The sequence below is a fragment of the Silene latifolia genome, chromosome 7 (assembly GCF_048544455.1).
Source record: "Silene latifolia isolate original U9 population chromosome 7, ASM4854445v1, whole genome shotgun sequence".
Lineage (NCBI taxonomy): Eukaryota > Viridiplantae > Streptophyta > Magnoliopsida > Caryophyllales > Caryophyllaceae > Silene > Silene latifolia.
In genome coordinates, this window is record NC_133532.1 from 61,980,042 (window position 1) to 62,052,130 (window position 72,089).

Here is a 72,089-nt window from a genome sequence, read left to right on the forward strand (position 1 = left end):
CTCTCATCACAAAACCCTAAAAACTACCTTAAAATTATAAGAAATTATGGTTTTCTTTCTAGCAAGAAAGAGGCATTTCTCGGAGCATCTTGGGTGCAACGATTAGGAGAATATCGATCTCGATATTTGTTCTTAGGCCAAATTGCTAGGACCGGAGGTTAATTCTAATCTCTATTCTTTTGTTTATGCAATTTCATTTATGACTCGTTATTTCATATTTCATAATTTCGTTATAATCCGAATTTTCTTGATGAGATGTACCGATATTTCCTATAAGTGGTATCAGAGCATAGGCCACGAAATTATTTTATATGATTTTCATAAATGGATTAAAACAAAAAAAAAATTGAAAGATTTTTTTTTCCGGCCGCACCAATTTTTTTTTTGCCGAGATATTTTTTGTTTTTTTTTTATGCCTTGTTTCCATTTTGATTTATTAATATTGTTGTTTTAACATGTTAAGATGATAATATGATAAATTTGTAGATGTTTTGATTTAATAAGAATTAAATTGAAATGTAAATGAAAATTGTTTTGATTGATGATGTGCATTTGTTTTTGCTATATAGTTTTGGCATACATGGTGTTAAATTGTTGTTTAAGAATCACGATTCATTAATTTAATGATGTTCAAATCAATTGTGATGAATCAAATATTCAGATAATCGATTTAATCATAATTTAGATATTCATTTTAAGAGGTTAAATTGAATCATCTAGTTTGGATCTATGTTTAAATTAAACATTGATGATTATGCCAATCTTGTTATAGTAGCAACATTAAACAAATTTGTTCACATTAAAAGGGTTGTTTTCGAATAAAAATTAAAAAAAAAAAAAAACTGTTTCTTCGTTTTTTTAGGAATGGCGAGAGTATTTATAAAATAAAAAAAAAAAAAAACTGTTTTTCTTTTTTTAAGAAATGCCGAGAGCAATAAAAAAAAACAATTTTTTTTGTGTGTGTTTTGGCCAATAATTATTATACATTAAATCTATAATGTATGATTGTTTGTTGTGAAAAAGTTCACAAATTTTAGATACCCAATTATTTTAAAGTGGTTTAAAATAATGTTAGATTAGTTCATATTACAAGTTAATGTGTATTAAGATTGGAATGATTGTGAGTAATTGAGGAATTGTCACATAATTTTGATCATTTTAAAATAGGTGGTTTGGATAAATTACTCTACATAATTAAGGAATTATGTCTTGAATGATTAATTTATTGTTGATGCATTTTTTTAGTTGAATGAATTGTTGAATGGTTTATTTACGTTTTTTTTGCAATCGGTTGTAATTTGTATTACCTAGTGTGGCCTTAGTTGATTATGTTTTCGTAATGATGGAAACATAATCTTGATGTAATTTTGAGATCTCGAATCTCCTTTGGTTTTCTTTAGTATTATGTTTTTCAAATTAGAATGTAATTAGGTTTATTTTGTAATTTATTAATTGTAATTTTGAGAAGACTAAAGATGGAGATTGGATTGCTCACTCCCGCTACATGGACCAAGATGGAACATCAAGACAAGCTTATCGGGTCCAAGGAAGGATTCCAAAGTTGTATTTATGTTCATTTTGGTAGATAGGCCACACTAGGACTTTGTTTTTGTTTTACTTTTTTCCATTCTTGTTGCTTTTCTTCGCATGATAATTAGTGCATCATATTCCGTCTAAACCAAACCACCTACTTATATGCATGAAAATTGACTCATATAGTTTGGATGTTAGCTATCATGGACATAAAGATGTCACACTATTTTAAGCCATCATCTTAGTTTATTCATTCTCGCATGCTAGATATTAGTTCACTTAAAATGTATTAAAATAAAGTTGATGGGATCTTCCTCTAAAACTAAAATTGAGACTAGTCTTTATAGGCCAAACAACTATGAATCCTTTCTTCGTCGGTACGTATGTAGGACCTTACTCTCCATATAACCCCTTCTACGTTGGGTAAGTAGTTTGTGTTGACTTATTTTACCTCAACATTATAATCCGAAGAGTTTCTCGAGATTATGATGGACTATAGATAGAATTTACAGAAATTTATCAACCAAGAATTCTAAAGTAGAATTAGCCAAGAGGTTGGCTTATCAATTTACAGATAATTGAGTCTTGGGAACATTTATATAATTCTTGAGGGAGGTCAATTGTATAAATGCTTGAGTCTTCGCATTATAACAGTTTTTGCATTAGACTTAAATCATAACGATGAGTATGCTTATTATGTTTTTCTTCTTTATGCAGTGTAGAATTCGTTTTATATTGATAATACTGCTTACAACAAATGGCTGGAAATAATGATATCCCTATGCCAAGTGCCACACTTGCACGCGAGTCCTGGCTCAAAACATTCATGGACCATATGAATCAGTCCACACGACTGAAGAATGACAGGTCCAACTTTGCGGACTGGGAGGCATCATTAAGGAATGCTGCCATTGCTGACGGTAAGCTCAAGTATTTAACTGAGCCAATACCGCCAAACCCAGGCCCCAATGCAAGAGCTAACGAGTCACTTGCTTATAGTGACTTCGTCATGGAAGCGGGTGCGATAAAGAACGTACTCATTTTTGCAATGGAAACCAATTTGCAAAGACACTTCATTGCCCAAGGTGCAAACAAGATTTTCACCACGCTCACTAATGAGTTCTCAAAAGCACCGAGAATCGTTGCTTATGAGCATACCTGTCGCTTCTTTGAGGCGAAACTCCAGAAGGGCCAACCGGTTAGCCCACACATTCTTAACATAATTGAGAATGTCGAGAAACTGGAGGCACTTGATTGCAAAATCAGTGAGAGCATAGTCATTGACCGTATGCTTCATTCACTTCATGATGGTTTGCCCTTTTCAGGGCAAATTACTACATGAATGACATGAAGAAAAGTCCTCATGAGCTACATTCACTTCTCGTACAGACCGAGAAGGATATGAAATTGAGTGGGAGCATGAAGCAAGATGTTCTCATGATTTCCAACAAGAATAAGGGTAAGGGCAAAGCTCACGGCGACCTAACTATAGGAAAGCCAAAGTTTGAGAAGTCAGGAAACGGTAAGAGTGGGCCTGGCGAGACTAGTGGCTCACAAGGCAAGGCAAAGAGCAAGGACGGTAACGTTAAGTGCCACCATTATCACAAGACTGGGCATTGGATGAGGAACTGTCCCGTGTACCGTGAGGACATAAAAGCAGGCCGCGTCACTCCTGTTGGTATGTCGTCTTATATTCATATGATTGAGATTAACCATGCAAGTTTCAGAACTTGGGTACTTGATACTGGTTGTGGTTCTCATCTGTGTAATCATTTGCAGGGCCTAAAAAACATCACACCCCTCGCAAAGGGTGATGTGGACCTGCGAGTCGGGAATGGAGCAAGAGTTACTGCAGTCTCAAAGGGAACATACGTAATCCAGCTCCTGAGTGGTTTTAAGTTATATTTATATAACTGTTACTATGTACCCAGTTTATCTAAGAATATTATTTCTGTTTCCGTACTTGATGAAGACGGTTTTTCATTTTCAATAAAGGACAATAGCTGTATTTTCTCTTTTAATGAAATGGTTTATGGCAAAGCAGTTTCCATGAATGGAATTTATATCTTAGATCAAACCAAAGATATATTACATGTGAATAATAAGAAATTAAAGGTTGGTGACAAAGATCAAACTTATCTATGGCATTGTCGAATGGGACACATAAATGAAAAACGTGTAAAGAAACTCATTGAGAGTGGGACTATCTCCATATTTTATTTCTCATCATTTGGCACGTGTGAATCATGTCTTATCGGCAAAATGACTCGAATTTCCTTCAAAGTTGTTGGAATGGGCGCTAATGACCTATTAGGACGCATACATACTGATGTATGTAGACCTATGTCAATCACCGCAAGAGACGGCTATAGATATTTTATCACTTTCACAGATGATTTGAGTAGATACGGATATGTCTACTTAATGAAGCATAAAAGTGAGTTTTTGAAAAATTCAAGGAATACCAGAATAAGGTTGAGAACCAACTGGGAAGAAAGGTTAAAGCACTCCGTTCAGATCATGGTGGTGAATATCTTTCAAATGAGTTTGATCAACACCTTAAAGACTGTGGAATAGTTTTACAGTTAACTCCACCTGGAACACCTCAATTAAATGGTGTGTCCGAACGGAGAAATCGAACACTACTTGATATGGTTCGATCCATGATGAGTCACACGGTAGTACCTGATTCATTATGGGGTTTTGCTCTTTGTCACCGTTGCTCTTATACTTAACCGAAGTCCATCTAAAAGTCATCAACAAGACTCCGTATGAAATATGGAAGGGAACGGTCCCTAACTTGTCCTTTATTCGGGTTTGGGGCTGCGAGGCTTATGTCAAGTGGAGACACGAGGATAAGCTCGGCCCGCGATCGGTCAAGACATACTTTATTGGTTATACAAAAGGAATGTTTGGTCATTACTTCTATTCGCCTACCGAACATCGAGTTTTTGTTGCGGCTAGTGCAAAGTTCTTAGAGAAAGAATTTCTCGAGAACAAGTCAAGTAATAGAACCTTCGAGCTGTCGGAGATTCAAGAACCAACAACCGGGGAACAGATGGAGGAAGATGTTCCTTCAACTAATGATACGGTTAATATTCCACAGAAACCTAGGAGGTCGGGTAGAGTCTCTAATCCTCCAGACAAATACATTGGTATGGTCGAGAAAAATGACGTTTTGCTTCTAGAGAGTAATGAACCCGCTACCTATAAAGGTGCCATGACCTGTTCCGACTCTAAGCTATGGCTTGAAGCCATGCCATCCGAGATGGACTCCATGTATGAGAATGACGTATGGGATCTTGTTGATTTACCTAACAAGGTACGACCTCTTCAGTGCAAATGACTTTACAAAATAAAACATTCTGTAGAAGGGCAACCAGATACCTATAAGGCACGACTAGTGGCAAAAGGTTTCACTCAAGTGCACGGATTGCATTATGATGAAATCTTTGCACCCGTAGTTATGTTGCGTTCCATTCGGATAATCTTAGCGATTGCCGCTTTTCATGACTATGAAATTTGGCAGATGGATGTGAAAACCGCCTTCTTAAATGGTTATTTGGAGGAGGAATTGTACATGGTACAACCCGAAGGTTTCATAGATCCTGAAAATCTTAAGAAAGTGTGCAAGCTTAAACGTTCCATTTATGGACTTAAGCAAGCTTCTCGGAGTTGGAATCATCATTTCGACCAGGTGATAAAAGAGTATGGTTTCACTCGATCGGTCGAGGAACCATGCTTATATGTCAAGTCGAGTGGGAGCAAGATTGTTTTCTTGATATTGTATGTCGATGACATACTCTTGATTGGGAATGACATTCCTCTCTTATCTTCGGTAAAAGGATGGTTGAAGAACCATTTCCAGATGAAAGATCTGGGTGAGGCACAACGCATATTGGGAATCCGTATCTATCGAGATAGATCACGACGGATGTTATCACCGAGTCAATGAGTCTTATTTAGATAAGATTCTTGAAAGGTTCAAAGATGACCAACTCCAAGAAGGGAACCTTCCAATGACTTCGGATGCATTTGAGCAAGTCTCGATCACCCAAGACACCGAAGGGTTGAACGCATGAGTCGGGTTCCTTATGCATCAGCCATAGGATCAATCATGTATGCCATGATATGCACACGTCCAGACGTGGCATATGCATTGAGTATGACGAGTCGGTACCAAGGCAATCCAGGTGAAACACACTGGATGGCTGTTAAAAACATCCTTAAGTACCTACGGAGAACTAAGGATTGGGCATTGACTTATGGAAGAGATACTAAGCTATGTACAATCGGTTACGCAGATGCTAGCTTCCAAACGGATCGAGATGATTCGAAATCTCAGTCTGGATTCGTCTTTTCTCTTAATGGTGTTGCGGTCAGCTGGAAAAGTTCCAAACAGGAAGTTATAGCAGATTCTACTACTGAATCAAGTACTATGCCGCTTGATAAAGAAAGGAAGTTATATGGATGCGTCAATTATTACAAGGACTAACCATAGTTCCTAGTTCGAATGACCCAATCACCATCTATTGTGACAATAGAGGTGCCATCTTCCAAGCCAAGGAGCCTAAGTCTAGCAACAAGTCTAGACATGTACATCGGAAGACTCACCTGATCCGTGATTACGTGGAGCAAGAGGAGATAGTGATTGACAAGATTGCTTTGAATGACAACACCGCGGACCCTCTCACTAAACCATTGAAATATGATAAGCATGAAGGGCACGTTATTTCCATGGGAATTAATCGTGTTCCTGAGTTGTAGTAGTTGCTTATGAATTCGATACATTTTCTTTTTTATATGCTATTTATAACTTCATCGTATTTTTCATATTTTGTTTTTCATGTGGATTGTACGACAACATTGAACGCCACAAAGTGAACTGAATTACATTATATTTACTTTGGTCCGTAATCGCCTACATGAGCTGATAACTCTGGCTATTATATTGTGAAGTTGATTGATGGTGGGTTCAACGAGCCATAAGTCAAACGGTTGGCTGATCGATCACAGATGCGAGTTATAACGATACCTCGTAGGACATTGTGACAACGTAATGGAGTCCTAAATGTTTAAAAACATTTGGTGCCAGGTCGTGGATTGGACGTCCATTATGTTCCTAGAGTCGATTCTTTTGACTATCGACTGTGTCTTGAGATTAAGGCAGTTTTTGGGTAAGCAGATTTTTACTGGGTCATTTCATACTGTGCTTGTATCTGCAGGATTCGAGTTGAAGAAAATATCCAACCTTTATCAGGTTTAGTCATTTCTCAGGGCCACTCGAGGAGTTGTAACTGAAATGCATGGCCATGCTCGAACGATGATTCGTTTATCAGTTAAGTTACTCTCTAGTTGGGAAAACCACTCTTGATATTGATCACTTGTAAAATACGACCTTTGCGAATACGGATTTTGCAAATTGTTTTACATTGAGTGGGAGAAATTAAGGATATGAGAATCAGTTATCGTACATACACTTGTGAGGACAAGTGGGAGATTGTTGGAGCTAGTGTCCTCCACAGTTAGTGTGATAACATGTATAAATCTCTTACAGGTTCACAGGGTATACTTAGTATTTTATCAGTTGATTAACGTTTACTAATAACGGTTGGCTTGCTAGAAGTTTGACGTTATTATCATACTGATGGCGGTGATCAACTGGTCCCTAAAAGTCACACCTAAAGGATGTGTTTGAGAGATGTGATTATATGAAAATATAATCACATTGATGCCTTATATGACTAAAAGGTTAGTTCATGTATTTGACTAAAAAGTTAGTCAATGTGATGATGAGACGATTATTTAATACAATTAAATAATATCAGCTGAGACGAATTAATTGTTAATTCGTAATTTGAATATAAACTGTTATATTTAATTAATGTATATAATGTTAGCTTAAACGAATTAAGATGTTAATTCGTAATTAAACGTAAACGGTTATATTTAATTAGAAAATTATAAATATGCGATATTTATAGTTAATGTATATATTATACGAAATTGTCATAATAAATGATGACAGACCGATACTAATAAATCGACTACAAACTGTTGTGTGTGGACTTATGAATACGTAACGACATAAATGACAATTGATAATTATACACATTTTATACAATATGATAACAACCTAAAATAAGAAGATTCTTCTCCTTAATTGTTTTGGTTGTTACACGAAAAAGAGGAGAAAAAAATAAGAAAAAAAATCTTCCCTTTTTCTCTCTTTTGCATGGTTAAAAGGAGAAAGAGGAGGATCTTTTTCTCACTTGATTTTTGACCAAACACTCTCATCACAAAACTCTAAAAACTACCCTAAAATTATAAGAAATTATGGTTTTCTTTCTAGCAAGAAAGAGGCATTTCTCGGAGCATCTTGGGTGCAACGATTAGGAGAATATCGATCTCGATATTTGTTCTTAGGCCAAATTGCTAGGACCGGAGGTTAATTCTAATCTCTATTCTTTTGTTTATGCAATTTCATTTATGACTCGTTATTTCATATTTCATAATTTCGTTATAATCCGAATTTTCTTGATGAGATATACCGATATTTCCTATATCTCCCACTTGTCCTCTACAAGTGTGCGTCACCAATTCTCTTGTCCTATTACTATTCCCACTCAATGCAAGGTGTCTTTCAGGTCGTACTTGCAAGTGATCATATCGAGAGTGGTTTCCTCGATCTGGAGAATAACTGATTGACCGGAGTTATCTACCATAGATACCTTCCGAGCGTGGCCACGCATTTCCAGTTCATTACTCCTCGAGTGGCCCTGAGATATTGTTTTAACCCTGACAAGGGGGTGGACAATTCCTATCGCACTATTCCCTTCGACTAGCCACATCCATCATAACCCAAAATATGTGCATTTTACCCCATTTATGAAGGTCGCAGTAACATAAATCAAAGTTAATCTGAAAGTGTGCCACCTTAGGTGAACAGTCTTTAGTCAAAAGAATCGACTCATTAGAATACTATAGTAGCTCTCGCCACGACCAGGCTATATAAATTTGCCAGAACTCTATAAGCGGTCGTAAGGCCCGACAAAGTGTTCCTAACAGTCTGCCTATGTGATCGACTAGTCATCTCACATGACTCTATGGCACTTGAACTTGCCATCAATCGCATCACACTTTAGTCACTTCGAGACGTCACCTCATACAAGTGACTATGGGCAAATACCATGTTAATCCGGGTTCACTTTAACGGGGTTCAATATTATCTCTACAAACCGTTTGGATGTAACAAAGTATAAAAGGAGTTTTTAGATTTTAAAAACTCGAACGACAAATGTGATTATCACATATGAATAGTCAATACCTGATTACTACTTCATATTTTTATAATTCATTTTCATCTTATATGTAGTTGTTCATCTCAATGCAATTGAAATGACATATGACATGACTCATCATGTTAAGCCTATGAGAAGGCTTTGGTTAGTAGGTTTTATCAACTTCTTGTACCTTACTCAACCTTACTACATACTCGCTTTCCTTTGTAATGTATACATTTGCATTACAAAACTTTCTGAGTACGTGTCTAGATCCAATCTAGACATAGGCCCTCTAGCCTTAGAATAGCTCCCACTGTTTTCACAGTGTGCGGGACTCAGCCTTCTTTCACATCTCATGATTGCAAGTGTACTCAATTTCCGTTGTAAATATCTCTCATTGTTCTTTATTGCCTAGAACGATTCAAGCAAATCTTTTTCTTAAATAACATAGCCACAATGGTTCCTTAACCATCTTCACGTGTTTTGAATATGGTTTTGTCTGAAACCTTTCGCAATCTCAATTGTCATTCGTGTAACACCCTTACACAAGTTAGTTAATTGCATCAAAAACACTTAACTTTCCATCCTTAATGCTTCCTCAAGCACTTAAGAATAATCTATATGGCTACTTGGTAACTATTACTTAAATTCGATTTTGAAACAATTCATCAGACTCAAAGTATATGAAGTGTTATACATCATTACTCATTTAATTGATCCGGCAGCGGAAGCAAATGGAATCAATCAAATATGTTCAACTCGATTGAATTAGTCATGAATCTTATCACATAAGACTTCTTATTTGACGCTAATATCACGTGCATTTATCTCCATAAAACCGGATATTAAAGATGTATTATATTACTCCAAAAGTCTTAAATCATTCTCAATGATCAATATGTTATCCACATATAAGACTAATTAAAATTTCCGTAACTCCCACTAAACTCCATGTATAAACACAACTTCTCAACCTATTGAGAAAAGTTTTATAATATGATCAAAACATTGATTCCAACTCATTGATGTCCTACTTAAGACTCTCTCTTAAGTTTCACATTATCTTAGGATTGTAAGAATCTACAAAACTCAAGATATGTATTGAATACATTCCTTCTAATTGAAGAAGTGGGTTTTAGGTTCACTCGCTATATATGACATAATGAAACACAATTCCTAAGAAGATCCAAATAGACTTAAGCATTTCAACTAGTGCAAAACCCTTTGCCACCAATCAAGCTTTGATATCTAACAATTCACTTGGAATTTATTTCGGATTTTCATGGCTCTAAGCCTTGTATTGAGTTGTGACTTAAACATTCTCATGTAAGTCATATATTTATTACTTTCCAGAAGTAACTTGAATCAAACAATTTCTTTGTAAGTTGTAAGCTCTTTACTTTCTAAAAGTAACACTAATTCATCATCTTCAACAAGTGATGACTTTAACCTCCTAGGTTTTGAAGAAACAACGTCTTACACAAAACGTCTCATGTAGCCAAGAAAGACCAGTTTCTTGCGACATAACATTCTTTTGTGGCTCTTGAATATTTTCTCCCACTCTGTCTTCTAGAAATAAACTTGTATTCTAGAAAGACAGCTTCACGAGCCACAAACCTGTTGTACTCGTGATTATAGTAAGGAAAAATGAGCATTTATTTCTTTTGAAAACTTACAAGCATGGTACTCTACCATTTCATATCTCATATGAATCGTTTAGATTTAGTGGAAAAACAACTTAGACAAAATGATAAAATCCCCAAAATTAGATCAAGTAACTCAAGGTAACTTGAATAAAATCCAAACCATATCGAACAGGGTTTGATTTCTATATCTAGCCACACCTTGTCCCATAATGTGTGCTAGGAGAGATTAACTTGTGATACTATATCACACATCCTTATTAAGTGAACACATTAGTGTCAACTTCTTCAAAGATTTCTCTATGTACCTTATTAAGTGAACACATTAGTGTCAACTTAAATCGTTGGTAAAAGAAAATGATCAACCTATTCTGAATCAATGATTTATAACCTCGATCTCCTTTTCAACCAAAAGACACGAGACATCTTGCTTCGAATACAAGATACGCATATACCATAAGATTAACAATCTAATGGTTCCAAGAGTACTCGCTAACTCTTTGCGTTCATCATTCCAGAATTTAAGGTTTGATCTTGGGTTACCAATTTGAGTCTTGCATCATCTACATGATGTATCATTCTAGTTTGGTTTAGAATATATTCACCTTGATAATGGGCTAGCCATACATTAAATCATGGTGTATAGGGTCACAAAAGTGAAACCTCTTTTGTATCTTAACATGTTTATATTCTTATTTAGAGTTTATTCAGTTAATAGTCATAATTAAGGTATGTATAAATATAAACTCAAAACTAGATTGAGTACACAATGACTCTATCTCTCAACATCATTGTTGCTAGTCGTCATATTCTAATAATCCTATGTATCAAATACAATGATGAAAACCACCATCGGTTTCTAATATTGACGAAGTAGTACTAGCAAAATTTATGTTAATCGAATAAACATTTAAAGAAGAAGGTCCCATTAGATGTCCCACAACTAACTTGCTGATTCTTCAATAATTTGGGGTAGTTTCCTTTCTAGCGTCCAAAAATTAAGACAATGGAAACTTTATTGGTCGTGATTGATAGGTTTAGTATCGTTATTCTCAATAACTTTACTTTTAACATTACCTTGTATCAATTCTATTCTAATTTTACTTCTTTGAACCTCGTCCTTTTCTTAACGGTTAAGACAATGCTCTCACTCATTTCAATGAGTCTTTGCTTAGAGAAGCAAAATTGAATTTCATGAAGACTACTCTTCAATTCATTTGTTTAGTCTTAAAACTTTCATTGAAGTGGTTGCGGTATTTTGGTCAATTTTGATTTCCAACAAATCTAGTTACCAAAATGATGTAACGTTTCAAAGTACTTAACTCAATTAAGCATATGAGAAACAATTAATTGTAAGTAGATATGTTAGTCAAGAATAAAAAAACCCTTTTGATCACGAATGACTTTTATCTATACTCTTCACAAGATATCCTTACAATTGATAATACGAGGTTTTTAGAAGAAAATTCAAATTTTGTCTTTAGTTACAATGTTTTAATGGAGATTTGAACTAAAATCGAAATGATATCGTATATAATTTGAGGTAAAGAATTAGAACAATATGATTAACGAAATAATGAAAACAAAACATTTATCGTTATAATAATACTTGTAAATAATTTAATAAGTAAAGCATTTACATAGTGACCTCTACCCAACTATGATAAATGATTCCGAGATCCAAATTCATATTAATTTGGGCACGGTGTAGCCGATTCATCCCTTATCAATATAACTCGGTGGATTAACTCTTTAATTGATTCTACTTTTAGAACTCTTGGTCGATAAAATTACATTAATATTTATCTTTAGCCCAAAACACATCCGGCTATGGCCGAGAATACTTTTGTTGGGTTCAACCCAAATTTCGAATAAATGTGTCCATGATCCAAATCCACATTAACTTGGGTACGGTGTAGCCGATTCATCCCTCATCAATATGAATTCGGTGGATAGACATTTATCACCCACTTCCCCTACGTAACAAGGTTTGTACCCCGATGTGGCCGAGCGCACTCCCTCACGAAATAGGTTTTCATGGTTTCTACTTTTTGGTAAGGCTAAGTCTCAATTGTTTATTTTAGCGAGAGGTCATGTCAATTTATTATCTATCACGTTTTAAGTGAACTAAAGCGGTGAACTACGATAATTGTAATTGACACGGTCGAAAAACTCGATATAAAATGCATGTTTAGTTATGGCGATCCTAAAATAGTAAATCTAATAAACTATTACAAATTCGGAAACCAACTCCTTTGGTCCCTTGATCTTCGGTCTTGGCACGCATCTCGAGGCAACACATTCTTGATGGACCATCTTCTCGAATGGCACCGTCATCTTGGAACTCCGGAATAATTAAATTACAAAATGAATTACATAATTTCCTATTATACATTTGTAATTAAAAATAAATCTATTAAATTACAAAACGGTGATACGAGATCACAATAATTACAACCGAATCGATATTCCCATACATTTCGGGTAATACCAATTAAAACTAAGGACATACTAAGTAAAATTACATAATTCAAAAATTACATAAAATTAAAATATGACAATCATAAATAAAATGCAGCATTATAATATGTATGAACATGCTAGATTTTATGCTAAATCGCCTTTTAAGAGCCATATCGTATATTTATCGGTTTTCATGGATTTGCGTGATTATAACTTGTTAAAATCACAATAATTACATAAATTCATATTTATGTACAAGTTAATTACCCTAACCATATTAGGACTCAAAAATTAGTCTCCACTAATATTTTGACAATAATTAAACTTGATTTCTTAATATTGTTCATAAATGGACCCAAAAATACAAAATTATGCTATAAACTTCAAATTAAATTATAAAAAATTTCAAATAATTTCGAAATTTGAAATTTAAACTCATGAACATTCTGGAAAAATACCATGACACTCATAATGTTCAAAACTTAGGTTAAAAATTTCGAAAATTTATCGAGAAAAACAATGTTGCGGTTTATCGGTTTTAACAATTATGACCATAAAAATATGAGAAAAATTATTTTCATCAACTTTTCACTTTTATATCTGAAATATATGATAAAATGCAACATGTGACATTTTTCCTTTAGTCATGAAGTATGTTTTAGCATTATTACTAATTATAGTTACTATTTATGTGATTTTTCATCAAAAATTCATAAATCATGCAAAAAGACTTCATTATAGCCAAATATTTTACACACATATTGTAAAATTTCATGTGACAACATACTAAATTTCCATGACCATATTCGAAATATAACTCATATTAACCTATTTACCCATTTAAATACGATTTTAAATTATAAAATTCATATTTCGAGCAAAACAACTTATTTTAACATGAAAATTTACAGGACATCAGTAGATAATATATGTAAAAACATTTCCAAAAACCACTGAAAAATTCGAAGTTTAGCTATTTTTCGTCCAAAAATGACATTTTTATCATAAAAATGACATTTTAAAGTCAATAATATATAAAATGAACAATAAAATCCATAAATAAACCAAAATGTCCTAAAAATCACTTAGGACCAGAAAATTTTAACATGCAAAGTTATTTTTAGGATTATCTTCATAAATCCAAATTAATTAGTTTTGTATGTTAATCTTATAACTCGGAAAAACCATAAACCGATTTGCATGCAAACAACCTAAGGCTCATGATACCGCTTGTTAGAATCATTAATCTCATTAATTTACATATTCATATATGAATTAATTTATTTAGTCATAAAATAAATACAAGATCTTATGCATGCAAACTTAATAAAAAGAGATGAAAGATCGATTTCTCACCATCTCAATTTCGGCCATTTGGGCACCAACAAGATCTCCTTCTTGTTAGTTCTTGAGCTTTCCAACAATGGATGAACAAGGTTCAAATTAGAACCTCTTCCAAAAGCATATACCCAAGGTGTTACTCTTAATAATTAATAATATTATGTACTAGTAATATTATTAATCTAGCTTAAAAATTGACCCAAAATATTTATTTTGTTCTCCTCTATTTCGGTTTAGAGGAGAGAATTTTGTGGTTTTTCTTTCTCTAAAATGTTTCACAAAATGTAGAGAGTTGAATGAATGAATACTACACTACAAGAATATCAATACATGTAGTGTAAAAATAAGAGAAAACTCTTTTGTTTTTCTCTATGAAAAACCGGGTGGAAGGGAGGTTTTTAGGCCAATGCATGATACTCATTTTTTTCCCAAGAAAATAGGTTTGCATGGCTAGTATTAGGTGGGTAATCATTTTGTTTTCTTATTTAAAATAATCAACACAATATCAACCATAATCCCCTCCATAATTTTGGTACATATAACATGAAATGGAAGGTCCATTTTATTTTGTCATTTGTCATTTGTCAATTGTGACATATGTGACATGTTACTTGACATGTGAAATTGTAATGTATTTTTAACATATTAAAAATCAACATACTCATAAAATATGTCATATACAAAATCGTCTAGTAATTCGTAATTACTTGTACCAAAACGGTTTATCAATTATAAATCACAACGCCTTGTATTTATAATAAAATATTCATTCAATTTCAATAGTTTCGTAAACAATAATTTATTCTAAGTAATAAAACAATTCGATTACTTAGTCCGTATCTAATTTAATCGAATTACAATAAGACACGTTAACTTTACTTACAAAATCATCCGTCAATTTTAAGCAATTTAATTAACTCGCATCGGCATACGATTAATTAAATAATCAATTAAGAGCGTCACCCTTTAGGTATGACCTAAGGGGATCAACTGATCACCACCGTCGCACGACAGTAATGTCAAATTCTAGTCAGCCAATCATTACCGATATGTGTGGACCAGTTGACTGTAAAATATTACATCCCACATGTATTCTTAAAATGAGATTTAAACAAGTGATCATTATGATCGACAGTTGTGATCGCATTATTGTCGGAGGACACTTATTCCAACACTATAATATGTGGGCTATGGCTGAAGAGTTTGAGAATACTGTTCTTCAAGGGTGGACCCTGGAGTCACAGGGGACTCCTATGTCCAGATTGACTAAAAAGTTGAGGGGCTTAAAGTATGCTTTCAAGCAGCTGGACAATGCTCATTTCTCTGATGTTGAGAACCTGACTCACATAACTGAGATGGCCCTGCTTCATTATCAGAATATTCTGGCTAAGGACCCCCTGAATGAAGAGATTTGTTGTGCTGAAAGAACATGTGCCCAGGAACTGGCTGAATTAATCAAAGCCAGGGAGAGCTTTCTAAGACAAAAAGCAAAGACTGACTGGGTACAGAAGGGTGATGATAACACTAAATTCTTCCATGCCAGCATTAAAACAAGAATGGCAAAGAATATGGTGTATCAGGTGAAGGACAGACATGATAAATTGTGTTCTGATCCTGAGGAAATTAAAGGAGCTTTTGAGGACTATTATCAGTACTTGCTGGGTACTGCACACCCTGTGACTGCTATAAATGATAAGGTGGTGAAGTCTGGTAAGTGTTTGACTACTGCCCACTGTGATGCACTTACTGCCCCCTCTCACTGATGCTGAAATTAAGACTGCTATGTTTGATATACATGGGAATAAGGCGCCTGGGCCTGATGGATATAGCAGCCAGTTCTTCAAAGATACGTGGCACATTGTGGGTAAAGATGTGATTAGTGCTATTAGAAGTTCCTTCCAGTCTGGGGCACTTTTAAAGCAGTGTAATGCCACCATTATTACTTTGGTTCCCAAAATTGATATGCCTGAGACTGTGTTACACTTCAGGCCTATTGCTTGTTGTAACACCATTTATAAATGCTTGTCTAAGATTTTGTGCAACAGACTGAGAGATATTCTACCTGACATTGTTAGCCCATCACAGAGTGCTTTTATCAAAGGTCGAGACATTGTGGGTAATATCCTTATTTGTCAAGACTTGATCAAGTTGTATAAGAGGAAGTCTTGCTCACCAAGGGTGCTTATGAAATTAGACTTGCAAAAAGCCTACGATTCTGTGGAATGGTCCTTTGTTGAAGGAATGCTTAAGGCACTGGGTTTTCCTGAGCATTGGGTAAAACTTATAATGCAATGTGTTTCAACTCCTACTTACTCAATAGCCTTGAAAGGAGAGACCTTTGGCTTCTTTCATGGCAAAAGAGGATTGAGACAGGGGGATCCTCTCTCCCCCTGCTCTTTACTCTTTGTCTGGAGTATCTCAGCAGGATCATAGGTGTCATTCAAAAGCATAGGCACTTCCACTATCATCCTCTTTGCCAGAGAATTAAGCTTACTCATTTGTGTTTTGCAGACGGTCTTATTATGTTTTGTAAAGGGGACAGGTCTTCTATGGAGTTAATGATTCAATCCTTTGAGTACTTTTCCAAAGCTTCAGGCCTGGTAATGAATAGGGGAAAATCAAACATTTATTTTAATGGCACTGATGAACAGCTGATTAAAGAAGTTGAAGAGCTAACTGGCATGAAGAGAGGCAGTGTACCCTTCAAGTACTTAGGGGTGAATGTTTCTCCTAAATGGTTGTCAGCCTTGGAATGCTTCAGTTTAGTTGACAGAATTGTGGAACGTATTCAAAGCTTGGGGATCAAGGAAGCTATCTTATGCTGGTAGAGTGGTTTTGATACGGCCAGTCCTCAGTTCTTTGCATACATATTGGGCTCGTATTTTTATTCTACCCAAAACTGTTATTGCTATAATTGAGGCAGTCTGTAGATCCTTCTTATGGCATGAGAATGAGCAAAAGGAAAGCCCTGCCTTGGTTTTATGGGATGCTATTTGTCAACCAAAAAGACAAGGTGGTTTAGGGATTAAACGTTTTTATGAATGGAACCTTGATGCTATTGCTAAGTATGCCTGGTGGATAGCAGTGAAAGCTGACCATCTATGGGTCAGATGGGTTCACTCAGTGTATATTAAATCTGGTAACTGATGTAGCTATAAACCTGCAGCTTCTAACAGCTGGGCTTGGCGTATGATATGCAAAGTTAAAGACACTTTTAGGGGATTGCTGTTTGAGAGTGATTGGTGCAAGTCTGGCACGAGGTACACTATTGGCATTGGATATAACTGGCTCCTGCCTGACAGGGAGCAAGTGAGCTGGTATCCTTGGGTCAAATAGAGGTGGAGTGTTCCTAAGCATCATTTCTGCTGCTGGCTGGTTGTGCAGCAACGTCTTTTGACTCAAGATAGGATGATGAGAATGCATATTGTTGCTCAGAATTGATGTTTCCTCTGTGGAGATAAAGAAGAAACACATGATCATTTGTTCTTTGAATGTGTGTTCAGTATGAAATGCAAAAGTTTGGTCTCGTCCTGGTGTAAGACTAACTTTCCTGATCAGCATAGCATTGAGTGGTGGCTGAAATGGAGGAGTAGAGCTCTTGGGAGAAAGAAGGGAATGGCAGTCATCCTGGCTAGTCTGATCTATTGGATATGGACTGCTCGAAACAAGTGCAGGGTGGAGGGCTTCTTATGGAGGCCTGAGTTTATTTTGCAACAAGTACGTGCTAATTGTTGTATGAGATTAAGTATGATTAAAAGTACGAATGTTAAGTTTGTAATGTGGTATAATAGTATTAAGTAAGGTTAGGAGACGATCTATGAGTCTCTCATCTTATGTAATTGGGATACTTGATGGTTTTTAATGAAATTTGCTTACCTTTTCCCAAAAAAAAAAAAAAATTTTACGTTTACTTTTGCATATAGGTTGAGTCGGAACGGTAGATTTCGATGAGGAAATTGCACTACACATTGTCTATTTACCTAAGCCTTGCATAATTAGCATTTTTAGCATAGTCTTTTGCATATCTACGAGTTAATGTTAAAATTTAGCTGAACAAATAGACTTGACCTGAGATTTTGCAAGCTACTTATAATTTCTAAGATTTAGAGCCTTATAAACCGGTGTCATTTGTGACCGGTTTCATGTAGGATTGTGAGTAGTTACTCTTTCCATAACATGTAACATTAATTTGCACAAGTATGAAATTCAATTGCTTATTTCCTGCATACATTCGGGTTAGTGGTTGGTGTCACATGCAGGGAGGTGCTTACATTCCCTTTCTTCCATTTTTACCCATTTAACTCCACATTTAGCCAAATTTGCCTGTTGACCCTTAACTACATCCAAATTTAGCCTGCCTTGTCAAGCTAGTTTAGATTATTTTGTGATATATTGTTTATTATGCCAAGTTTGGTTTGTATTGTATTATCAGGAGTTGGTAATTTATGGAAAAGGAGGATGAGAAAAAAAAAATGAAAAAAAAGAAAAAAAGAAAAAGAAAAAAAAACCTGAAAGGAAAGAAAAGAAAAAGAAAAACAGACCGTGTAAAAAGAAAAATTCGTTTGTGACGGTCTTACTCCTATACTTTACCTATATCTTTTGAGAAGTTGTGTTGGTTGAGTGAGTTTTTGTGCCATATGAAGGGTACTGAGTTTGATTTTATATTTGGTTAGGAATTGGATGTTGTCATATGGTATTGTTTAGGTACTACCTTGACGCTTTATCTCTACATTTTCCATACTCGTTTTGCCTTTTCTTACCCATAGCCTCACTTTCCCATAAATTTTGTAAGCCCTCGGCTGTGACGGGACTTTATTTGGTTGGAATGTATGTGTACGCTAGCTAGAATTGTCAATCATATTAGCTGCATGCATGTTTATGTGGGTCGTAGTTTAGGTGAGCGGCTATTTCTCTTCTTCTCTTACACTCATATGCTTACCCTTTACTTCATAAGAGAAGAGTGACCCGTGAGATTCCATCATTATAGGTCTTGCAAGGTCGACGATTCAGCTTTATTATAAACATCTCATAACTCGTTTGCATTTGACAGTTTTTGCTATAAGTGTTAGTTTGCTTGCATTAAATTGGTTTAGGTGGACGATTTGTAGCTAGCTCTGAGCTTTACTCCGTTCTATTAGTTTTGCATATAGTTTGATTGGGGACAAGCAAATGTTTGGTTTGGGGAAGTTTGATGCGTGCATTTTATATAGACTTTTTGTATCATATATGCACACATCTCTATGCATTTTGTGTAATGTTTAGTTACAAATGTCCCCCGAATTGTCTACTTTGGTTTCTCTTGTATTATCTGCAGGTATAAACCAAAGTGGACCATAATCAAGCCTAAAACATGCCCTATGCATGCATTTAGGAGATGAGTTTAGTCGGAGCTTGGGGACTACTATTTTGAGATGCGCATAGAAGTAAGGTAGCTAGACGAGAAAAGGAAGAGTTTCAAATTACTAGAGCCTACTTTGAAGAGCCATATCTTGAGTTCTAAACTGATTTTCAAGTGATTCTAATTGGATATAAAAACTTGTCCTCTTAGCTTTCCAACGTCACCGGAAACGCTTTGTTTTCCAAAATAACGAAGAAATGGCAGCCGTTTGAAATTCAGTGCGCGAAGCAGGAATTGTGCGCTGGAAAGTACTCAATCAAGTACTATCTTGTTCGATCGAGTACCTAAATCCCTCGATCGAATGGTGCCTTTTTGATAGAGTTCGATCGAGTATCTAAAGTCTTCGATCGAGAGGTTTTAGCTTGGATTTGTTCGATCGAGTGATATGAAAGTCCTCGATCGAGTATTTAGTTGTTGGACGCGGGCTTTTTAGCTTAATTTCGTGTTTTGGGTTTAATAATTGTCTCTCCTATAAATAGGAGAGATGTAATTAGGTTTAAGGGGATCTCTTATCATCTTTTAATCAGTTTTCTGCTGCTTTTCATATTGTTGGACTGCTCTCTTTTTCCGGATCTTAACTTGTAATTCTCTCTTTACTCTCTTTAATTTGCAATGGTTATTATTTCTTCATCTCTTGTTCTTGCTTTATTAATATTTATGCGTAGATAATTCCCTAAAGCTAGTATTAGGAGAGTCATGATAGTGTAGCGATGATGCAATAGTTGGTTAGTAGATTTATTGTGAGACTTATTTCATTAACAATTTAATTATAATCGTTTAGTTTAATGAATGAAACTGAATTAGTTAATTTGATTAAGTTCAATCCTAGATCGGAAGATTGGAATGGATAGACCTGTTATCGCAATAGACTACACTAGTGAGGGAGGAAGCTAAGCTAGTTGTATTTCAGGGCGGATAGCGGACCAGAAGGACCTTTCCTTTACCCTTCTCACATTAGATCCACTGACCTACCTTTAGGTGACTTGTGCATCTATCATGATAACCCGACATCCTGGCATTTTTCTCTCTTTTTACTCCCTCTCGACCCTTACTTTTATTAGTTTAGTTAAATGCAAAACTAAGCTATCTTGTGACCGTAGACAGACTAAATTAACAAGTAGATAGTGACCGCCTCCCTGTGGAGATCGACCCTACTTCCACTAGCTTCTGTTAGTTGTTTTAGGTATTTATTTTTGGTACTAAACGACAAGTATCAGATATTTTGTCACTTTCATTGATAACGTTATTCAAAAGACTTGGGTGTATATTTTAGACAAAAAGCCCAAGTATTCGAGATCTTCAAAAAGTTTCATACCAGAGTAGAAAGGAGACGGAAAGAAAACTGAAGCGTCTTAGATCCGATAATGGTGGTGAGTATACTTCTCATGAATTCAAGAATTATTGCTCACACCATGGCATTAGACATAAAAGGACAGAGCCATGCACATCTCAAAACAATGGAGTTGCAGAAAAAATGAATAGAACCGTTGTGGAGAAATGGGAAATGGTGGTGAGTATACTTCTCATGAATTCAAGAATTATTCCTCGATGCTATGAAATAGGAAATGGATTCATTGAATAGAATGAAACTTATGAACTTATGGAGCCTCCTAAGGGCAAGAAAGTCTTGAAAAATCGATGGGTTTTTAAGAATAAGAAAGATGGCGAGAATATTGTGAAGCAGAAAGCCAGGGTGGTGGTAAAGGGATGCAACCAGAAAAAAGGCATTGACTTTGATGAGATATTCTCTCCCGTTGTCAAAATGACTTCTGTCAGAATCGTGTTGGGTTTAGTTACAAGTCTCAATCTTGAGTTGGAGCTGCTTGATGTGAAAACTGCTTTTTTACATGGTGACTTTCACGAGGAGTTATACATGGAGCAACCTGAAGGATTTGAAGATAAAGGGAAATAAAAATGTGTTTGTAAGCTAAAGAAGAGTCTTTATGGGCTTAAAAAAGCACCAAGGCAGTGGCCAACCTGAAATTTGACTCGTTTATGACCAGCAATAGTTATAAACGAACTTCAACCGATCCTTGTGCATATTACAGAAAGTTTCCCCAAGGTAACTTCATCATCCTTCTTTTGTATGTAGACGATATGCTGATAGTTGGATAAGATGCAAAGTTGATTCAAAGTTTGAAGAAAGACTTGTCTAAGTCATTTGACATGAAAGACTTGGGTCCAGGAAGGCAAATCTTAGGCATAGAGATTTATCGTGATAGGAAAGCTGAAAAATTGTGGCTATCACAAGAAAATTATATTGAACGGGTGCTTGAAAGGTTCAATATGAAGCATGCTAAACCTGTTCGTCCACCATTAGCTACTCATTTAAAGCTCATCAAGGAAGCTTGTCCTAGAACGGAGAAAGAGATAGAAGGTATGTCATCTATTCCTTACTTTTCTGCCGTTGATTATTTAATGTACGATATGGTGTGTATGAGGCCAGATATTGCACATGCTATCGGTTTAGTGAGTAGATACTTATCCAATCCGGGTAAAGTTCATTTGGAAGCTGTAAAGTGGATCTTCAGATACTTGCGGGGCACCTCCAAATTGAGCTTGTGTTATGGAGGTGGCAAACCTATACTTGAAGGCTATACTAATGCGAACATGGTGGGTGATCTTGATAATAGAAAGTCTACCTCAAGTTATGTGTTTACTTTTTCGGGGGGAGCCATTTTATGGCAATCCAAGCTACAAAAATGTGTAGCATTGTCCACTACTGACGCATAGTATATTGCAGCCATGGAAGCAAGTAAAGAGATGTTATGTGCAATACCCCATAATTTAGTAGATTAGACATTAATAATTTATGCGTTAATAATAATAATAATTAATTACAACAATTTATATTTATAATGTAAATAGAGGACAGAATAATGAAGTGACGTAATAAAAGAGTCGGGACGTGTTGAATTGGGCCGAGTGTGGTGGGCTACGCTTACTCTTGTAACACGAGTTTGGTTGAGTGAAATCGGGATTTCGTAATTTAATTGTATTAAGCTAGTTTCCTAATAGAAGTACTATACCTTCTAATCTTACTATAAATAACCACCATAGACCTCTACCCTAATTCTTATTCACAAATAAATCTGAGAATTACTCATCAAATAGAGGAGACAAGATCTAGGAGGAGAAAGAGGAGAATTCTAGCTAGGAGATCGTCACAAGGTAACTTTCTATCGTCTCTTAACATACTCACCTTAAGAAGAATATAACTCGTTAAATAACAACCGTAGACTGACCCAAGACTATGACTCGAATGACTGCTGTGAGGGAACCTTCATGGACCACCGTTGACCACCTTAGACCGATGGGAGAGGGGCGTTCGAAGGACGTTTTGGTGGGTGGTTGGTTATGATGGTTTACATACTATATGAGTTATGAACCCATATTTTAATCATGACTGACCTGGGTTTGAGTTAGGGTGGAACCTAGGGTCGAGTCGACTACCATGGGTGGTCAGGGGACGATAAAGGAGGTGGCTTTATGGGCGGTAGGCCGGAATTTCGAAAGTTTTTTACGGTTGTTTGATACACAATGAACCCGGATATTCAACCCCTTACTGTGACTTATTTGACTAAGACTTGGGTTGGTTTGGTCCGAGGGCTTGGGTCGATTTTGGTAGTGGAGTTGGGGTGGTCCAGGGTGGCAGTTCGTGTGGTGTTGCCGAAGTTAAGCGAAAATAGGGGAGAAACAGGGGCGAGTATGTGACCGTCTTAAGAAGACTACTGTGACCGGCGTAGTTGCGACTACGGGAAGAGTATGCCACTATGGAACCACTGTGTGTCAGAGGTGACAATGGTGGTGGTCGTGGGTGGAATGGGGCAGCGTGGTGGCCGTGGTAAGGCGAGATGGGTGGTGGTGTAGGGTGTTGTGTATGTTGTTGTATTTGTATAGTTAGTGAGTGGTTGGATATGGCGAAGTCGTGTGGTTGTGTGTGGTGGCTGGAGCTGGTGTTTGGGGTGTGTCTGGTTGTTGGCAGCAGGTACTTACGGTGGGGCCCGCTGGTAAGCTTGGTGGTTGTCGGGAATGGGAGTTTAAGACGGGATTATGTGGGTAGTTTATGGGTTAATTACATTGGTGTTTGGGCGATTTTCGTGGGTCTTTTGGGGGTGTGCTCGAGATGGATCAACAATTGCTATGGGTGTATGTTTTAAGACGGGTTTATAATTATTAAATTACATAATAATACAATTGATATAACTATTTTATAATTTATTTAATTATTTTATAATTAGTTTAGTTAGTATTTGTGAATTATTATTTGTATTAGGTGACAGTTTTATTGAGAAACTTTATTTGTTGATTGGATTGAATTATTGGAGTGCGTAATTGGAGTATTTTCTTGCAGGGCAGGATAACTACTCAACTCGTATTATTATTATTATTATTATTATTATTATTATTATTATTATTATTATTATTATTATTATTATTATTATTATTATTATTATTATTATTATTATTATTATTATTATTATTATTATTATTATTATTATTATTATTATTATTATTATTATTATTATTATTATTATTATTATTATTATTATTATTATTATTATTATTATTATTATTATTATTATTATTATTATTATTATTATTATTATTATTATTATTATTATTATTATTATTATTATTATTATTATTATTATTATTATTATTATTATTATTATTATTATTATTATTATTATTATTATTATTATTATTATTATTATTATTATTATTATTATTATTATTATTATTATTATTATTATTATTATTATTATTATTATTATTATTATTATTATTATTATTATTATTATTATTATTATTATTATTATTATTATTATTATTATTATTATTATTATTATTATTATTATTATTATTATTATTATTATTATTATTATTATTATTATTATTATTATTATTATTATTATTATTATTATTATTATTATTATTATTATTATTATTATTATTATTATTATTATTATTATTATTATTATTATTATTATTATTATTATTATTATTATTATTATTATTATTATTATTATTATTATTATTATTATTATTATTATTATTATTATTATTATTATTATTATTATTATTATTATTATTGATGGGGGCATATTCTCGCACCACGACCAAAGTCAACACACCGAGCAAGGTCAAAGATATCCACAAAGAAGTCAACGACTTAGATCGCCTTGCCGATGCATCCCATCGGCCCGGTAGCGTCTCGGCCGACAACTGCGGTAATGGACACATACCCGCGTACTCATATCCAAGACCCTCTGCGGCCGCCATAGGTTCATCGGCCGAGGGTAGAACGTCTTTCCACCGATAAGCCACTTGGCCACTTGGCCACTACGTGACAAAAGGTGAAAGCCTATAAATACTCCTCAACCTTCTTTGAGGAAAGGATCTCACAACTAAACCTAAATACACTATTCATCCAGTAACATCTCTCTTATCTCTCTACAATACATTCCTAGCCAATTAGCATACAACTTATACCTCTAAGTTCACCGACTTGGGCGTCGGAGTGGGTGCGCTGCACAAAGCCAAGCCCTCGCCTGTTCATTGTTGCGGGGAGGCCGAGGGAGACGATAGGAGCACGAAGGGTCTAACCCAAGACATTATTCTACAAGCCACGGGTGGTAACGATACTTGCTCTGGAATTATACCCGGAACAATTGGCGCCGTCTGTGGGAAAAGACACTAGAAGCTAGTCACATTCATTCCCAAACAAAAAAATAATAATAAAAACCCACCCAAAAAGCTAAGAAAATGTCGAAACAACAAGATGCAGTCGTAACCGACGAAACCGCATTTTACCAAGATGATACTTTCAACAATTCTGGAGTCGTACAGCCCTCCACCGGCGGTGTAATCCAACCAGAGTTCGGGATGCCATCAATACCCGACACGCCGCTGCCAGCCAACCAGGTCACCATCATGGGACATGTGGTTGACATAGCAAGGCTGAAAATGCTCCTAGACCTAATTAGTAATACGCCCGCTCACACTGTCACGTCGACAAGAGCGGCCGAAACTGTCCGGGAGACCAGGGCCCAAAATATGACTCCGAGAAATTTGAACGGAGCACTAGGAGAAGCCGACCCGGTCAGGACGCCGGGGGAGCCCAAAGTGGGCGCGGTAGACCTAAGTCCTTCCCGCACTCGGGGGAGGACAGCGTCCCCGCCACACGAACGAGGCTCACCCCGAAGAAGCCAGAGGAGTCCGACTCAGCAGAGTTGGAGAAGAAGCCCAAGTCGAAGAAGGAGCCCCTCCCGTCACGGAGGAAGGAGCCAGGTTAGGGACGCAAGAAGCCGATCGCCGCGTGTCGTTCGACACATGGTTAGGCAGCCCCTCAACGCCTACGTCTTAGAAGTCCCGGTGCCGAACAAGCTCAAGCTACCACCTCTGTCGTACAAGGGAGATGGTGATCCAAATGACCACGCCGAGGCTTTCGAGTCTTACATGTCGGTATGGGAGCAGCCCGATGAGGTCTGGTGCCGAATTTTCCCAACAACTTTGCATGGGATGGCTCAGAGCTGGTACAAAGGACTTCCTGACGGCTCGGTGTATTATTACGCCGACTTGAAGGGCGCTTTCCTAGCCCAGTACTCCTGCAACAAGAGAAGGGCCGTAGAGACATCTGACCTCCTGACTATCAGACAGGAGGGGGGCGAGTCTCTCCGGAGCTATGTGAAGAGGTTCGATGGAAAAGTCCAGCAGATTCGAGAAATTAATCCCGAGCTGGCAGCCTTCGCACTGATGAAGGGCCTCCCACGGGGAGCCTTAAAGAACGAGCTCATCAAGAGCGGAGGCCTAGGCCTGGACGCCGCCAGAAAGTTGGCCGACCAGGCCATCAAGGTGGAAGACTACCACAAAACCTGGGAAGATCCCCGCGAAGCCGAGCACTCCGAAAAGAAGAGTCACGGCGGACGGCCCGGACGAAGGACGCCGCGACAACAACGGCTCGCGGTCCGAAGGAAGACGCCGCGAGAATAACAGATCACGGTCGGACAGATCCGACCGGAAACAAGACTCGGCGGGCGCCGGGTGGAATTCAGGAACGTACCACCAGAGGCGGTATAGTGAAAAAACCCCTCTCATCGCATCAGCCGCCGAAGTCTTCGCCCTGAGCAAAAACGAGGGCCAGAAGTGGGAGAGACCCCCCAAGCCAAAAAGTGACGGTGACACGAGCCAGTACTGTGAGTACCACGGCCACACCGGCCATTTAACCAACGACTGCCGCCATCTGAAGAATGCCATAGAGGAGCTGATCCGGAAGGGAAGCCTCGGCAAGTACGTTGCAAAAGGCCAAAAGACTGACGCCGGCGGTTCAGATAGGAAGTCCGTCTTCGAGCGAATTGGCGTGATTCATGTTGTCATCGGGGGCAACGAAAACGGAGGGTCCGCTCATGGGCACAAGCGGCACCTAAACGAGCTATACCAGGCCATCAACTTTGTGCCCAACTCAAGGATCCCCTCTGCAAGCATCCCCGATATGACTATCGGAAGAAAGGACTACGAAGGGGTCATCGCCCCTCACAGCGACCCGCTTGTAGTCAATTTGGACATATCCAACCACCTGGTCAAGAGGTGCCTGATTGACACAGGTGCATACACGAATATCATGTTTAGGGAGTGCTTTCTCGGCCTTGGCCTGAAGATCAAGGACTTAAGCCCCTGCACCAACCCCCTATACAGCTTCGCTGGGGCCGGCCTGGTGCCGCTGGGATCAATTAGACTCCCGGTGACGTTCGGCGAAAAGAACGCGGCTAAAAACATCCTAGCTGAGTTCATCGTCATTGACGGCTCGTCCCGCCTACAACGTTCTCATAGGCCGAGTCACCCGAGCGAGGCCGACGCAGAATGTCCATCCGGGCCCTAACGCCGATGTATGTCTCGGACCGGGGGGAAGCGCATAAGCTCGTCTCCAAAGACGAGAAGGATGAGGTGGTCAACGTCCGGATAGCGCCCGAGGTTGCAACATGCAATCCCTCAAAGAGGCGAAGAAGTCCGAAAAGGAAAAAGCCCGTCCTTACAACAGGGGGGGGCGACCTCATGGATACGACTAGTGGCGATTGGGGGATGTGCCTGTGATGAGCCGTCAGGGCATTGGTAATCTCGTAAAATTTATGTAGTCATGCGGTGGTGTCCGAAATAGTCAGGACACCCCGACGCATGTTTTTCTTTTTACCTAGTAAAACCATCCAAGCCTTTCATCAAAGCGAGAATTTTGCCATCGCTTATCTATCAAGAAACAGTACGCCGCTCACACCGTCATACCGACAAGAGCGGCAGCCTCCATCAAGAAACTAGCGCCGTCGCAGTCACCCCCAGTAGTAGACGCCACGGCAGTCACCCCAAGAGGTTTGATGCCGTCGCAGTCTCTCCAAGTGGTAGACGCCACGTAACACGCTATCGAGAAACGTACGCCGGCTCACACTGTCATACCGACAAGAGCGGCAGTCTCCATCAAGAAACTAGCGCCGTCGCAGTCACCCCAAGTAGTAGACGCCACGGCAGTCACCCCAAGAGGTTTGATGCCGTCGCAGTCACTCCAAGTGGTAGACGCCACGTAACACGCTATCGAGAAATGTACGCCGCTCATACCGTCATACCGACAAGAGCGGCGGTCTCCATCAAGAAACTAGCGCCGTCGCAGTCACCCCAAGTAGTAGACGCCACGGCAGTCACCCCAAGAGGTTTGATGCCGTCGCATCCTCCAAGTGGTAGACGCCACGTAACACGCTACCGAGAAATGTACGCCGCTCATACCGTCATACCGACAAGAGCGGCAGTCTCCATCAAGAAACTAGCGCCGTCGCAGTCACCCCAAGTAGTAGACGCCACGGCAGTCACCCCAAGAGGTTTGATGCCGTCGCAGTCACTCCAAGTGGTAGACGCCACGTAACACGCTACCGAGAAACAGACGCCGGCTCATACTGTCATACCGACAAGAGCGGCAGTCTCCATCAAGAAACTAGCGCCGTCGCAGTCACCCCAAGTAGTAGACGCCACGGCAGTCACCCCAAGAGGTTTGATGCCGTCGCAGTCACTCCAAGTGGTAGACGCCACGTAACACGCTACCGAGAAATGTACGCCGGCTCATACCGTCATACCGACAAGAGCGGCTCCATCAAGAAACTAGCGCCGTCGCAGCACCCCAAGTAGTAGACGCCACTATCCACCCCAAGAGGTTTGATGCCGTCGCAGTCACTCCAAGTGGTAGACGCCACGTAACACGCTATCGAGAAACAGACGCCGGCTCATACTGTCATATCGACAAGAGCGGCAGTCTCCATCAAGAAACTAGCGCCGTCGCAGTCACCCCAAGTAGTAGACGCCACTAGCCACCCCAAGAGGTTTGATGCCGTCGCAGATCCTCCAAGTGGTAGACGCCACGTAACACGCTATCGAGAAACGACGCCGCTCACACCGTCATACCGACAAGAGCGGCGGTCTCCATCAAGAAACTAGCGCCAGCTCACACTGTCGCACCGATAAGAGCGACAACCACCCTCGTAAGGCGGATACCACGACAAGAACGGCCGTCGCACACTACGTTCGCAAAAGCAAAAGTGTCTTGGAAGCATTGAGACACAACGAGATACACACTTTAAGACGACCCCGGCCAGGCCAAGACGGAAACGAAAAGAGCGCTCAATTAGGAAAACGGAGAACTCGACAAAGATGAGATAAAGACCTCGGCCAGGCCGAAGGCGAAAGAAACGAACTATTATTAGAAGATAAGTTACAAGAATTACAAGTGAAAAGAATACGGACGACGGCGTCCCCACAGGATAAGCCGAAATATAATCTACCAAGGTCGTACAAAAAGAGGCAAAAAAACTAGCATTATGTTCAGAACCGAGAGATAGCGGAGAGGAAGGGTGAGTAATTGACCCCGGAAAGTCAAGGCGGACTGCTTTGTAAACTTGTTCTCATCAAAAGACACGGTAGCATGTGAGGAGTGAAACAGACTGCAGTAAACTTGTTCTCATCAAGCCGCGTCTTCTTCGGCGGCAACCCAAATAGCTTTTCTAGCGGCCTCGGCCTTGGCCTCGGCATCCTCACCGCCCTCATCCTTTCGGCTTCTTCCTTGGCTACTCTAGCCCTCTCGGCAAGAAGAGTCGCTTTCTCCGCGGCCGCCTCCCTCTCCATCTTCGCCTTCACCGCCTCCTTGGCCTTCTCCGCCGCGGCATCCACCTTAGCCTGGAGCTTGTCATCAAGCGAAGACGTCGAACCTGCCCCCACGGAAGGAACCATCAAGAGGGAAAATCTCCCGATAACTTCCCTAGCAAAGCATCTTCGGCCAAATCCGGAACTCGGCGCACGACTTGGGAAGCGGTCGGTTTGCGGCATCTCGATGTCCGCCTCCTTTTGCTTAATGATGGCATCTCTGCCCCGAACCACCTCCGCCCGAGCCTTAAATAGGTCCCGGACTCGTTCCTCTGCTGAGGTAGAGGTCGGCGCGCCCCCGAGCAAGCTCACATTTCCTCCGCAGATTCGCAGCCTTCGGTGGCCGCACCTCGGCTTTAGCCCTCTCGAAGGACCTCCTTTTCGGCGTCCTCCCGAGTTTTCTCTCTGCCGAGAGCGCCTTCTCGACTTCTCCCTAAGCCTCGCTCGTTGAGGAGATCCAGCTTCGCCGATGCAGCCACCTGCTTTGTGGCATTACGCTCATGAACAGCCCGAGCCACGGCCTTCTCTTGCTCCCCGAGACGAGCAAACGTAGCCACGTTCCACCTCGCCAGCTCCCTAATAAGCTTCGTGCCCTCCTCTATAAGCTCGGAGACGGAAGCCTTCCGGGATGAAGGGACGACGGTGGCAATTTGGCCACTAGCCCGTGGCCGGGAGACGAAAGCCGTCCGAGATGAAGGGTTGACGGTGGTGCATTGATCACCAACCCGTGTGCGGGAGGATCCCACCGCCTGCCGCCCAACGCCACAAGCCGGATGGGTACCATGCTTGGGCTTCTTGGCCGGAGGAGGCACTTCCTTGCCCTCGGTAGAAGCTGTCCTTTTCCTCCTACGAGATAAGAGGAGGTCCCTCCGCATCGTAGTCCCCCTCATCGTGAATTTCAACAACCTCCACCTTCTCAGGGGAGGGGACGGGAGCTGAAACCGGCGCTGCTTTCCGCGTCCGACGCACCACACCGGTAACAACCCTCGCCTGCGCCTCCTCCTTGCCCAAGACCTTTAGCCGCTGCTCCATAAGATCATTCGACGACACCCCGCGGTCATGGGCGGAGCCTGGGATGCAAATTAGCAACGGTTTTATCTTTGTGTAGCCCCATTCTCCGAAGAAGATCCTCAGGTAGTTCCGGTCCAAAGTGGTCTACGAAAGAAACAAAGCAAAAGTCAAGTAGAAGAAATGAATCGAAGTTCGAAAATCAAGAAACATTGAGAGCGGCGGTGGGCCTCACACCGACCCCACTCACCCCGTGCTAGGGCCGGTATGAGGCCGACATAGCAGAGCGGCTCATCCTGAAGAATGATCTGCGTTGGGGGAATCCATCTTTTCGGCATCCCACGCTTGTCCACCTCAAAGAGCCTCATTGCCGCCTCTCATCCTCCGTAAGAGGGACCCCGCTAGCGTCCATTTTAAGATGCTTACGAGTGACCCATCCGTCATGCTCCGCCCTAGTCTCACACCGCAGATTAACCCTGGTCTTTGGAAGGAACGGGCGTGGATAGTCATTCGGCACTTTGACATACACCCACCGACCTTGCCACCCTTGCAAGAAGAAGGTTTGTCGTGAGAGACATAACCCCGCTCCGTTTGTACACCGTACCACCCAACACGGCCGTAGAGTGACGGTTTGAGATGATGGAGTCGGCGGAATAAATTCACCGTCGGAGCCTCTCCCTTAAAAAGACAAAGCCAGACAAAACCAATTATGGTCCTCATGGCCAGGTGCGATTGGGCAACAAAGAACGTTCATGGCTCTAATTATGGCCACAACGTACCCGTTCACGGAAAACCGAAGCCCGAACTCCAAATGCCGCAGTACACGCCAAGATACCGGCGGAGGGCAATACACTGACCCTCCTTAGGGATAACAATTTCGTATCCCCTACCCAAGAAAAAATGATCCTCGAAAAGTTTCCCGCCGGAACAACGGGCAAGCTTACGAGACCAAGCACGATCAAGGCAGATCTTACAGACATAGCCGTGATCCATGATGTACTGTCTCCCCTCACTAGGGCGGGACCTTTCCACTTCATCACCAAAATCATCACCAAAGTCGCCACAGAATCGTAGTCCTCCCATTCCTCAAGAATTTGAGGATCAACTTCGGAGAGGGAGACCTAGGGCCCCCGACGCAGTTTACTAGGTCCAGCATCAGCAGAAGACATGTTCACAACAAATTACTAACAAGAAAAAAAAAATAAAAGTTTGCTTGTTTACCTTAAAGAAAAACACTCGCCGGATCAGATACTCCGAAGATTAAGAAGAAGAAAACCCTTGAAAGTTTGGAGAGATGAAGATTTTAGAGAAAATTTTCGAAAATAAAATGGAGGCCAAAATCACGGAATAACTTCCCTATTTATAGAGAAAAGCCCATGAAGAAGGACCAATCAGGGCACAGACCCATGAAGCGTCAACCAATCGGCGAACACACACGTGTCAAGCATGCAACCGCGGAATGTCAATCGTCGCAATAGTTGAATGTCGATCAATGCAACAAAGGACCAAGCGTCTTCAACAAGCCTATTCACATCTCTCGCGATGTTTCATTTCAAGCAAGTTCCTGGGTATCTACTCTCCGCCGGCTACCGATCAACCAAGTCATGGAGCACCGGCCGGGGGCAATCAAAGTCAACCGACTCTCACCGGTCTCGGCCGTCATGTATAGCCTTTTTTCCACATCGGATGCCCTTTACGCATCCATGTGGAGGGGGATATGGTATATGGTGCGGCCTAACAAAGAGAGCCACGCCGGTACACAAGAAGACACCGATACAGAAATTTGCGGAAGTTTGTGCGAGAATATATGCTCAACATACATCGGAGCCCATACCACGGCATAGACTACGCCGGGGGCAAATTGATGGGGCATATTCGCACCGCCGACCAAAGTCAACACACCGAGCAAGGTCAAAGATATCCACAAAGAAGTCAACGACTTAGATCGTCTAGCCGATGCATCCCATCGGCCACTAGCCAGCGTCTCGGCCGACAACCTCGCCACAAGGACACATACCCGCGTACTCATATCCAAGACCCTCTGCCGGCCTGCCATAGGTTCATCGGCCGAGGGTAGAACGGTCTTTCCACCTGATAAGCCACTTGGCCACTTGGCCACTACGTGACAAAAGGTGAAAGCCTATAAATACTCCTCAACCTTCTTTGAGGAAAGGATCTCACAACTAAACCTAAATACACTATTCATCTGGTAACATCTCTCTTATCTCTCTACAATACATTCCTAGCCAATTAGCATACAACTTATACCTCTAAGTTCACCGACTTGGGCGTCGGAGTGGGTACGCTGCACAAAGCCAAGCCCTCGCCTCGTTCATTGTTGCAGGGGAGGCCGAGGGAGACGATAGGAGCACGAAGGGTCTAACCCAAGACATTATTCTACAAGCCACGGGTGGTAACGATACTTGCTCTGGAATTATACCCGGAACAATTATTATTATTATTATTATTATTATTATTATTATTATTATTATTATTATTATTATTATTATTATTATTATTATTATTATTATTATTATTATTATTATTATTATTATTATTATTATTATTATTATTATTATTATTATTATTATTATTATTATTATTATTATTATTATTATTATTATTATTATTATTATTATTATTATTATTATTATTATTATTATTATTATTATTATTATTATTATTATTATTATGGATGCGCGCAGCTTTCAATAAAAAGAAAATAAAAGTTTACATGAAAGTGGTGGGGAGCCGAGAGACAATCTGGGCTCCCACACCCTTAGCAACAGCAAAGCTAAGTCTAGTAAAAATGTAAGCGGCCACCCGAGCCCCCGCATCCTGAGAAACCGAGAATTTATGGATCCGCTTGAGCAAGGCAACAGCATCCGAATCCAGCTCCCCAAGTGAAGAGAAAGAGAAAGGAAGGAAACCATATACTTAGCACACTTTCGCTGAGCAGCATCAGCGACAACCCGGCCAGGCACAAAATCCGTCATCTCAGTCTGAGTCAAAGGAGAAGAACCGGTCAAGTCGACGCACACATCACGCCCCCTGTCCCAAGAATAAAGCAATAAATCCGCAGGACGAAGAGAGCCACCATGCCCATCAACCAAACCGATATCAACCTCCTTTCCCGCGGAATACGGATCTATAGCAGATGTCGAAAAGAGTGTCCCGGACAAGGTTATGCCGATGTTTAACGCCCACAGTACCAGTACAAGAAACAGCGTGATCCCCAAAAACATCCTCAACAAAAACCCAAGAGCAAGCAGGACAAGGCCTAGATACCGTGAATAACGGAACACCCAGACGATACCCAAGCACACTACGGTAAGTCCTCCCGTTCATAGTCTGACCCAACCCCGAGATAGGAACCGCACGTAACCAATAAGAGGAGTGAGAACCCTGCTGAGACTGCCATAAAGCAAGCTGTCGCGGTGTCAAGGTGAAAACAGACTCTGAGGCAGCAGCAACCTTCGCGAAATAAATGTCTGCCAATTCCTTCATAAGTTTGGGGGCAGCAATTTCACTAGGGTTACCTAAAATACCAGAGCCTGTAATCGTAGTAAAAACCTGTGCGGCATCATCAAAAGCAGGGCCAGCAGCTACAATACCAGAATGGCCGAGTAGCTTAGCCTGCAAACCAACAGACTGCAAACGGGACGCAATAAAAGCATAAAATAAAACATCTCCCGCCGCATAGACACCAAGACCACCAAGATGAAAAGGAAATGTAGCAAGGCGCCACTGTCAATCCCCAAAACCCGGGCTAGACGCGGTGATAATACGTTCCAAGCTGGAACGAAGAGCGACATCAAAGGGAAGATGGACAAACCCAAAAACACTAGGGGAGCAAGTATGAAGTGAGAAATATAGCTTAGAAATACCAGTACAAGCTCGAAGTAGAAGCAATTCACATTGCGGGTCCTCAATCCTCGCAACCAAGTCCATTAGCTCAATGGTCTTAGTTACTCTCTTCGCCACAATCTCACTGCCAAAACCAGGACAAGTACTGAAAGGTCCACCCAAAACTGTAACACCACGCAATGGCCGAGAAATAGAAGGGGGGAAACCCCCAGGGAGTCGACTCTGAGGATCCTCAACAGGCCAAAAGACCTCCGTCTTGGGGACATTAAGATGCAGTCCAAAACGAGGGCCATCCACCATAATTAAATCCAAGACCTTCCCCACCTCCAAAGTATCACCCACAATGGTGCCATCATCTAAGTACCATGCCTGCATAGTGAGGTCAAAAGTGTCCCGGATTTTGCATACTAAGGGATGCAAAACTAAAGCGAAAAGCAAAGGGCCCAACGGGTCACCCTGTTGAACACCCTGATAAGACCACAAGCAGTGCTCCCCATAAAAAAGACGGGCCGGCTGGAATAACAAAACTCCACCCAACGGGAAAGAACCGGTTAACGACGGCGAACCTCCTGAAGCATGGTCACACGATCAACAAGGTTGAACGCATTCTCGAAATCAACCAGCAACATAGAAAGCCCCACCTCAGCACCCCGAGCCTCAATGAGCCGGTTCAAGGCATGCAAGATAGCCTCTCCTCCACCGGACACACCCACTCCAAACTGAAGCCCATCAAAATATGAAGATAAAGAAGGACCAACCATAAAAGCACCAACCTTAGAGACAAGCCGTCTCCAGACCGTGCCAACAGCAATAAGACGAACCCCACCACTCGGTTTAACGAGTGGCGTGAGAGGGGCGCTGGCAATGTACTCACCCAGAGGAAGAGGACACCGGCCCTCAAGAAAAAGATTAACCACCCTAGTAAGAGAAGTGATCAAATCATCGAGATAGCCACAAAGAGCGCCACTCGGACAAAATTCATAAGGTGCTGGGCACGAAAACCATCCCGCCCACAAGAAGTACTGCGTGGGAAGCTACGAATCATATCCAAAACCACCGTCGAAGAGGCAACCAGAGGATGATGATCTCCAGACAAAGGAGGCAATAAAGGAGGCGGGGCGACATGATGCTTCTCACGCAAGGCCACAAGAGTGGCATCGGAGTAGGGGGCGACCCCAGAGGAAGAAAGCACAGTATAGTGGCCGTCACAAATCTTCCGCCGACATTGGCGGAGGTTAAGCTCACTCAAATCCAGATCCTCCTCCACAGTAAATGATGAAGGACCCTCATCGAAACACTCCTCCACAACAACCCCGCAACCCCCCAGGTACCCTCCAAGCAAGGATAGCCCTGACAATACTCTCCTCCTGACGCTGACGCCAAATAGCAGTCCTACACTCATGATTACTCCGAGGAGCGAAAGTCTTAAGCAGACACAGCGGTAGAACAAGCAAACGAACCCAGCGGGAGAGATCACCAGGTAATTCAGCCACATCATCCATGGCCCCTTTCAAAGCCCGAGCAAACCCAAGACGACATTTAGGAGGAATAGATTTCACGGTGCGAAGGCCTAACGACAATAAACGATCAAGCGAAGATATAGACCACTGAACAAGCTCAATACTATCATCAGAAGAAACCGAAGTAGAAGGAGCCAAAGGTCTCGGAATACCATAAATATGAAATGTGTAGAGGCCATCAACACACTCCGGATGCTTCACAATATCACCCCAATTATGCCGACATCTAGCTCTAGTAGTACGGGTTTTAAAACATACCCCACACAACTAGAGCCCCATCCGTCTCAAAGAACTCTCGGCATTGGAATAAACAGTCAAACTATCAGTAAGAGGCTGACGCGTAAGTTCCAACGCCCCCTCATGACAATGTCGGTCCTGAAAATGCTTCTGCCATGCAGCCTTAGTAATGCCCTTACCAAAACCATCCCGACACGCATGAAGACCCGAAAAGGGACAATGGTACCGCACAAGCTCAGGCATAAAAGAAAAGCCTTCCTCCTCACGTGCCAGGACCCACGCAACACCAACTAAAGACTAAAAAAAAAAGGACTCAAAACGCAGCAGCCAACAGGACATGAAGCATGTCAACTTAGAAAGTCAACACAACAAGTCAACGCTGCACAAACCAGTAAACCTGCTAACCTGCACCACGCATCAACGCACCACGCTACAACGCACCAAAAACGCACCAAAAACCGTACCCAAGCAACCCCTAACCCAGCAGCGGCCACCACAGACTGAACCCTAACCACCACGGCCCAAACAGCCCGAGGAAAAGCAGCGGGCAGAAGGCATCACCACCACCAGAGAAGGCAGCCGAGGAGACACAAAGAGGAAAATGAAAACAGAAATGCCGAAAAACAAAAGGAAAGCCTTGACACAACGAACCTGACCGGAGACGACAGCCAGTGAAGATCAATGGCAGCGACAGCCAAGAAATCGTCGACCAAGGAAGCCGGCAACAACCAACGCAGTAGCCGAAAAACAAAAAGATCTCGAAACCGAAAACCCCACAAAAGACAATACCCGTCGCAGATCCCTAACAGCAACCACACAGAAAACCAACAAACGACCACCCTTCACCGGCGGCGTGCGGTCTGAAGGACGACCCGGGGTGGTTGTTTGATGGCGTACAGTGGCAGAAGGACCCGTAGGGTAATGCCCAACAAGAAAACCCTCACGCGAACCCGTAACGAGACACCCTGAAACCCAACACCGGGAACCTGACAGCCGATGATGGCCGGCGTGAGACAGGAGCAACCGTGCCGGAGACGAGGGTAAGAGCGATGACGTCAGCAGAGATGATGGCAGCAGTCGTTCAAAAATCGCTTTCCCTCACACACACTCTCTCTCTCTATTATTATTATTATTATTATTATTATTATTATTATTATTATTATTATTATTATTATTATTATTATTATTATTATTATTATTATTATTATTATTATTATTATTATTATTTTTTTTTTTTTTTTTTTTTTTTTTTTTTTTGCAGAAAAGTTTTGGATCTTTTTTATTTCATGATAAAATATGAGTACAAGATCCATGCCACTCTTTCCTACAAAGGAGACCAAAGAAGTCCCCTAAGAAAGATAAAAAAAAGAACAGAAAACCTAAATAAAGCCTAATAGAAAGTAGAACCGTACAAACGTAAAGTTACAACTTTCCTAATGACAATAGTTAAAGTTTCCACAGTAGACTTAGACCCCTTAAAAATCCTGTCATTCCGTTCCTTCCATAAGTAGTAGATAGTAGCCAGCAGACTAGTGTAAACCAGAACATTTCTGCGAGAAGGGAGGAGAGCCTGCATAATAGAGTCCAGTGAAAAAGAGTCCAAAGGCATCGTAAACCCATGAAGCAACAAAGATCGAACTTGCTTGGAAAATTCACAGTTGAAGAACAAGTGAGGGATATCCTCACAACTCCTTTCACAGAGAGCACATCTATTAACAAAGCACATTCCTCGTGAAATCAATTTGTCCACGAGGCGGCCCAAAGATGCATAACCATCATTCCAGTGAAAGAATGCTTAGGGTTGCATCCTTTCCCATGAATCAGAGGAGCCCAAGGAACATTTTGCCTTCTTGTCCTAATATAGCCATACATGATATCAGTGCAATACCTCGTCTGAACTGTACATGCATCAAGCAAAAGGAGAGCCTGAGATGGAGAGCCTGCTAGTTCCAGAAGAAGATCTTTCATTTTAAGGACATTATTCCAGTACCAGGAATTAGAAACAGTCTGTTGAGCATCCCAAACACAAGCTCCTTTCAGAACATAAGTAGAAATCCATTTAGCCCAGATACAGTGGGGCCTATGAAAAAGTTTCCAAACCCATTTCATCATTTGAGCACAATTCTAGCTAAGAACCTCTTTAATGCCTATCCCCCCCTCTAATTTTGGGGAGCATAGCAACTGCCACTTGAGGAAGACATGTCTTCTAGTTCCTTCAGCAACCCCCCAAAGAAAGTCCTTGCAAAGCTTGTTAATTCTCTTAGCAATGCCTTTTGGGAGCAACACACTAGCCCCCCAAAAAGTATGAAGACCAAAGATGACTGAGTTCACAAGAAGAGCCTTCCCTGCATAGCTCAGATAATGATTAGCCCAGTTCATAATCCTTGCTTTGATTTTATCCAACAAAGGTTGATACATGTCTTGAGTAATTCTAGCATTAAAAAGGGGAAGACCAAGGTATCTGAAAGGAAAAGCTCCCATACTAAATCCAGTAGCATTCAGAATGAGCTCCCTAACAGTCTCAGTTACCCCACCAAAATACAGGTCAGTCTTGGCTGGGTTAGCATGGAGACCTGAAAAATAACTAAAAGTATCAAGACAGTCAGCAACTGCCTTAACAGAGGGCAAATCACCACGAGTAAAGACAAGCAAATCATCTGCAAATACAAGGTGAGTAAGATTCAGCTGAACACACTTAGGGTGGTAAGAAAAATTAGCAGCCCTAGGGAGTCTTCTGAGCAGCCTAGACAACACTTCCATGCAGATGACAAAGAGGTAGGGGGAAAGAGGATCCCCTTGCCTTAAACCACATTTACCAGGGAAGGAACCATGAATTTCACCATTTATGAGCAAAGAGTAATAAGGAGATGTTACACAGGCCATGATCCAATGAACAAACCTGGGAGGAAACTTCAAGTAAAGTAAGCTGTCCTGAAGAAAATTCCAATTAACAGAGTCAAACGCTTTCCTAATATCCACCTTTAGCAAACACCTAGGAGTGAGGTAGGCTCTGCCATATTTAGAAACCAAATCATGTGCCAGCATAGTATTGTCAAAAATATCCCTGTTAGCAACAAACGCAGCTTGCTCAGGCCCAATGATGGAGTCCAGGATCTGCTTGAGCCTATTAGCTAGAATCTTGCTCACCACTTTATAGAAAGTGGTACAGCAGGCAATGGGTCTAAAATCTTTAACAGAAAGAGGGGTTTCCATCTTAGGAACAAGCACCAACAAAGTAGAATTAGCTGCTTTGGGCATTGAGCTGGTCTGAAAAAACTCAAACACAGCAGCTTTGAAGTCAGTCCCTACCTTATCCCAAGCATCTAGAAAGAAACCAGATGAATACCCATCAATTCCTGGACTTTTGTGCCTATCAATAGATTTAAGGGCATCAAGAATTTCCTGCACCCTCACCTGCTGCTCCAAAGAACTCCAACAATCAGGAGGGACAGTATCTTTTAGGAATAAAAAAGAAGGGAGAGCCTGCACAGGGGAAGAAGTACCCAAAAGATGAGTATAGTAGGATACAAACCCTTGAGCAACATCTTTAGCACCCATACACTGAACCCCAAACTCATCTTGAATAAGTCCAATACTATTTCTAGCCCTCCTATCAGCAAGCCTAGAATAGAAATATCTGGTGCTAAGATCATTTAACTGGAGCCCTTGCACTTTAGCCCTTTGATAAAGGACCTGCAACTCAGCTCTCTTAATCATAATATACTCCTGAAGCAAATGCTTTTCCTGGGCAAGAAGGGTACTATCCTGAGGAGATCTACTGAGCTGGTCCTGGCAATGATGAAGAGCAAGCTTACTTTCAGCCACCCTAGCTGAAAGGTTGGTATAAGAATCAGTATGCAGCTGCTTAAGACTCCCTCTTAAATTCTTGAGTTTCTGAAATAAGGTAGCAATATGACTTCCATAGTAATGACTACTCCACCCAGTCCTGACAGTGTCCTTAAATTGAGGGGAGAGAGCCCAACAATTCAAGTACTTAAAGGAGGATTTTCTAGAGGCAGGCATATCAGCAATATTGACTAGGCAAGGAGAATGGTCAGACACCCCAGCAGTTAGATAGGCAACAGTTGAGTGAATAGTGGACAACCAAGTAGGAGAGGCCAATACCCTATCAAGTTTGGCCCATCTAAGACCATCACCCTGCTTGTTATTCCAAGTGAAGTGACAGCCAGTAGCTGGATGATCAACCAAATTACAAGAATCAATACAGCTTTTAAAATCAGACATATCAGCCTGTTGCACATGAGAGCTTCCCAAACGATCTTCCATATTCAACACCACATTATAGTCTCCTAAACAGAGCCAAGGATTAGAGAGGTTTGAAGAGATCCCAAGGAGGTGGTCCCAAAGCTCCCTTCTGTCCAGTCTTGCATTAAAGGCATACACAAAGGTCACTTCAACAGACTTCTGGGAAGCAATATGAAGCAGAAGGCAATGCATATGCTGAGCAGATTTATGCAAGACAGTAAGAGAAAGAATAGTAGGCTTCCAAAAAATCCAAATACGACCATTATAATGATTAGCATTATTGTGAGCAAGGTTGTAACCAGGAAAACTTTTACTAACATCCTTGATGGCCTGATGCTTAACATGAGTTTCAAGTAGAGCACCACAGTCCACCTTATTTACCAGCAAGAAATGATGAGCTTCTTGCTGCTTGAGGGGGTCATTAAGACCCCTAATGTTCCAAGATGTTATGATCATGGGGGTTTGCAATGTCCCCAGGATCCAAATCTAAACCCTTGTCATCCTCAACAGTCAATTCAGCAATAGATTCATCTTCAGAGGCAGTGTCAACAATCTCCTGAACAGTAGCATCCTCCTCCCCCTCAGACTGAAGAAGGGAGAACCTATTGGAGAGGTTAGTGGCAACACTTTTCTGAGCAGGTGTATGCTTGGGACTAACAGGTTTACTAGTCTCAGCAGGACCAGAAGTACGAGCCACAGGAGGTTTAGGCCTATAGACAGGCTTTGTCTTAGGTTTGCCAGGGTTACACCTATCCTTAGTGTGACCAATCTTTTACACCCCAGACAATAATGAGGTACCCATTCATATGCAACAGGCTGCAAAAGAGTGCCACGATAAGGGGAGTTAATCTTTATAGCCTTAGGGAGCTCTTTGGAGAGGTCAACATCTATAAGAATCCTGGCAAAAGCCAGCTTACTCTTATGAGTTGTATGTTCATCAGCACAAATAGGCTGCCCAACAGCACTAGCCACTTTACTTAATCCTGCTTTAGACCAGAAATAGGGATCCAAGTTGGGAAACAATACCCAAACAGGAACATGAGAGACATTCAACTCATCAATAACTGTAGGACTCCACGGTTTGAAAACAAGAGGGAAGCCATTAACATTCCAAGTATCGGACCTAATTTTCTCCATATCCTCGATTAGCAAAACGAAAGTAATACCAGCCTTTTGCAAAGTACATTATCTCAGGAGTAGTAATATGTGTCCAAAACTTAGAAACAAGGCTTTCAATCTGAACTAGGGTTGATTGCTTACCTAGGACAGTGCCCACCAACGTTGTTTGCCAATATTCCACTTCTTTAACAATATCTTCCTCATCAATAGTGACAGTTGAGTCTTCCCCTGGAACAAAGGAGAGATTCATCCCCTTGGAAGAATTCTTCAAGACTTGGGAGTAAGTCTTAGAAGTCCCAGGAACATCCTTCTTTGCCCCAGTGTCAGCCGTAGCCTTAGCTGCCGACTTAGTCCCCGTAGAAGGAGCCTTCCCCTTAGAAAGTCTAGAAGCTGTCGCCGCATTAATGAAATCATTCAGACAACAACAGAAGAACAAATTCTCAAGTATCCACTACGAAGATCGCTAGTTTCAGTCTCAGTAGAGGGTGGTTTCAGAGGCTCCACCACCCGCGGCGGCCGGCCCCGGGCCATGATTGCGAAGATTTAGGTTTTCGCAATCGTAGGGAGGTTTTAGAGAGAAGTTTTAGAGAGAGGCCGGTTTATTATTTATTATTATTTTTTATTATTATTATTATTATTATTATTATTATTATTATTATTATTATTATTATTATTATTATTATTATTATTATTATTATTATTATTATTATTATTATTATTATTATTATTATTATTATTATTATTACTATTATTATTATTATTACTAATGACTTGTGCAATTTATTATCTAAAGTGAATTTGTTGTATTATTGGATTATTGGATGAGGCATATTAATATTGTTGGATGTCTCAGCTTCGTCTCTGAGATGAATTGGTTGGTTATTATTATTTATTATTATTGGTGCACATCATTTGCATTGATTGCCTCAGACTCGTTCTGGGATGAATTATTATTATTATTGCATATCATTTGCATTGGATACCTCAGTCTCGTTCTGGGATGATTATTATTGTGGCATGGCATTGGCATTGTTTTTCCCATGTTGGTTCTGCAGGACTTGTCTTTGGAATGAGTTTACCTCACCTTAAGATTGGGATGATTGCATTGTTTTCCCGGGGCCAGGGATTGGCGGGATAAACGGGTGTTTTGGGTGATGAGCTCAGCTGCATTGACATATCATATCATATCATATCATATCATATCATATCATATCATATCATATCATATCATATCATATCATATCATATCATATCATATCATATCATATCATATCATATCATGCATTTTCATTGACTTCTTCTTGTAATGTTATTGGTTATTCCTACTCAAACTCGTGGTTGACAGTGTATTCATGAACACCTGTGTTGAACCGAAATTGGGGAGCATATTTGACAGGTACTTAAGATTAGCTGACTTGGGAGCTTATGGGGATGTGTGAGGACTTCGGCCAGTCTACCTAGAAGTCTAGATCAGATAGTTAATTAATCACTTTATTTAATTCCGCTGCGTAGTAATTTGTAATAATAAGTTTTAATTTGGTCTATTGGTAATTGTAAAATAACTCATTAATCCCTTAATTTAATTAAAGTAATTTGGTTTGTTTATCCTTGCTATTCACTACCTCGGGAAACCGAGATAGTAACGCTCTCATTTTCTTGGGAGGCCTAGCTAAAAGTTCCTGAATAAATGGGGGTGTTACATTATGGCTCAAGAGGTTTCTTCGAGAGTTAGGTTTGAATCAAAGTGAGTTTGTGGTATTTTGTGATAGTCAAAGTGCCATGGACTTAGCAAGAATACCATGTATGATGCTCAGACCAAGCATATTGATGTTCGATACCATTAGCTACGTGATGTTATAGAGGATAAGCAATTGAAGCTAAAAAAAGTTCATAGCGACAAGAATGGTGCTGATATGCTGACAAAGGGTGTTCCTGGAAGCGAGCTTATGGTTTGTAGTAAGCTTGCGGGTTTGAGTTTCAAATGATCCTGTTTGATGTGAATCTTCCCGGTAATGGGCTAGAGGGGGAGATTGTTATGGGTCTAGCCCACTTTCTTATTGTGTTATGTATGTTAAGTCTAAAAGGCTTAACTTGTTTGAGCTAATTGCTATGGGTTTGTGAAAGTTTCTCTGGGAAGCATTTTTTGTGTACAAGGAAAGTAGGAGTGTGGGGATAATAATCACACAAAATCTGAATATAAAAGGGAGAAAAAAGGCATAAAGTTTGTTTGAGGGTTTCAGTTCGTTTTTCTTAGCCTTTAGTAAATTGATGATTGCAGAAGTTTCAACCGTTGGATCGTCTTGAAACTTTGCCAGATTGTTCCTGATATCAATGGCCATATTCTGACCGTTGGGATCGTCATTTTGAGCTCTGGTTTGTCTGTAATTATTGCTAGATAGATTCTGCAATTTTGGTGACATTCTTCACTTTTGCTCTCTTATTTATAAGCTCTTATGTCTGAACTTGTTGGTGGGTCTTGAAGCCTTTGTAGACTGAAATTGGGTTTTTTTTACCCTCAATTTTATCATAATAAGAGAAGAAGAAGGGGGTGGACTCCTTAAAAGTCCCGTGGTTTTGAACCTTCACAGTGAAGGGTTTTTCACAATTAATTTGTGTGTGTTATTTATGTTTTCGTTTCTTTATTGTTCATAACTTTTTTGTCCATTGTTGGGATAATTAGATTGGTGTTCTAATTGGGTTGGTTGAGTTGAAGTTGATCTTGTGGGTATTGTTGTTGAGTACAACCTTGGTACTTCAAGATAAATTTATCATTAAAAGTTAAAACAATGCTTCCCCAACAATTTGCCACCAAAATCTATGTAAATGTCGGCCATGGAATTATGATTACAATATCTTGTAATTTGGGAACTCGGTACATGTAAATTATATAGTACGTCTGCTAAAACTTCTCATATGGTGCATATTTTCCTTGCTCACATTGGTATCCCACCTGAAAAAAAAAGTTTTATAAAGTCCACCATTTAAAGAGAAAAAAAAAATTGTGCATGACTATTATCAAACAGTAATGAAAAAACTCCCTCCGTTAACGTTAACCTCTAAGAACGGAGGGAATATAAAAATTTGAATTAAATAGTGAACGTTAATTTTCAGATGTATCCAATGGAGTGTAAAATATAATTAGAAAAGTACCATTAGGGTGAAGGAACTGGCCAGTGAAATAAGAAGAGCAGTCGTTACTGGCAAGAAAAACATAAGACGGTGCAATTTCATAAGGTTGTGCTGCATAATCCAAGGGCACTTGTGTACCAAATGTGACAACCTCGTCGACAGGCAACGAAGACACTTCAAGGGGAGTCCAGACTGGTCCTGGTACGACCCCATTAACGCGAATTTTCCGATCAATTAGCTGCAGAGCTAGGCTTCTTGTAAAAGAGACTATAGCGCCTTTTGTGGTGCTGTAGTCTAATAGTGTTGGTAAACCTGTGAATGCTGTTGATGATGCTGTGTTGATTATTGCACTTCCTTCTCTCATGTGCCTCAACGCAAACCTATACAAATAATTGTCAAAACTTGGAAATTCTTACTAATACATTTTCAACAAAATTAGAGTGTTTCTAAAATTTTATCCCCTTCAGTGAAACCTGGCTCCGCCATTGCTAATATATATACTCCCTCCGTTTCATAATGTTTGTTCCGCTTTTATTATTTTGTAAGGAGTATCTAATATAATGAAATTGGACAAAAAAGAAAGAGAGGGAAGAAATTGAATGACTCACTTAGCCATGAAAAAATAAGCGAAGAAGTTAACTTCATAAATGGTTCTGAGCTGATCTGACGAGACCTCCTGAATGCTCCTCGAATAAAACTGGAGGGCAGCGTTATTGACAAGGACATCAATTCGCCCGAAACGTGCAACCACCTGATTTACGACTCGCTCGCAATTTTCTTCGTATTGAAGATTTGTGGGTATTGCAATCGGATCACCAGCCTCAACTGTTTTGGCTTGACGGAACAAGGCTAGGGCGACGGCCGCATCCTTTTCTTCTTGCCCATAAACATATGTAAATGCCACCGTCGCCCCCTCGAGCGCGAAATGATAACAAACTGCCTTCCCTATGCCTGAGTCACCTCCTGTTACTAGAGCCACCTTTCCCTACGTACCATAATAATAACATTTACAAATATTATTATTATACGGATGCTCATTTACCAGTGCTAAATTATTTATCTCGAGCCTTTTATCATTATTGTTGGATACACTTTTATAGACCATTTTTCCAATACTGTAAAAAAAAAAAAACAATTAGAGTTCGTCCAGTGTAATTGCACTTGCAGCACTGAGTCAGTCCGGTTGAGATGGTCTTATGACATGGTATCAGTCGTGGTTCCATGTTCAAATCCTGGGAACTTTTAGTTGAGATGGTCTTCTGACACTGAATTTTCGTCAATAAAATAAAATGCATAATAAAATAATAAAAAGAAGAGAGTGAAAAAGGTTACTTTTAGCTTGTTAGAGCCAATATAATTGGGATTGACGGTAATAGGGTAAGGATGCATCAAGTATTGTTTGCCAGGTTGAATGTCTTGATGTTGTGGTGGGAACTTTTCTTCTACCTCGATGCATACTTCTTCGGTTTGCGCAGTGACCAAAAACAGTCTGCTATAGACTAATAATAAGCTCAAATCTAAGAGGAACAATACCAAAAACTTACTCATAATCACCATTATATTATTATTATTTATTAATTAAATGAAAGGGCACCCAATAATAAACCAGTAAGATTACACATCACATCACATATATATACTTGGCCAAATTCTTGTTTGAGACCGTTACTTATCGTATGAAGTTTCAACGGTATCATTTTATGATTAGATGTAACAGTGTTATGTTATAATTTATGGTAACTTGTTTTTTAATAATGGTAACATTTAATTGTAAAATGGTTATAAAATTATGTTTTTTTTTTTTTTTTTTTTTTGGTAACGAGGGAACCCGTAGCCGCTACTTTCGGTGCGCACTGGGTAAACCCACGGGTGTACGTGATAGCCTGGAAACCACGTATACCAGGTAAACCACCCGAGGGTGACATGCTCGAACTCTATTAGGCATGGTTCAGGCCAAGAATGCTCCACAAGATTTTGCTCTTGAGAGGCTTGAACCTGAGTCTCCTGGAAATTTCACCCAAGTTTTAACCACTAGACTCCACCCTTGCGAACAATTATGTCTTATTGTTTCAGACCAAAATAGTCCGTTTGAAGCAATACCAACTAATATTTGTAGCCTTGTAGAGTAGTTGTAGGTAATTTGGATCTTCTTCATTACATTATCTTCATTTCCTCTCTAATACAATCTTTCTTCTCTCCATTTATTAAAACATTATTTTTACGAAATAATTACAACTACTAAATTGTCCCAAGATTTAATTCCAACCGTTCAAAAGTAATGGAAGTATATTTCTTTTCACACAAAATCTCATTTGTGACGGCGATATCCGTCACAAGCTTGTGACGGATACCATTTCCTCTCACAAAATACCCATGAGAGGTGAGTGAGGAAGCACATGGGGGGTGCCCCACCTTGTCCCCTCTCCCTTTTTGTGAGAGGTTCTGCTCAAATGACGGGATTAGCCCTTCACAAGCAAGACGCTTTGTTCTTTTCAAGTGATGAAGAGAATCTGGACGTAGGGTCTACTCCGTTCATTTCTGATTATAAATTCATGTGTTTAATTAGTGTACTTGTTTTTTTTTCTAAAATAGGTCGTAATTAGATGTGGAAGTAAGTCTTGCATATTGGTATCACGATTTTGACACTCAAACTATATATAATCAATACTCATTTTAATATGATTATGATGGATAACATGATATCACGATTTTTACATAAAAAGCATTTTTTTTAACATATTTTTCCTTATCATTATTATCCAAATCAATCAATATATTAAGACACACATTTTTTTGGGTGACGAGGGAACCCGCAGCTGTTATTTTCGGTGTGCACTGGATAAACTCTCGATCATACGTAATAGCCTGCAAATCACGTATTTAATTTTACGTTTAGACAATCTTACTGTTTTTTCTTTTGTTTAGAGGTTTAAAGGACGAGCTTTACTTTCAATACGATGGTTGTGATTACCGTTTATTACATTTAAGCCTTGTTTTTTCTGCCTTTTTAGAGCTGAATTGAACTAAACTGAATGAAAGCTGAATTGAACTGAACGAAGCTGATCTCATGAGCGAACCCATAATTTTCATATGGTGTTACAAATTTATATCGCCTATTTTATTACGTTAATTAATCAATATGATCCGAACGGCTTATGGCGATATAACCAACGATTTTTTAAATCATGATAGTACTTAAAACCATAACAACATACTCCGCATTAATATTAGTTACTGCAATATATCAGAATCCATGAAAGAAAAGAAAAAAACTTCAATTTTTTACAAGATAATGACAAATTGTAACACCCTCATTTATTCAGGAACCTTTAGCTAGGCCTCACAGGTAAATAGGAGAGTTACCATCTCAGTTTCCTAGAGCTGGCAAGTCTGACCCGACCCGAGTGACCCGACCTGAACCCGAGCAAACCAGGCCCGACAAGACCCGAAAATATTGCGACCCGAAAATATTGCGACCCGATGACGATCCGTAACCCAACACGACCAGATTATCAGTGACCCGAACCAGACCCGACCTGATATTGACCCGACTGATGTTGACCCGACAATTATTAAGCTTAATTTTGATCAAAATGAAAGTGATTTTGTGTTTAGATTGATATGTTTGACTTAGTAATGAAATAATTAAACCAAATAATTGGTTAAAAACTAAATTTAACGGTAAGAAATTATAGTAATGTGATTAAATTATCGGACCCAATAATGACCCGGCCCAAACCCAATCTGTGACACCCCCATACTCCTATGGAAACGTCACCATCTCGGTTACCCGAGGCAATGATAATCATAAGACAATAAAGAAACATACTTTAAAAGTAAATACGATTTAAGTGATTACATGTCCAAACCAAAACTGTTAAACTGAAATACAAAGTACTCAAAAAATGTCTACTAGCCAAAACTGTCACAACTATAAGACATCGTCTGACACAGCGGAAGACTCTTCTAACAGCCACGTGATGACTCATTTCAGCTATCCCATGTGCGTCATATCATACCTGCTCAATAACTGATCACCACCCCCGAATGGATCACCACAGTTTTTAAAACATTTAAACGGGGTCAGTACTAATTACATAAAACGAAGCCACAATGAAACAAGCATACAAACAGCTCAGACAATCCCCAGTCTCCATCTCCAGTCTCCACATAAATGACTACACACTAAAGTATGTAGCCCTGCCAGAGTACCCATCGCAACAGGTACTCCTCGCCGCCAGTGGGGGATCGCAGCCGTTCCCACCTAAGCCCCGCTCATCTCCATCGAGCGATAAACCCATGTTCATTAATGTGTACATCCCTCCTATGGCGGGTTCCACAGGAAGCGAATCAAGGGCGTGAAGCCACTCCCGCAAGTGACTCTACTCAGCCAGGGACGCACCCCGAAGATCACATACAGATAAACAGTAATCACAACACAAAATCAACAACCGTCTGAATCAATCAATATTACGAAATCACAACCGTGTGAATCAACCAACAATCACTAACTACAGCACAATCACCACACATTATGTAATTAATACCGAGTAGGGAAACCCTACCTGAAATGCAACACCACAGACGGTCTTAGCAGCTAATCAGAATCTTTCCTCTACGAAACCTCCTCCTATCACATATATACATACCATCACAACCATATTCACATAAATCACCCAAAACCCCCAAATCACCCAATTAGGGTTTAACCAATATTAACAAAACAATATAAAAGTTATATGTAAAGCTTACTCTCGACGCAAGGATCACAAAGGTATAAAGAATGACGAAATCCGACACTTCTAGCTCCGGGATTTGCTAATAATGCGGCGAGGATGATTCAACGTAACTCCAAATCTTCTCTTGAAGGTTTTTAGATTGTAAAAGTGTTTTGAGAAAAGTGACGAAAGCCTTATATATCATTCCCGCATTATTAACAAAACCCGTCAAATATCACCCGTAAATCCACTTACTCGATCTAGTAAGGCACTTACTCGATCGAGTGCCACTTACTCGATCAAGTGCCAATCTTACTCGATCGAGTAGCCTACAGGCAGACTACTGCTTCGCATAAAACTATACTTACTCGACAGAGTAAGCCTCACTCGATAGAGTACCCAAAGACTCGTAAAACCGTAGTATTACAGTCTTCCCTCCTTAAAAAGAACTTTGTCCCCGAAGTTCAACCCATACGCAAAACAAACATACAAACTCAACCAAGACACAACAACGCAACTAAAAACTCAAAACGAAACGCCAACCTATAAAACACAAACTCTTAACACTAACTCCACCAACTATGTATACCTCCACAACATGACTCACGATATCGTATCCACCACATTATAGCATCTCTCGACACTAACTCCGCACACTACTAACTACCATCCACAAACGCCGCTAGCTCCATTTCACTAACATATTTTCCACTAGAAAATCCAATATCAAGACACTCATAAGCATCAAACGGAATGTTACATTCTACCACCCTTAAAAGGAACTTCGTCCTCGAAGTTTACTCACACTCATAACATCAACATCCAACTATTAACGCTATCGAACTCATAAACATCATCATCCAACTGTCAACTCTATCGAAGTATTCCCACACTCCTAAACATCACACTACTACAAGCACGTCCATGCCCTTTAATAAAATCAATCACAACAAATATCGATCATTTATGCTACACCAACACTCTACTTACAATTATACTACAACATGCACAACCATGAAACTCTCTTTTATCGCATCCTACTCCTCTTAAGACAAATGTTACATCCTCGTAACTCAATAATACTAAATCCTTAGCTATATCTTCTCATTATCCTCATCACCACCACATGTCAAAGATAACCCCCTATAACCTCATACCTATAACTATTCCTATTTCCAAGACTCTCTTACTTAAACAGTTCTCATACCTCAAGGCATTCTGCACTTCATCCAACCAATACCACAAAATCCTTCGCATAACTAACACTTCAACTCTTCCACATTACCACAACACGACATACCTCTCTAGATGAAACACCTATCGCCAAAAACATAACTCACGGTCCACACTTGCTACGCACACTCACACTAGATCCTCAATTCATTTTTCTTTTATTACCACAAAACTCATACATAACTTAACATGACACTAATTCCCAACACCATACGCTCACTGTCTCAACAAAAGATAATAAACCACTTGCAACTCTCAGATCAGTACAACACATGTTCCACTATTCACTTGCCATTACTGTGTCTACCAATGCCTCATCTTAAAACAAGATCAAAATTACTGTAACAACCTCTCACAACTGTGTCCCATCAACAAAATATCGCTATACCATGCCGACAACAGAAACATACACAACTCCCTTCCATATCATACTCTACCCTCACACCCAAGCTGAAACTGGTAAGAAACATCAATAAACAAAATAACCGTCTATCTGTCCAAACTGAAACTCACAGGAAACAACAATAGATAAAAAAAACAACTATGTATAACTGGTATGCACTTTCGAAACTGAATCGTAATCATCCCGCCTACTCCACCACAACCGGTGACGGCATCACAACACCGCTACCAACAGCCGCACCGCAGTGCGAAAACACCCGCATCACAACACGAAGTACCGTGCCCGGATTACCACCCGAGGCACATGATAGACATCACAACTTAAACAATCCCATAAACACTGACTCATAAATAACTTCTCGGACAAGAAAACTTACTCAAATCCACTTTACTAAATCACAACGCAACATATTATATGAATTAAACAGATAAGAACCTCATGAATATCATCCCCCCTACCATATCACGGAATAAAATATATCATGAATACATACAAGCATAACTAGTCATGCCAAATCACTCAAATTATTACCTTTTTAAACATCATTCCATTAGGTTACCGTATCCAACATATATTACAGAACATTCAGATAACAACTTTATGTCTATCACACCATACCACTTATCGTGAAGTCAGAACCTCACACAAACGTTTATACACATCATAAACCCATAATCACATCCAACTAGTCAGTCTTGATCACGTAAGTTACCACTCGATAAAGGTTACCTGTCGCCCGAGCTTAACTCATATGCCCCTCATAACATATTCCCCCATTCGCATAACCATCACCTCATGCCAAATATAACCATACCATTAAGATTCAACTATTAGCACCCGCCCATCTAACCACATCTTATACTTCCTTACAACCATACATTTCAATCCGGCGTCTACAAAATCAACCTCTTTAGAATTTCTATCTTTCTAATCTATCATCACCCTTAACCACTAGTGACAACCCCTCAACACTACCATCGTTCGGACATCAAGCCTTTTACACTCATCTTTAAACTTCACGGTTTCTTTCCTATCTTCGGTTAATTTCCCAAATAACGAACATCAACCTATCAACAAAAATTTACCTCAACATTCTTCCCAATACTATCCTTAACTGTATCGTCATCTAACTCTCCACCAAAATCTCATATCGTGCAGATACTCTATCAACCTCTTACTACCTTAATTCCTCAAAACTCATGACTAATCATGTTGTCCTGAAATTCCTATATAACATTAACTAACATATTCATGATAGCATCACGCATCTCGATGACTCCTTACCTCTATATCACATAACTCCGATCAACATTTTCTCAACTTACTTTTATCCTTCTTTTCTCTTTAAACTCAACAATACCAATTAATAATTCGACTCCTTATTACTTCTATCTAACTCTTTAGTGCTCCGGTTACTTTCTCATTGCTCCAAAACTCATGCTCTTTCTTACCATGGATCTTCTCTTATCATGCTATCACTCACACTTATCACCAATCAATCTACACGGTCGGTCCACTACACCTCGTTTTTTTTTGGTTTTTGAATCCCAAAACTTATTTCATACTGTTAAATGCCCAAGGAAATCACACATTAGTTCCACCTCTTGATAAACCAAATTCCCCAAACTGAATCTCAATCTACAAATCCACATCGCTGCATAACTCAATCTAAGCTCTTAATACATCATTCTTTTCCATCTATCTACAACGATCCTTCCATTACATATATTCTTAACCAACTCGGTTATAACTCTCTCCCTTCATAATCCTTAACATCTCAAGTTGCTACTATCCACATCCTTCCTTCAATCTTTTCATTCTCACGTTACTCACATCATCCCTTGCCCACATTCACTTACTTTTACGTTACTCAACACACAATCATATCACTCACCTCATCTCACAAAACATGCTCCATGCCTCAATAAGCCATACCGATCTTCCTTTTCTTTTTCCACTATCTATCACAACCACATACAACTCATGTCCTCCCCATCGAACTCATAATCACCATAGGTGTCACTCTTTACATTATAAGATTGGGTAACTTACACATCAGGACCGACACATACGTAGAACAATGCATAAAGAAGCAAAAGGACACCTTTGAATTAAACATAATAGGCAACAAAGTCAAAATATAAGCATATGACCCAAAACATGAGTCACTAGATCGAGTACAGGTTGCTCGATCGAGTAAGTGACTTACTCGATCAAGTAGGTCAAGGTCAGAAGCACGTAAAACAAATTACCAGGGCTATTCGATCGAGTAAGGGCTACTCGATCGAGTAACAAGAGTTGCACTTGATCGAGTGAGGGCCACCCGATCGAGTGCCCTACGCATTTCACAACACTGTTCAATTTTCGTAAAACGGTCATATCTCACTCATTTCTTGTTCGTTTTGGGCGTGTGACCTATCGTTAGAATCGTAATAGAACAAGCTATCACCTCCAATTGAAATCACATTAAAATAATTTATATATCTCAAGTTATAACAGTTTAAAGACAACCTCTTTATAATCGAAAAACACAACTACTTGATTTTTACTTCCAAACAACTTAAACAACAACAAGGTAAACAAAAACAACTCAATACTCATAAAACCAGTTTTCATAATCACATGTTACTATCTTCAAAAGCCAAGCAACAACATTCATCATGCACCTAGATTATTTAACTTGTTAATCATGATTTACCCTCATGCTTTTATTCTATAACTTTACGTACAACAAAACATACTCATACATTACAAATCCCATTTCCATGTTACTAATGCAACAATATTACAAATCCACTTCGTCACCGAAACATATTCATAATCACAAAATTCATATTCTCATGCAATTGACATCCCATCTTTTCCAATCTATTCTTCCCATTTCAACCACATTCTTCATCTAACAAGTGCATATGACACAACAGTAGACAAGCATATGAACTTATTATTTAAGTCTACGCAAACAAAACTGTGTATAATCATATCACATCCCCTAATCACAAGTTACTAGTATAAACACATTATAAATCATTCATCCTGCATGCAACATCATTATTCATCACATATGATCACATATGAACTACTTCCTTTTTCCACCACATCATTCATCATTCTCACATACTTTTCCAACTATTCCAACCAACATGGTAAACCAACTATCATTCAACATGCTTTCAACCAACAACATACAAAATCACACCGATTCATGCCACACATCACTATATTGGTACACAATTCACAAAATAAACACATAGCAATCCCGACTCATATCCCATGGTGACTAGTTCAAAATTGTAGGGCGAGTTCGCGACTTTAAGACGTCTCCCATGTCTTTGCATTAGCTCCTACAACTCCTACCCGAGTTCATTTTAATTTGACTCCTATATTCATTAGGTTCATTGGTTACAGGTTTCAAGATCGTCGCTCTGATACCACTTTGTGACACCCCCATACTCCAAGTGCCTTACCAGGACCACTTAAGATATGGAAACGTCACCATCTCGGTTACCCGAGGCAATGATAATCATAAGACAATAAATAAACATACTTTAAAAGTAAATACGATTTAAGTGATTACATGTCTAAACCAAAACTGTTAAACTGAAATACAAAGTACTCAAAAAATGTCTACTAGCCAAAACTGTCACAACTATAAGACATCGTTTGACACAGCGGAAGACTCTTCTAACAGCCACGTGATGACTCATCTCAGCTATCCCATGTGCGTCATTTCATACCTGCTCAATAACTGCTCACCACCCCTGAATGGATCACCACAGTTTTTAAAACATTTAATCGGGGTCAGTACTAATTACATAAAACGAAGCCACAATGAAACAAGCATACAAACAAATCGGACAATCCCCGCCTCCATCTCCGCCTCCACATAACTGACTACACACTAAAGTGTGTAGCCCTGCCAGAGTACCCATCGCAATAGGTACTCCTCGCCGCCAGTGGGGGATCGCAGCCGTTCCCACCTAAGCCCCGCTCATCTCCATCGAGCGATAAACCCATGTTCATTAATGTGCACATCCCTCCTATGGCGGGTTCCACAGGAGGCGAATCAAGGGCCTGAAGCCACTCCCGCAAGTGACTCCACTCAGCCAGGGATGCACCCAGAAGATCACATACAGATAAACAGTAATCACAACACAAAATCAACAACCGTCTGAATCAATCAATATTACGAAATCACAACCGTCTGAATCAACCAACAATCACTAACTACAGCACAATCACCAGACATTATGTAATTAACACCGAGTTGGGAAACCCTACCTGAAATGCAACACCACAGACGGTCTTAGCAGCTAATCAGAATCTTTCCTCTACGAAACCTCCTCCTATCACATACATACATACCATCACAACCATATTCACATAAATCACCCAAAACCCCCAAATCACCCAATTAGGGTTTAACCAATATTAACAAAATAATATAAAAGTTATATGTAAAGCTTACCCTCGACGCAAGGATCACAAAGGTATAAAGAATGATGAAATCCGACACTTCTAGCTCCGGGATTTGCTAATAATGCAGCGAGGATGATTCAACGTAACTCCAAATATTCTCTTGAAGGTTTTTAGATTGTAAAAGTGTTTTGAGAAAAGTGACGAAAGCCTTATATATCATTCCCGCATTATTAACAAAACCCGTCAAATATCACCCGTAAATCTACTTGCTCGATCGAGTAAGGCACTTACTCGATCGAGTGCCACTTACTCGATCGAGTGCCAATCTTACTCGATCGAGTAGCCTACAGGCAGACTACTGCTTCGCATAAAACTATACTTACTCGACAGAGTAAGCCTCACTCGATAGAGTACCCAAAGACTCGTAAAACCGTAGTATTACACAATCCGACCCGATACATCTTTTGACCCGAAATGACCCGACCCGATAACGACACGAACCCGACCAGACTCGACCCGATATAACCCGAACCCGATATGACCCGATCCGATGTGACCCGACCCAAACCCAATTCGACTGACCCGATTGTCACCTTTACAGTTTCCTGAGACAGTGTATAACAAAGTATAGTAATCCAAAGTACTTTAAATAAAATTAACCAATAAAGGTTTTATTACAATAGTCGATAGATTAATTAAAGCTACAATAATACCATTTACTATGCAGCGGAAATAAATAAAGTGAATACATAAATAAAAATTGTCTGAAGTAAGTGATCTAGACTTCTAGGTAGACTAGCCGAAATCCTCACGTATCCCCATGAGTTCCCAAGTCAGCTAACTCAAGTAGTTGCCAATCAATCTGCTCCCCAATAATTGGTTCATCACAGGTGTTTATGGAATACACTGTCAACCAAACGGTTGAGTAGGAATAACTAACAACAATAAAAGATGAAGTAAATGGAAATGCATGATATGATATTGTTGGACCGTGTCTTAAATACGTTTTATGTTTTGATGATGACAAGTATATAATAATTGTTATATAAGTTTGAACGTAATTGTTTAATTTGTTTAGTCTTTATAGATTAACGAGGTTACAAATTGTAAAATGATGATTTGATAATGTCATTTGACTTCGTGATCAAGACGTTGAAAGGAACTTACATTTGAAGAATTTTCAAGGAAGATTAGACAGTAGTTAGTTCGTCTCTCCTTTATTACGATATTTAATAATTATCACATTTGTACTATAAGTTATAGTCGATTGTACTATAACTTAGAGACTAGAGTGACTATGTAACATGACATTTTCGAAAGAAAATTTATTTTATATTTTACAAATATTAGCTCATATTTTATAAAATAAAATTCAATTCATTCTTAAATAATAAAACGTTTTTACTTGGAGTCAAAATTATACTTTTAATAGGTCCATCTTATCTATTATGATAATTAATGAATATTAAAACTTATGATTTGTTATAGTTTTAAAAGGACTCAAATATCCAAATTATAGTGTGCTTGTGCATCACACGTGATATTGGAGACGGACTTATAGAGTTTTAACTTTAATTCTTATCTCCATTCACATGTGATTTGCCTTTGCCAATTTGTGTTTCACTCACCTTCTTTCCTATGGTTAGACTTTCAGTAGGACATAAATTACAAATAGATTCTTTGATAAAACTTTGTTGTTTACGTACAAGCTACGTACAACCACTACTACAAATCCAGGCAACTACAACGCCCCTTTAACAACGATTATTCACGAAAATCACAATAGACGTTGTAGAATGTATGGCGCGAATTTTACTAAAATCAATTACAACGGGTATGGTTATAAAAACCGTTGTTATAAGTTTAACAACGGGTAACACATGCACAACCGTTGTTAATAATTTGGCGCAAAATTGGCGCAAAGTTAGTGAAAAGTAATCACAACAGTTATTTTTGAAACCCGTTGTTAAAACTTATTTAACAACGGGTGTTTTTTACAACCGTTGTTAAAACATATTTCACAACGGTTGTTGTTTAATAACCGTTGTCAATACCTTCCATACTCTAAACCACACAAACACAAGTCTGCAGCCACAAAACACAAACCTTAATACACAAACACAAACCCGAAGCGGCAGCCAAACACAAACACAAAACACACACTTTCTCATCGTCTCTTTCTCTCTTTCTCATCGTCGCTTTATCTTCTCGCCGTCACTGTTGATTTCATCGTCTCTTTACGTACGTTCTGTAATTATCAGGTTTGTTTCATCGTCATTATTTTATTTTTCTAATTATTTCATTTCCATGTATGTGTTTTTATCGACCATTAGGTTCCGTTCAAAGATCTCGCTATATCGTCATATAGTCATACTTCTTTCTTTGCTCCGTCAAGCCATCTTCTTTGGCGTCCTTCAGTACGGATCGAGCATAGTAAGAGTCTTAAGGATGATATCATTCATTTTGTTGGAGTTTGGAGTTTGTTTTGAAAGATTAAGGAGAGAGTTAATTTATTTGGAGTTTGTTTTAGCAGTTAGGGTTTGGAGAATATATTGAGATAATGGAAATGCATGTTAGTTGAGATAATGCAATGTATTTATACTAAGCAATGTGTGGGTTGAGTTATTTTTTAATTAATATATATGTTAGGAAGTTGTGCTATAATCAGCATCATCATATCTCTCAATGCTGCTTCAAATCTTATTACTACCCCTTCTCATTCCATATTGTCCGTTCATATGCACAAAGATGATGGCGTGAATAATCTGGATCTTGATGATGACCGATCTATGGAGTTCAAAAAATGGAAGCAAATCAAACAAGCATAACTCAACACTTTCAAAATGATCATTTCATTTAATTTTAAACCAAATACATTACAGCAATTATCAGAAATCAAAAGATGTATAATAAGCCGGAAGAACCCCGGTTAAGCGTAAAAAACGCTTCTCAACCTGCCACCAATCACGCCACTCTGGTATACCGCTAACTTCCGGGTCATTGGCTTCATATTTTGCAATAACAGATTGAATATATGCAAGGACACGACTTGCATGTGGAGATAAGGTTGGAAGAGTACAACTCAACATATCTCCTCGGGTGCACCAAGTTGCGAGTAACAGGCCGACGAGGGTATGAAGATGATGATGATGATGAGGCTTTGTTGACAAGTCGGACTGCTTCACGCCTCTTAATCCAATAATTCCGTTGATGTTCAAGGGATGCTTTGATTAATGGGTGTTGATCGGCGGGAAGCCCGGCGAGAACCTTCCCATCATCTTCAATCGTTTGTGTAAGTCATTCTTCGTTGTTGATAAAATTAGGGTTCATTGCCATGTTGTTTCAATTAATGAATGTTAGTAAAGGATGCTTTAATATTTATAGCTAGTCACATTTATAAGTTTTTTCAAAACCGTTGGTAATTAATTTAAGGGATATTCTGCATACATCGGAATTCTAACGGGCCGTAATTATACATTCATCTAGTAATATTTAATTTTATTTTTATTTTATTTTTTAAGAACAAACAACAACGGTTATTTACAAACAACCCGTTGTTATAACTTTCCCCCCAAAATTGAGTCACACTTTCCACAACGGGTTTTTATACTTAAAACCGTTGTTAATATTTTTCACAACGGTTTCCTTAAGAAAACAAATCGTTGTTAAAACATTTTACAACGGACGCTTTAACAACGTCCGCTTTTTTATATAACAACGGTTTTTGACCGTTGTTATAGCCTGTATCTGTAGTAGTGAACAGAAACTCCTATTTCATCCTTAGTATAAATAGGAGTATTGATACACATTTAAAAATCACTTTTCCAAACATATAATTTGTGAGCATAGTTTTGTCTTTGTTTTAAAGATCTTTTAATTGCGAGATTTATTTTCTATTTGGAAAGTCGTGTTACTCAAGTCAACAATTGTTAAGTATCATTCTGGAGAATAGTGGTCATAGATTTATTTCTTATTCGTTTGATTGTGTGAACAATCTTTGAGATACTCTTATTACTTTCTTTATAACGAGAGGAAGTCGAGTGTTTAGCGATACTCATTATTACAACTATAGTTAGTTGTAAATGGGGTTGATTATTTTTTAATCCGTGGAAAGATAATAAAATAATTAATCGAGAATAGTGGACGTAGGCTTCGCGGTGTGAAGCTGAACCACTTCAAAAATGAGATGTGCAAGTTTATTTATCGTTTATTTTATTATTTTTAATATTGTGTGATATTTGTATTACTTGAATTTAATCGATAAATTCAAAGTATAAATATCATACAAATCCAGATTCGATCAAAGTCGAAAAAGTGGTAGATACTCAATTCACCCCCCCTCCCCCTCCCTTGAGTATTTCATAGGGATCCATAAACTCTTCAATTGGTATCAGAGCATCGCGCTCTTGACTACCTAACATCAAAAGAGGCTGATCCGGCGTCTTTCTATTTTTGTTATTTTGTTATTTTTATTTTATTTTAAAATATCTTTTTATTGTGGATTCCAAATATCTTAATTGTTCTGTTTTTGATTGAAAAAATTATGGTCTTTGGAAAATATGATGACTCATTACAATAAAGGTTATGATTGGGAATGCTGGAAAATTATCCAAAAAGGTCCTAACAAAATTATGATACTTTCCGGTCAAAGCATTGCCCATGAAAAGAACGAGGATGACTACACCGAGGCAAACTACAAGAAAGTTGAGAAAAATTCAAAAGTTATATATTGACTCTTTTGCAAAATGACATAAGTCTAACTGAATTTGATCGATTTTCTTCATCTACATCTGCTAAATAAATATGGGATAGTCTTGAACTAGCCTATGAAGGAACATCTCTTGTCATAAAACATAGAGTAGAGTTGCTTATTCAACAATATGAATTGTTCTCTATGGAGGATGATGAAAGTATAAATAGCATGTCTACTCGTTTTTCAAATATTACCAGTGAACTTAAAAATCTTGGTAGAAAATTTGAGTCTGAGGATATTGTCAGGAAAATCTCGAGGAGCCTAACTGAAAAGTGGCAACCTAAGGTTACCGCGATTGAAGAAGCTAAAGATCTATCCTCACTCTCTTATCAGGAGTTGCTTGGTTCACTTATGGTGCACGAACTTACTCTTAACAAGCGTGCAAGTGATTCAAGAAAAAGCAAAGGGATAGTTCTGAAAGCCTACTTCAAGCGATGAAGATACTGACATTGAGTATGAAACAATAACTTTTGCTATCCGTTTTAAAAATGCTATTTTCAAGAATAGGCAAAAGAAATCTACTGTTGACGATCAACCTAGTGGTTTAAAAGTATCTATGTCGAACAAAGGTTGTTTCAAATGTGATGAGGTTGATCACATGATCAAAAAATTGTTCCACGTGGAAAGAAATAAAATCTAAGGCTAAGAAAAAGAATACAAAGAATGAGTATAAACAAGTCAAAATGGCATCTTGCTGGGAAGATTTGGATTCGGAAGATGATGAAGATCTTGATGATAATGATGATGGTCGAAGGAGGACTGATGTGTGTCTTATGGGAAAATCTGATTCCAAAGAAGAAGACGATGAGGTAAGTTTTATTTGTCTTAAGAAACAAGCCAAGAAATTGTCAAAAAATTCACTAACTGACTATTTTGAGAAAACTCTTGATCAATGTCGTGAACAAAATCTTAAATTAATTGATTTGAAAGAACAAATTCTTGATATTGCTGAAGAAAATCAAGTTTTAAAATCAAAGGTTAAGAAGCTGAATTCTAAGGTTACAGCTGATTCAACTATAACCTTAGAATCAGTTAAATCTCAAAAAGCTATTTTAGAATCTAAGGTTATAGCTCATGATGCTATAACTTCAGAACTAAAAGAGAAAAAAAATTTTCTAGAGTCTAAAGTTATAGCTAATGAAACTATAACTTCAGATCTAAAAGAGAAAAACAATCTTTTAAAATCTGAGGTTAGAGCTCACGAAGTTGTAACTTCAAAACTAAAAGAGAAAAACGATTTTCTCACTCAGCAATTGAATGATTTGAAGGCAGAGTTGAGAAATATTAAGAAACAACATTCTCTTAAAGTCCATATATTAAACAAAAGATTTCTTGACTTTCGCGAGAATCTATAAAAAATAATGTTCCTAGAGAATCAGAATTTAACCATAAAGAGTGTCAAAAAGAGATAGAGTCATTAAAAGATTTACTTAGACATGCTAGAATGTTTTACGACAAATGGGAAGGTAGCACTAAAGTTCTTAATTTCTTGTCTCAGCAATCAGATAATAATATGAAAATGGGATTAGGACATGAGTGTTATAGTAGTAGAGACCATGAAAAATACAAGTCTAGCCCTTCTGTTCGTGATTTTAGGAAAAGGAAGTATGTGGATTTACCTGAGTATTTAATATGTACTTACTAAGGTAAAATCACCCACATCCTAAATTCATGTGTCAAGCGTAAAATTGATCTAAATGAAGGGATTAAATTTGTCAGAGAATCGGGTTTCAATGAAGAGGACTTGTTAGAAGAGAAGGAACATGACTTGTTAGAAAGAGAAGGAACATGAAGAAACTAGAAATAATGAGTTTAGATGGAATTGTGACGGTGGATTTAAAGATCCAATAAACCTTGATTATCAAAGGAAAACTCATACTACTACTTCCAATGATAAATCCAACTATCCTACCCGATCTAGTGTCAACCAAGCAAGATCTAGATACACTAATACTAGTCAATCTAGTTCACCCATCAAAAGGAAAATTGTGAGACAGGTTTGGATTAGAAAAGATGATATTTTTAGGGTGACTAACTGCAGTGTAAAGTATGGAACTTTGACAGAAAAGATGAATCCTGACAAAGCCACAAACACAGACTTCCTCAACAATGCATTAAACTTCAGTAATTTAGTAAAAATAGTAAATAAGCTTAACAATTCATGAAATTTGGTGACAATGTAGTTAAAATGATGAAGTAACACTGATCTAAATTTCACGATTTTTCAAGCCTTCTAAGTATTTTTAACAATTCTCACAACAGACTGATGCAGACAGAATTAAGCAAGTCTGCAGGAATGACAATGTGACTATTTTTCTTTTGGTATTTTCTGGAATAAAATGGATATAATTATTAAACTAATGACCACAGAAAGCACAAGAAATTAGTTCAACAATTTAGACCAAAAATTTGACACAGTCATAGCAAGCACAGAAAGCATCAAACTTAAGGTAACAATGAGATTCAGACAACCCACAACAAGCACATGATTGAAATAAAACTCACCCACAGGTACTTAATCAACACTAGAAAAATGTTATTAAGCCTGACTTAACTCTAGGACACAACAAGAATTAAGATTTTAGAATACTTGAGAGAAATCTCAGGTTTTTTGTTCATTAATCAAAGTCTGAGTATTACAGATTGCTGGAAGGTCCTTATATAGGCCTTGATTCAAGTACAGTACAAAAGAACCCTAAGAAATCTCATCCAAGGGCCAGGATTTGTTGCTTACATAATACATAAAGACAAATGATCTATTTTACAACGGTTGCATAAGGTGAAAATAAAATAACTAAGGTACAACAGACTAGGGACAAAAGATTGCAGCTGAGTGACAGTGACATGTTCTCCTTCTTAATGGCTTATTTTGGTTGTTTCTGGAGCTGGCTGCCGTTGGGTCAGATCAAGGTCTTACCTTGCTTTAGGTAGTATCTTCATTTGGTGAGACATGTCAAAAGAAGTCACAGCTCCAGCTCCCAAATGTTTAGCCAGAAATGGCAATTTACTTTTCTGCTTTTCCTGGATTGTCCTCTTCTACAACTTGGCCTGTTTTTGTGAGATTTTAGTATAAAATAATCCTGGCTCCCTAGGAGTTATTTGTGCTTAATTAAAAATGGGACCAGATGGCCCTGGTGGCTGGACTTGGAACCTCTAGAACTTGTTGTGGGACAGCACCCTGTACTGGTTGTTTTGAGAGCATGGTTGGCACAGTCTGAGTTTGTGTTGTTTGGAAGTTGATCCTGGTTGCCCTGGCCTTGAGCTTCTGCTTCACTAACGTCAATGGACCCAACTTAGCTTGGGTACCAAAAGAATAGAATCTAATTTTATTGCAGGTTATGGTGAAAGAAAACAATCAGTGGTACCTTAACAATGGTTGCTCTAGACATATAATAGGTTTGATTAGTTATTTTCTTTCACTAGATCCTTTTGATGGAGGTACAGTTACTTTTGGTGATAAAAAGAGGCTGGTATAAATAGTATATGAACTATAACCTCACTGAAATCCAAAGAACTGGAGTTTGAAGTTATGGAAGACTCCATTATAACCCCGAGATCGAACCCAGGGGGAACAAAAGAGGTTTAGCTGGAGCTTACAATTATTGGTGCAACGTATGAATCAAATCATGAGAATTATCTACGATGCTAATAATATCAAGGTATGTGCTCTCACTATTAGAATTTAATTTTTGTTTTTGCGTTTAACGACCAAGAACATTAACGATTCTTTCATATTTCTAAATAATATCTTGAACCACACCCGTTTTCAAGAATCAAAATCAGATATTAAATTCTTACGAGACCATGTTGAAAAGGGGAATATAAAACTTGAGTTTTGTAGTACTGAGAAACAATGGGCCAATATTTTGACTAAGTCTTTAGCTAGAGAATGTTTTGAGACGTTACGATTGGAAATTGGTTTAATCGGTGACACCTAAAACCGTCAAAAATATCTATTTTTCTTATATGACTGACTAGTAAAGACGAGATTGTATGACTGTGTCCGTATTTCCGCTGCTAAATATAATCTTTGATGAAGTGTATTCTATATTATGAAATTAATTGATATGTTAATTACTTTGCAAATTAATTACATTGTATTATGTCGTAACCAATTTTTTCGAACATTTTCATGTTTTATCCAAACTCACAAATATTACACCTACCCAAATAAGAATTGATTAACTTTATATAAATTTTATCTTATGAGATAAACTTATGAGTTGTTAATTCCTAGACTATCTATACTTTTCCTACTCATTCTTTTTTACAACACTACCACATACTCCTACTTTTACCTTACTTCTGCTCCTCCTCCTCCTCCTCCTCCTCCTCCTCCTCCTCCTACTACTACTACTACTACTACTACTACTACTACTACTACTACTACTACTACTACTACTACTACTACTACTACTACTACTACTACTACATTATTTTACCTGACAACCCCCACCTTCCCTTTCCTATTTCTATACAAATCCCAATTACCGTCACTATTTAAACTCATTCATCTCCCCCAAATTAACTCATGTTTCATACCCTTCCCTGTTAAAAAAAAAAAAACAAACTCACAATAATTAACCATGTCTTCACCTGCAAAGCGTAATCGTCAGTCCACTAGTTCGTCTGCAAGTACTCCTCAGACCACCGTCCCACACAACACACAATCACACCCGTTCCCAATTACAAATCCGGCGTCCTCTGATTCTCGTCCCACCATACCAACTAGTACCCAACGTACCAAACGACCTACTAAACAACCTACCCAATTTTTATCCTGACAACGGTCAATCAAGCAAGTGTAGTAATTGGAAAAGAAAAAGGGATTCGGGAAAAGAAGTTGTTGATTTGAATAACGACGGGGAGGTTGCTGTTGCGGAGGGTGTCTGTGTCGGAGTTGCCCCGCGATTGTTATTCAAAACCGAGATGATGATTGTTACCATAGACGGAATTGATAAGGTAAAATTAACTCCTCTAAGATGGAGTCTTGTTAATCGTGTCTTCATTATAATATTCATGGTGGGCGGTTTTATCTGGTTTGTTGGTATTCGAAGAGATTTGGGGAAAGAAAAGGCTTGTTAATATTAAATAACTAGGTAGTATCCAGCGCTTCGCGCGACCTGTTTGAAATTTTTATTATTATAATTAAAGAAAAATAATGGCGAATTTAACAAAAATAACCCAACCTTTGACAAATATTCCAAAAATAACCCAACTTTTTAACTAAACATTAATAATCAAACCTTTAAATTTTTGTCACAACAATAACCCAAAACCCCACCTACACAATTTTTTACCTAATATTGAGAAAGGATATTTTGTAAAATAGTTTCATAAATCTTTAAAGTCTATTTTGTGATTATAAATTCAAAAATAACCCACCGTTTGTCAAGTATTCTGAAAATAACCCAACCTTTTGATTTTAACCAGAATAATCCAACATTTGCTTTTATGTTACAAAAATATCCCAACATATATATATATATATATATATATATATATATATATATATAGAGAGAGAGAGAGAGAGAGAGAGAGAGAGAGAGAGAGAGAGAGAGAGAGAGAGAGAGAGAGAGAGAGAGAGCAGAGATCAACTAAGTCCATTAGATATATTAAGTCCATAAGTCCTAATGTGGGCGGTTGGATCAAGCAAATCAATGGCCAAGATTACGCAGTAAAACCCCAATCAACTAATATTTTTGATTTACCTCTCTCCTCTTACCCACTAACCCATGCACGATACACTGTTATGTCCATCAGTCCATCATCATTTCCCTCCTCATTTTCTAGACAATTCAAAACAACTTGCGGGTAATTTTTCCTCTATTTCCTGTCTCTTCGTCTTACTTTGCTTTCTTCACATTGCTGATAACTCCATTTTCATCACTACCAATTAATTCATCTCAACAGACGCCATTTTTATCATTACAAATTAATTCCAACTCGTCTGCAAACTCGCCTGTCTCCATTTTTTTATAAGGTATTTTTTCCATTCTTTATTTAGTGATTTGTAGTTTGTTTTTTGTTAATTATTGCCTTTGTTAAACTATCATAAAAAGAGTTCATTTGATTTTTCAATCTTCAATTATGGGTTTTCTGATGTTGATTTGTTCAATTGTTAATTATGGTTGTGCAGATCAAATTCGAGGTCATTTGATAATTAACAATGGTTTTTGCCAAGAAAAATGCCAAGAAATCTTCCAAGAAATCTGAATCGAAGGTAAAAAATCTCGTCTTGTTGGTATAACTCTTATAGAATGATGTATAACTTCAATTAAATATCTGTATAACTCTAATCCTAATTGTTTGTCATCTACAGATGGATGTTGTAGAAAGTATTGACACGGGACTTGATATCCAGGTTAAAAGTTTTGATTTTGATTTATACGTTACTAGATGTATAACTCTGGTTACTAGATGTATAACTTTAGTACTCAATATGTATAACTCTGGTTACTTAATGTAAAACTCTGGTTACTAGATGTATAACTTTAGTACGCAATATGTATAACTCTGGGTTCTAGATGTATAGCTCTTCTTATTCTGTGACCAACTCCTTTTTCATAATGTCAAACTCTAATTTTATATGTATAACTAGACTTCTAATTAGTTTCCATGCATAGAGTTATACAATATATGCCTACAGTTATACATTTTATACCTGGATTTATACAATATATAGCTAGAGTTATACAATTTATACTTTGGAGTTATACATTAGATGCCTGGAGTTATACCTAGAGTTATACATGGAGTTATTCCTGGAGTTATACATTATACTGTATATGCTTACAGTTATACATTTTATGGCCAGAGTTATACATTCTATGGCTAGAGTTATACATTATATGGCCAGAGTTATACTTTCTATTGCTAGAGTTATACATTATATGACTTTAGTTTTCAGAATGTCTAACTTTTGTTATTATATGTATAACTGTATTGTTATTCTGTATAGCTAACTTTCCTGATTATCTCTTCTTTTGAATGGTTAAAAGTACCAAATACTGACAAGGGTGCTTATTCCAAGGTTAAAAGTTTGACTTTTGTTATAACTGCAGTCATTTGTTTTATAACTCTGATTACATGTTGAATAACTTCTGCTGTCATAATGTATAACTGGAGTTATACAATATTTGCCTAGAGTTGTACATTTTATTCCTGGAGTTATACAATATATGCCTAGAGTTATACAGTATATGCCTAGAGTTATACAAAGATATACTCGGTTATACATTTTAATAATAGAGTTATACATTCATGGTTCGAGTTACACATTATATAACGTTAGTTTCGTATTGTCTCACTTTTGTTATTATATGTATAATCAGAATCGTTATTCTCGTATAACTCTCCCGATTATCTCTTCTTTTGTTTGTCGACTCTGATTATATGTATATGTATAACTGTCTTGTTAATCAATCCCTATTTGTTTGTCGCTACAGATGGATGATGCACACCAAGTACTTGAGAAGGAGCCGATTCCCAGGTTCAAAGTTTGACCTTTTTATAATCATTGTCATTTGTTGTATAACTCGATTACATTGTGAATAACTTTTGTTTGTCGAATGTATAACTCTTGACATTTTCTCGATTAACTCTATTATCAGAATGTATAACTTTACTTATATTTTGTATAACTCTGACTATCTATTGTATAACTCTAATTGCAACTACAGCATGTCTAATTTTGTGTGTTGTCCTTGCTTTTCCCCAGATGGTCGAGGCCAAGCCAAGGGTAAAGAGGGTGCATGAAATCACGGTTTCGTGTCGACCTCAAAGACTTGTCTCTCTCATTGAAAAGCTTAATGAGGATCAGGTGTCCGCTGTTAAGAAAATTGGGTTTGGTGGCATTTTGGAGCTTAAGATTAGCAGCTTCCCACTTGCACACGTTCGCCTGTTTTTGGAGTCCTTCTCTGATGGGTCATATGTGTTCAGGGCTTCTCGGAAGAAGGAGTTTATGATCAGTAAGCATGATGTGCATGACTGTTTCTTGATACCTCTTGGACCCAACCGTCTCACGTTGGTACCTAGTGGTTCGCAGAAGGGGTCCAACGATCCCGAAAATAAGGAGCTGAAGGACAAATGGCGGCAAGCTTACGGGGTGGGCAAAGCAAATAGTTCAATAAGTTTAGGGAAAGTTCACTAGCAACTTATGGAGTACGAGGAGGCGGACGATCATTTATGCCGGCTATTTGTTTTGTTCTCTATGTCTTTATTCCTCGCACCCACCCCAAACAACGGGATAGATTTGAAGCTGTTAAGGGCTGTAGAAGATCCTAAAGCCATTCCGCATTTTGACTGGTGCTCTTATATTTTGGAAATGATGGTGAAAGCGGGACAGATCAGTAAAAGGGGGTAACGATGTTGGGTGGATGTATTCCCTTCCTCATGATAAGCTACTTTCAGCGATATGATTACAAGTGTAAGCCTTGCCTCCACGATCTACCTTTGATTAAGCATTGGGATAAAACCTCGCTTGTAGATAGGGTAAAATTTGAGGTGGCTCAAGGGGGATTGGGTACTTTAACTTTGTCTAAGACCAGGTATCCGAGGTGCCTTCAAGATCCGTCTTATATTAAGAGTTTGGACAAAGATGTCGCCTCGGCGACCCTCGTGAACCCAAACTACTCACAGCTATCGCCCCCACCCTCTCTCTCCCGCTCAACTTCGAGAAGAAGTTCATTCAGATTGAACTACCAAAGCAGTGTCGAGGATGACCAGGAATTGAAAGCTAGGATTGTCGATGTAAGTTCAAACTATTATATATTTTGCGATTGATTCTGCTTTCAATTTGACGTACCCATCTATTATAATATAACTAACTTACTGTACTTCTTCAATGCAACGTACTCACGAGCTTTATCTACAGATGCAAAGGAACGCTATTGTGTTCTATTCATGGTACGCAGATGCAACCGCAAGGATCAAAGCTGTAACTAGTGATCCGACGGGCCTAAATCCTAGCCAGGCCTCTCAAGAATTCTTTGAGGGTGAAAAGATTCAAAAGTACGTTGCTTTGAAGGCAGCAGTTGCGAAAAGGGTCAAGGTTTCGTTGGTAACGCTCCCGCATTTGGAGAGGCGATTCTTGAGCCCCCAAAAATATGACGGAATCGATGCATCTACGCGACAAATAAGTGAAGTTCTGTCTAGTCTCGCCAATGATGGGGGTGGCAGGGGTGGTAACCCTCGTGTTGAGCCGCGTCGAGAGTCGGTCAAAGCCGACACGCCAACGAAATCGATTCTGATTTCATGGTTAAATATTATGGAGGAAGTGGGAGGTGATACAGTAGTTTCTAATCCGTTGTCAGATGCTAGCCCAGGGTTAGAGGATCAAGGTGTGTGCACCCCCGTCCAAACTGTCAGAGAGCTGTTATTGGAGGCGAATTACACCGTGGAGGAAATTGAGCAAGCTTACGGCCGGTCAGAGGATGTTGGACCATATAGATTATATGTCTATGTTTTGATGATGTCAAGGTGTTTTATATTTTATATACTTGTTGCGTGTAATCGTTTGTTAAGTGTTTTAGCATTAACCTGTTACGAGCAACAAAGAGGATTGTGATGATTACATAAGAAGTTCAAGTCCTTGTTCAAGATCAAACAATTCAAAGATTCATTCAAGTATTATGTGAAGAACGAAGTTCGTCTAGAAGATTAATCAAGCTTGGATGATGATGTAGCCTATACTCGAAGATCTCCTTGAAGATTAGAATAGTATAGGTGATTATCTCGTAATGGTAATCAAAGAATGAGTTTCTTAATTAGTAAAGTTATAGCTTTGCAGCTATAACATTACTAGTAAAAGAGCTCAATGTTATAGCTCTTCTACTATAACATTGAAATGCTGAGTTTTTATACACGACTTTTAAATGGTTCGAAAATTGTTTTGCATTTCTTAAAGTTTATTTTATATGTTTTAATGAAAGTATTTATTTTATAAAGCCCGGTTTAGTGAGGAGTCCTAAGTTATATTGTTAGCGTTAATTGATGGTTATTGGATCAACTTATGAGTTGGACTTTACTATCAATTAGGGTTTCCATCTAGCCTCTCCTAAAACCTAAATTCTAATTATATACTAAGATTAGGGTTTGCATGGTTCACGAGCCTATGAGCCGTGTTGTGCCGTGTTGTCTATGAGATATTAGGTAAAGATTTTATTCTATAATAATATCTTTACATATCTTATATCTTAGTTAATATATTTGTTTATGGTAAAAGATATTCTTGTTTTAGGAAATCTTATCATAATCTTAGAATTTATAGTAAAGATAATATTTGGAAAGATTATATTCTATCTTTTAGAATATTCTTTATTATCTTTTATGGCTTTTAGGTAAGAGATAATAAGAAGATATAATTTGTAATTATATCTTATTATTTCGGCTATTAGGGTTCTTATAGAAACCGTGTAGCCTTCCTCTTCCTTGCTTATAAATACTTTGTTATTTACAACATCTAAAATAGAGACCTTAAGCATAAAAATTGTTTTCATATTTTAAAGAGCAAACCGTGTGTTTTTAACGAAAACCGATTTGTATATTTTGAAAGGTCGTGTATCACAAAACTCGCATACTTGTTCTTCATTTATCGTTATAACATAATAGTGCTTAGTTGATTTCTTAACTTGTTCATTAACGTGAACCTTTGTTAGAATCATTAGTGCTTTCTTATTAGTGTAAGTTAGTCACTCGAGTATTTAACGGTACTCATTGAGTTACAGCTAGAGTTAGTTGTACGAGTTGGGTTAGTAAATTTGTAATCCGTAGAAAGGTACTAAATTTATTAATCGAGAATAGTGGACGTAGGTTTCGACTTGTGAAACTGAACCACTTCAAAAATCCGTGTGTCTCTTCTTGTTTTGTTCTTTCGTTTATTTTGCTTACAATCATTAGTTGATTAGTTAAAGTTTAATCAATAAAACTTTAAATAATCAATTATATACGCACAATCGAAAAAGCTTTCAAAAAGTTTTAAATCCTTAATTCACCCCCCCCCCTCTTGAGTATTTTGGATCAATAGACTCTTCAATTGGTATCAGAGCCTCGTGCTCTTGATTGCCTAACCGCATAGAGGCTGATCTATATTGTTTTTCATTTATCCTATCGTTTTATATTCCGCTGCCTATCACGTGATAAATGGATTCCAAATATCTCAAGTGTCCCGTCTTTGATGGGAAGAATTACGGATTGTGGAAAAACGTGATGACTCACTATGTGAAAGGACACGATTGGGAGTGCTGGAGGATTATTCAAAACGGACCGCATAAAATTCTTGTGGCATCCGAGGAAGGCACTACCTATGAAAAGAAAGAAGAGGACTATGTCGAGGTCGACTACAAGAAAGCCGAAAAGAACTCCAAAGCAATAAGTCTTCTGCAAAACGGAATGACCTCTACTGAGTTTGATCGGTTCTCCTCTTGTTCCACGGCCAAGGAGATATGGGATGGGCTCGAATTAGCTTATGAAGGTACTTCCATTGTTAGGAAGCACCGAATTGATTTGCTTATGCAAAAATATGAGCTATTCATCATGGAGCCTAATGAGTCTCTAGATAGTATGTCCGCAAGGTTTTCA

At 38.8% G+C, this 72,089-nt stretch overlaps 1 protein-coding gene and 1 pseudogene across 1 annotated transcript; one reads left to right on the plus strand and one right to left on the minus strand.

Annotated features, from left to right (window-relative positions):
• The first annotated feature begins 16,045 nt into the window (after window positions 1-16,045).
• LOC141590161 (uncharacterized) lies at window positions 16,046-43,839 on the plus strand (annotated as a pseudogene).
• An 816-nt stretch (window positions 43,840-44,655) lies between these two features.
• LOC141591109 (glucose and ribitol dehydrogenase-like) lies at window positions 44,656-46,566 on the minus strand. The gene is made up of 4 exons (XM_074411536.1): window positions 46,316-46,566; window positions 45,592-45,968; window positions 45,005-45,363; window positions 44,656-44,804 (listed from the first exon to the last, which is right to left on the minus strand). Exons 1-4 carry the CDS (start codon window positions 46,538-46,540, stop codon window positions 44,788-44,790), a joined length of 978 nt encoding a protein of 325 aa, XP_074267637.1. The 5' UTR covers window positions 46,541-46,566; the 3' UTR covers window positions 44,656-44,787.
• Window positions 46,567-72,089: the final 25,523 nt, after the last annotated feature.

Excerpts from the sequence above, each read along its gene's own strand:
- LOC141591109 (XM_074411536.1), bottom strand. The coding sequence starts at position 46,540 with ATGGTGATTATGAGTAAGTTTTTGGTATTGTTCCTCTTAGATTTGAGC. Across the intron at positions 45,969-46,315 it reads TTGGCTCTAACAAGCTAAAA|GGAAAGGTGGCTCTAGTAAC; the intron begins GTAACCTTTTTC and ends TATGGTACGTAG. Across the intron at positions 45,364-45,591 it reads GCTTATTTTTTCATGGCTAA|GTTTGCGTTGAGGCACATGA; the intron begins GTGAGTCATTCA and ends TTATTTGTATAG.